The sequence below is a fragment of the Halichoerus grypus genome, chromosome 6 (assembly GCF_964656455.1).
Source record: "Halichoerus grypus chromosome 6, mHalGry1.hap1.1, whole genome shotgun sequence".
NCBI classification, from domain to species: Eukaryota; Metazoa; Chordata; class Mammalia; order Carnivora; family Phocidae; genus Halichoerus; species Halichoerus grypus.
The window spans coordinates 156595545-156667633 of NC_135717.1; the positions used below are offsets into that span (position 1 = coordinate 156595545).

The window sequence follows — 72089 nt, forward strand, 5'->3', positions numbered from 1 at the left end:
CACAAAAACAGGCACATAGATCAATGGAACAGAATAGAGAGCCCAGAAATGGACCCTCAACTCTATGGTCAACTCATCTTTGACAAAGCAGGAAAGAATGTCCAATGGAAAAAAGACAGTCTCTTCAACAAATGGTGTTGGCAAAATTGGACAGCCACATGCAGAAGAATGAAACTGGACCATTTCCTTACACCACACACAAAAATAGACTCCAAATGGTTAAAAGACCTCAATGTGAGACAGGAGTCCATCAACATCCTAAAGGAGAACACAGGCAGCAACCTCTTCGACCTCAGCCGCAGCAACTTCTTCCTAGAAACATCGCCAAAGGCAAGGGAAGCAAGGGCAAAAATGAACTATTGGGACTTCATCAAGATAAAAAGCTTTTGCAAAGCAAAGGAAACAGTCAACAAAACCAAAAGACAACTGACAGAATGGGAGAAGATATTTGCAAATGACATATCAGATAAAGGGCTAGTATCCAAAATCTATAAAGAACTCATCAAACTCAACACCCAAAGAACAAAGAATCCAATCAAGAAATGGGCAGAAGACATGAACAGACATTTTTCCAAAGAACACATCCAAATGGCCAACAGACACATGAAAAAGTGCTCAATATCGCTCGGCATCAGGGAAATCCAAATCAAAACCTCAATGAGATACACCTCACACCAGTCAGAATGGCTAAAATTAACAAGTCAGGAAATGACAGATGTTGGCGGGGATGCGGAGAAAGAGGAACCCTCCTACACTGTTGGTGGGAATGCAAGCTGGTGCAGCCACTCTGGAAAACAGTATGGAGATTCCTCAAAAAGTTGAAAATAGAGCTACCATATGATCCCGCAATTGCACTACTGGGTATTTACCCCCAAGATACAAAAGTAGGGATCTGAAAGGGTACATGCACCCCGATGTTTATAGCAGCAATGTCCACAATAGCCAAACTGTGGAAAGAGCCAAGATGTCCATCAACAGATGAATGGATAAAGAAGATGTGGTATATATACACAATGGAATATTATGCAGCCATCAAAAGGAATGAGATCTTGCCATTTGCAACGACGTGGATGGAACTGGAGGGTATTATGCTGAGCGAAATAAGTCAAACAGAGAAAGACATGTATCATATGACCTCACTGATATGAGGAATTCTTAATCTCAGGAAACAAACTGAGGGTTGCTGGAGTGGGTGGTGGAGTGGGAGGGATGGGGTGACTGGGTGATAGACACTGGGGAGGGTATGTGCTCTAGTAAGCGCTGTGAATTGTGCAAGACTGTTGAATCTCAGATCTGTACCTCTGAAACAAATAATGCAATATATGTTAAGAAAGAAAAAAAAAAGAAGAATGTAGCAGGAGGGGAAGAATGAAGGGGGGGAAATCGGAGGGGTAGACGAACCATGAGAGACGATGGACTCTGAAAAACAAACTGAGGGTTCTAGAGGGGAGGGGGGTGGGAGGATGGGTTAGCCTGGTGATGGGTATTGAGGAGGGCACGTTTTGCATGGGGCACTGGGTGTTATGCACAAACAATGAATCATGGAACACTATATCTAAAACTAATGATGTAATGTATGGGGATTAACATAACAATAAAAAATTTAAAAAAAAGAAATTAAATTGGCAATAAAATAATTTTTTCTGGGAAAAAAAAAATGATGGTGTTGCATGGGCCATCTATAAGAATGTTAAATTCACAGAGACTATAGACAGGAATGGTGGGGAAACCTAGAGCAAGTAAAAACAGCCTATAATATCTGAGGGAGAGTGGCCAGAAAGTTGATAAATGATAAAGATGATAAAGGGTGATTTAGCTAGATGATATGAACTTCAAATGTTTCTGAAGGAGGAAAGAGGGCAAATGTTTTGAAGTATTAATCAGGAACAAAGAAGCCACCCAAACTCTGTAGCCCAACCTCTAGGACTTAAGGTACACAGAGTATGAGGGAAAAAATAACTCCTACTTAGGAGCTCTACAGCAGAGTTAAAAGCAAAAATTACCTTCATCACTAAAAATTAATAGTGCTGGGGATATAGCTGGATGCATCTAGGACAATTCCAAGTCTGAATTGGGTAAGTCATGACTTTGTGGATGATGTAGAAAGGCGATCTCACTGTCTGATAGCTTATGACATCAACCATGTCTCCTGAGAAATGTAGAATCTGCAAGTAACCTCCAGTTGATAGTGTCTAAGGATAAGAAAAGGAGAGACAATTAATGAAAGGGAATGAAAATGTTTTTGCTCAAGGAATATTCATTTCAAGGATCTAGAATGCAGTTCTTTGTGAATTATATTATCTTTACTGTTGGCCTGTAGGGCATAGTACTTGTCTATTTATTTTAAAGATTTTATTTATTTATTTGAGAAAGGGAGAGTGGGGATGGGGAGAAGCAGAGGGAGAGGGACAAGCAGACTCCATGCTGAGCTCAGAGCCCCACATGGGGCTCAATCTCATGACCCTGAGACCATGACCTGAGCTGAAATCAGAAGTTGGACGCTTAACCAACTGAGCCACACAGGTGCCCCATACTGTGTCTATTTAAAACAACTTGCAAAAACAAGCGAACACCTTGCAAACTCAACAGGTGATTTTTTTTAGCGTGTGGTTAAAAAGTAGGATGAAAATTTAAAAAGATTAAAATTTAAAATTTAACCTTTAAAAATTAAACGGCCTGGAAAATGGAAAAATATCTGGTGCAAGGGCCCTTTCAAAAAAGTCATTGCACTATCCTTGGGTGATTCTGTGACTTCATCATTGTATTCTACTCACATCAAATTTAGGTAGAATATTATCCTCAGGTATCAGTGATGCCTGCCTCTTTAAGGATCCATTTCAGGGACCAGGCTGCTCAGGTTACCTCAGACCATAGGGCAGCTGTCAGAGCCCGGAGACCCTTCTATGTACCCAACCTGGTCAGATCATATATAGTCCTGGTAACTCTGACCCTTTTCAGATACAGCAGCAAAACCTACCTCTTAAAAACTGTTAGTACAGTCAGGCCGGAGCCAAATTCTTCAACTTGCTAATTCAAATAGGGTAGCATAGACCCATCAACTGTGTTCTTGCCAAGATTATGCAGACTGGGACTATCCCACATGCATTAATTACATTTGTGGTGCAAAATCATGGTTCTTTGCCTCTCAGCTCAGTTACCCCTATGAAGATAAAAGCAATTGCCTATGCGCCCAGGAAAGCTGTGGGGAGAAAAATGAGGTAACTTTCACAAGGCATCCTAAAAATGTACAAAACAATTTGCTACTTAAAGTACAATTTTTAATTTGCATTACTAGCTTATTACTATTGCTTAAATATATGTAATACTGAGAGTTTTAGAAAATAATTTAAATATAAAATTGCCCCTAGGAAAAGAATCCATCATTAAATAGTGTCTCCTCAATTTGAACAAAATAAAATGACTTAACTCATAGGGAACATTTTTAGTGAAGGCATTTTTTAAAAATTTCCTCAAACTTAAAACAACCATGCAGAAATCAGATAAACATTTTTTTAAAAATTTAAGCAGCTTATAAAAGTTTGGAGGTCAGAATTTGGAGGAAATGATTAAAGTACCCTAAAATGCAAGGTCAGTTTCTTTTCTTTCTTGGAGGAAAGCTTCTTGGAACATATATATATATATATATTCGTTAAGAAACACAAATATTTGTCATCAGTGTTGTTTTCAGGAAGACATTTTAATCTTACTACATTTCTGAGACTTTTTAATTTGGATCAGTAATATAGGTTTGATTAGGGTTCCCAGCCTGATTATAGGTCACCAGTCTATTCTGATTGAAATGTAGGTATGCACCATTTCAGTTATCTTAAGTTGCCCATTAAGGCATTACTAAACGTTTTGCTTCATCCTGTTGTATTACTAAACATTAGATTTGATTAAGTTATGGTAAGATACTTATGTAAGACTAACCCAGAGATGCTCTCAACAAAAATGCAGTTGTGCCCCAATGTTCAAAATGAAATAATTCAGAAACGTTCCAACCTGTAGGGTAAAAAACGAATGGAGTATCTGACGATACAATTTTGTCACAAATTCAGGGGCATTTTAAAGTGCCCAGTAGTCGAGGTCTGGCTTTTCCTGAATTTCAGGAACAAAAGAAGCGTTCGCAAGCAGAGAGGGATTTAACTGCTTGCTCTCCCCCTTTCCACCCCCCAGGTAAACCAAATCAAGGAAGATGAGCGCCGACAGGCACGCCTTGCTCCTTTTCTTTCCCTTCATGGTGAGCGTTTGGGGAAGGAAAGGCTGTGGTCATTCTTCGGTAAATCAGTGTCCTACGATTTAGAAAGGCCCAGCCCAGGGTCCTCGCAGCAGGCGTGAAATTCGACCCGTTCGAAGGCGATCGACCCCAGAAAGGAAAGCTTCTTCTCAAGCAGGGCGCGGGGGAAAGGAAACCGCACACACAAGTAGTACGATTTGTCCCTTATCAGCGTCTTAGGGGAAGGGTGGAGAAAAGGGAAACAGAAACGGACCAGTCGCCCAGGATCCCGCCCGAGCGGCTTTTAAACTGCGTTTCTACAACCTCTCGCACGGTGCAGCGGCTAATGGAACCCGCGCGAGGGCTCCTACCAATCACCGCCCGGCTTCCTCCCACCGCGGACCAATGGCGGCGCGCGTTCTTGGGGCATGGGCGAAACAGGCTGTTCTCTCCTTGCTTGTGTAGTGTGTGGGCTGGGGTTGGTGGAGGCTCCTATCTTGGCCGCACTTGGTCTGCACTTGTGCTTGGGGGGCTTTTGTGTCCGGCTTTTGCTTTGCTTTGTGTGTGCGAGTTTTTGCTTTGCTCCGCGGCATTCCTCCCGGGCGGGAGCCGTGAGGCTCGAAGGCGGCAGCGCGGTCCCCCCCCCCCCCCGGGCAAAGAGCGAGCGCGCCGGCGTGAGCTGCGGGTGTGAGGTCTGCGGGGAAGGGGATTCGCCGCGGAGATGCCGGAGTTCCTGGAAGACCCCTCGGTCCTGACGAAGGAGAAGTTGAAGAGTGAGTTGGTCGCCAACAATGTGACGCTCCCGATCGGGGAGCAGCGCAAAGACGTATACGTGCAGCTCTACCTGCAGCACCTCACGGCGCGCAACCGGCCGCCGCTCGCCGCCGGCGCCAACAGCAAAGGGCCCCCGGACTTCTCCAGCGACGAGGAGCGCGAGCCCACCCCGGTCCTCGGCTCCGGGGCCGCCGTCTCAGGCCGCAGCCGGGCCGCAGTCGGCAGGGTAAGGACGCCCGGCCGGGACCACAAAGGCGGGCGGTTGGCGGTTGGCGGTTGTCGCCCCTACCCCCCCGCCCCGCGCGCGCTCGCAGCCCTTCCTCCTTGGCGCCCCCTCGGGCCTCCTCGGCGGCGGGGCTGTCCCCGCGCGGGACCGGGAGGCTGGCCTGTGGGTCTGCGGACGCAGGATTCGGCTCCTTCGCCGCGGGCTTGCAGGCTCTGGAAGGGGAGGCCGCTGGAGGGGAGAGTCGCGAAGTTGGGGCCGCGGACTAGAGGTTGTGTGTCTGGAAGGTGTGAAGTTGGCGTTTGCTCTTCTGTGGCTCGCGGATAGCTCGGTGTTCCTTGACCGTCGGGAGTGGGTATTTCGACGGGGACTTCCGTGCCCGATTCGGAAAGCCTTTTGAGGAGGGTCAGCCTGAAACTGCAGTAGGTTACGTTCGAGCGTTTTCCCGCTTTATTAACTGAAATGACTAGTAATCGAGTCTCAGAGCGCTCCCTGGAGGGCAATTTGTGACATACTAATTTCTAACCAAAATTTGAAATAAAGAAATTCCCGCCTTTTTATGGTTTTGCATATGGAGGGCTTTTTGAACCGTTTGTTTTTCTTGTTTAAGTTTTCCAGCAACAAGCCATCTTTTGGCGGGGCAGTGTTCTGATTTAAAGTGAGCCCTTAAAAATAACATCTTTAAGCGGTTATCCTATACGCTCAAATGTTTGGAAATTGTAGTTACTGAGCTTGGGTTTTTGTTTTGTTTTGTTTTGTTTTTCCTTTTTGGTAAATTTTGGATAAGAAAAGGAAAGATTTCGGAACTCATTTCTTGACATTCTGACGTATCAATGATTGCAATTTGGAATATCTAATCCTAGTTAAATCTCAGATTGGTTCTACCAGATGCGTATTCTGTTTGAGAATAGTTTTTGTTCTTTGGGTTTTTATATGCTGTTTTGTAGGCGTGAACTGCCTACTCAGATTTCAAATCATGACAGACTAGTTAAAACTAGTGATTGGATGTAATATACGTTGCTTTGTAAGACTTTATGGAGTTTAGAGTTGTTGAGTTTTGGTAACTCAAAAGTACTGCGTCTTTGAAAGTTGTGTTGTTAGTTTTTAAGAAATCTATCTGATGTGTTTTTCTGGACTACCAGGTGGAAATGAAAGAAAGATGTAATGTAGATTTAACTGAAAATCTTAGCCTGAGCTTTAGAGAAATTCAAAATCTTAATGTCTTAAGTCAGTGCTTGGCAAATAGGAGTGTCAAATATTTGTGTGTTAAATGAAATACCGACTGCACTTTATTGCTTCTGATGTCTTTGTGGATTTGAAGAAAGCCAATTTACTTCTCCATAATAAAGAGAAGTTTAAGAGATTTCTTAAAATAAAGAGAAAGTAAAGCATATCCGTTATCTGCTTTTTCCCAACCCCTATGGAAAAAATACTCAAACGATTTTAGTAAAGATTTTTGGTGGGAATGAAATCTTTTCCATTTAAATCAGCACACTTAAAAAAAGAGAGTCTTCTGTAGAACCCTATATTGTCTTCTGTGTAAATGTATTATTCTTGAGCCATGGAACTACTTGGTTGTGTTTATAATAGGATTGGTCATTCTTACTTATTTTTATGATTCGTTTTCAAAAGAAACCTCCACCTCGGTTTTGATGTTTTTCCTTCGGAAAATTTTTTAAAGACTATGTCCCAACTAATATAACATTGTATGTTAACTATACTTCAATTTTTAAAAAAAAGTATGTCACAATATACTCTGTGTTCTTGGAGGTGTAAAAATTTCAGTTCAGTTATCCAACATTTTTGAATTCTACCAAGTGCTGGTAACTACTGGAGATTAATTTCTGCAGACCCTGTCCAATACCATAATTATATAATTTGTTGGATTTTTTTGTATGTTAATTGATCGTGTTTGTTACTCACACATTTCATATCAAATTTCCCATGTTATCAAAGTTGGTCAGCACCACGCAAATAAGTTTGGGTGAAAGGAATTAATATTTTAAGAGAATCTATAATGTCCAGTGGCATGTTAAGCCCTTTATATCTCATTTAATGTTTTAATCCGTATTAAGAAGAACTATTTGATAGCCATAGATTCAAGTCTTACCTGCCTTGAATTTTTAAAACTCAAATGCCAGGCTCAATGGTGTCAACAATTTGAAAAAATTAATAGTGGTAGTTGGGCACGGTAGCATCATTTTCTGTTTTAAAGCACATTAAGTAAAAGTGACTTATAATTGAATTTAGGAATATGATAGACTTTGTCAGGCATAGGAAAAATAATCTTGAATTTACAGGAAAAGAGCCTTAGGGCATTTATAATAATCGATAAAATTATTCTCCATGGCACATTACTCTTATGTGTACAATATTTTATGTTGTGGCCATTGTTAGCACCATATGTAAAATAATGTCACATTTCTTAAAGAATATAATCTAGCAGAAAGTCAAATTATGTTTGAGAGTTGTAGATAAGGCAGATTTTTTTAAGTGGTACATTTTTAGCATTTTAAAACAAACATTACTGTGGATTGGCCAAGGACAGAGCATAACCTTCTATTTAAACGTGAGTTTATGAGGAGTATTTTTAATTAAAGGAGAAACTTTCCATTTAGCCATGGCCACGGTCTCTTAGATTCTTTTGGTGTGATATGACAAAAATACTTGCATGTTCAAAATTTGGTTTTGGTTTTCAGTTTTCTTGTTTCTAAGCTTTTATTTAATGCATCTTGATGACACCAGTGTTTTAGGTGTTGAAATTACCTAGATTGTTGACACAAAAATAAACAATCACAAAGTTGGCGATCTGCCTAATCATTCCAAGGTACAAAGCGCAGGTATAGCTATTTGGAATCCAATGGAGCATAGCATTCTTGAATGGTCTGATCTAGCGGATCATGAATTTTTAACAGCAAATATTTAAAGACGTGGAACAGAACAGTAAAAAGTGTGTTAGCGATGGTGAGTTAATCATAAATTGACTGCCATACTCTACAGTAAGGTGTTAAAGTGTAGAGACTTTTCAATCAGAGTGTTCTACAGTAGGGATTAAAATTCCAAGCCTGCCGCTTATTCGTTTATTCGGATGACTTTGAACAATGAACATTGTCTATCAGATGCTCAGTTTTCATCTGGAAAATAAGAATAATCTAGTAACTACTAGTAGCTACTTAATTGAGGATTATTAAAGGTTGCGTTTGTTAAGGTGTCTAGTGCTCAGCAGTTGATACCTATTACAACATGTGATTTCTGAATGTTGTTGTGTTTATTTAGCTCCAGAGCAATACAATGTTACCATAATATTTTTTTCAGAATTGGATGAGGTAAGTTTTGAAAGTGATACAGGCATAAAGTCTGTTCAAATGTTACTGTATTGCTGGAGTTAGCTGTGCAACTTTGGCCTTCAGTTTCCTCTCCTAAAATGGGGTTGTTAGTATCTCTCTCATAGGATTTTTAGGATTCTGTTAGGTTAATACATGTAGGAAGTTATCCAGAACACAACTTGATATATACTAAGTGCTCAGTAGAATCTATTTTATATTAATTATTGTTGTACTTCATCTTGCTACTAGTGGTGGAAATTTAAAAATAAGAGTAGCTGGGGGCGCCTGGCTGGCTCAGTCAGTAGAGCCTGCAACTCAAATCTCAGGGTTGTGAGTTTAAGCCCTACGTTGGTCGTTGGTCGTGGAACCTACTTAAAGTTTTAAAAAGTAATAAAATAAATAATAGTAGCTCATAGGTGATATTATCAAAGAACTGTTGGATTTTAAAGTTGAAAAAGACATTAGAGATCATCTGGTAGTTGGGAAGAAACTGGAGAGCGAACAGTGCCTGGCACATAGTAGGTACCTGGTATTTTTTGACCGAATGAAACTAAGATCCTTTGATTTACTCAGAGGAATGAAACTCTGGATGCAGAAATTGGTACAAGTAATGGTTCCTTCTTCCTGATTGAAACTGCTGGCTTGATAATTATGGTAAGACACTACGTGTCTCCCAGTTTGTATTCCTGTTAAATTTAATATTTCATAAAAATAGCATTACATTTCTGGAACTTTTCTCCCTGCAAATTAAAGATAAAAATCAGGTAACTTGTTATGAATTCCTCCTTTATTTGACTTAAGCTAGTTTATTGGCCTCTTAGATTTCTTTGTACAGCTGTAATCTTTCATTAAGTTTTAAGAAAATATAAGACTGTTGGGTTCCTCTTTGATTTGATAAGCCTTTGTTATTTCTTTTTTTTAATATTATTATTTATTTATTTGAGAGAGAGAGCGGGGATGGGCAGAGGGAGAGCATCTGAAGCAGACAATCTACTGAGCGCGGAGCCAATGCTGGGCTCCATCCCATAACCCTTGAGATCATGACCTGAGCCGAAATCACGAGTCAGACAGACACTTAACCCACTGAGCCACCCAGGCACCCCAAGCCTTTTGTTATTTCTTAATAAGAAATGGGTTTTTAAAAATTAATGACTTATTTCTTCCTCCCTAGATGGCACTTTCATTCATTCACTCAACAAAACATCTGTCAGATACCTACTCTTGTGTCAGGCAGTCTTTTTTTTATTTTAGATGCTTGGGATACAATATGAATATGACAGTGCCTCTTCTTTCTGCTACTATCTTAAATGCTGCATCCAAAACACCTGAGATACACGTTAAAATACAGATTCTCAGGCCCAAGATTAGGACTCAGACTGGGGTAAGACTTTTTAAAATAGGGGTTAACTTTTCCAAAAGTTTTGAAGTTCTGATAACCAGATTTAGGGACGGTTGCTCAAGGAATTAACCATCTGGAGAAGAAAAAGTATGTTTACAAATAGGTGGAATGTGGTGAGTGCCAAAGAAAGAGATTTCTTGAAAACCTCAGGCTGTTGTAAGAAATTAAAATTCTTGGATGTTTTCTTGATAATAAGATTTGAAAATTCTTAGGGTGGGAGGGATTATCTACCAGTAATCTGTACTTGATTGATTTTCTTTTATTTAAAGTATTTATGTTATACAGGGGAGTTTTTCTTCCCAACCTTTTGGAAAATTCAATTAGGTCATTAACACAGGATTTGGTCTATTTGATGAAAAAAGAAGTTTTTTCTCTAAAGAATTCAAGGCTATGCTATATAGAACTCTTAGACTCTTGGTAACTATTTTGACATTACTGTGTAAGTTGCTTAAAGATTTGAGCCTGATCCTTTTTCAGTGCAATATGTGTATTAAAGCCTTCTGAAAGTACCCTCACTAACTTCGATTGCCATTTTTTAGTTATATTAAAGATTTCTCTTGAATTGATGTCATTGTTCTTATTAGCAGTTATCTTTAAAAAACAATTTCTCATAATCTTGCTTTATATAAAATATTTCAAATTTTTATTTGGCTAAAAAATAGAAATTCTAACACATGGCCAAATCATGTCTGATATTTCTTTTTCCCCCCCTCAGAATCATTGAAAGTAAGCAGTCCATACAACTATGGTTTTCACCATTTTGCATAAAATATTTCTAGGATTCAGTATTGACTCATTTGCCTTAAATAGTAATTTGGGCCTAAATTGACTTTGATATTTGTGGCCATTATTTAAACAGCCGTTTTTTTGTTCAGTTCTCTGATGCTTTCTGGGGTTACAGAGGCATTTTGTAAGGCTATCTGCCACATCCCTAGAAAGTACCCATACTTCTGCTCTCTTCTCTTGCTTAGCCTTGGAAGTTTATATAGTTTAGATAGTTTTTCAAGTAAATACTGCCATTGCTTAAGTTATTTTTTTAAAAATTCCTTTGAAATTTCTCTCAAAGCTTGTTCCATGTTCTTTCACCTTTGCTAAGAAAACGGCCACATAGAACTCAGTGTGGTGACAAAGCTGTGTCAAGAGGTGATAGCCATGAAGTGTGACTTCTTTCCTGGGTCAGAAACTGGCCACTAAAGTCACTGTATTCATTTGGGCTTCTTAAATTCTGATATGCTTGTTTAAGGAAGTCATTTTTAAATATAACTAATATCTTTATGGTATAGTCTTAAACTTTCATAGAATAAACTTTTAAGGATTTTTAAAAGAGGTCAGTAGTAAATCGTATTTCTGAATGTCTGGGTGAAAATGTTTAATCCCACTCTGTTTACTCTTGAATTTTTTACGCCATCACCTCTTCTTTAGATAGGCTAGCCAAAACTGACCATTTTAATGGTAATATCTTTAAAATATGAGTTACTTGTTATAAATCTTCAAATAATGAGTTGCTTTTAATTAAATTGCTAAGGCCTAATAAAGCTATAAATCGACGGAGGGTGAGTCTGCATGTTTATTGTATACAGTGTTATATAGTAGGTCAACATTTTTTAACTGGAAATAATAACTGGACTTTGTTAACAGAAAGCCACAAAGAAAACTGATAAACCCAGACTAGAAGATAAAGATGATCTAGATGTAACAGAGCTCACTAATGAAGATCTTCTGGATCAGCTTGTGAAATACGGAGTGAATCCTGGTCCTATTGTGGGTAAGTTGGTAAAATTTCCTTTTCTGTGAGTGCCCCACATTGTTTTCTTGTCTTGTCTAGCAGTTAGAGTTTGGGTTCTAAGGAACAGTGTATCATTAATTATTTATATGACCCGGACACAGTTTCCTTAACTATAAATGAGGAAAATGAGAGAAATGAATTTAGATAATCTCCAAGATTATCTCTGTTGTTGAAATTGTTTCATATGGTGCTCATGTCACAACTACCTCGTGAGACATAGGGATCTTACATGACAATTGAGGAAAATCTGAGGTGACATAGTTGGCCAAATTCATCCAAGTCAGTGAATTGGTGACAGACTTATTAATATAACTCAAGTTAATCAGTTCATAGCACAGTACCCATTTTCAGTTATCATTAAAAGTACCGTTTTTAAAGTCTTGTTTTGATTGGAAATCAAGAATGATCCCTTAACAAACTAAAAGAAGAAAACTTGGTACTAAATACACTGGATTTCCATCATTTGGTTACTGTCGGTGATTTTTGCCTTAATTTTGGAGGGTCTTGACAAGTAACCTCAAGATGAGAAACGTCTGTTTTGGTCTTCTAAGTTATGTAAAATTTTGAACACTGGACAAATCATAAGAGACTTAACCATAGGAAACAAACTGAGGGTTGCTGGAAGAGAGGGGGGGGTGGGGGGATGGGGTAACTGGGTGAGGGGCATTAAGGAGGGCACGTAATATAATGAGCACTGGGTGTTATACGCAACTGATGAATCACTGTTAACTCTACCTCTGAAACTAATAATACACTATATGTTAATTGATTGAATTTAAATAAAATAAAATTTTAAAAAATTTGAACACTGGAGATTTGGGATTTTTTTTTTCCTATAGGTGAAGTTGCAAACAAAAATTTAGAATGTTGTCTTTCATTTTATTTAGCACACTACTTCCAAATAGCTGGTAATAAGCCTATGAATATAATTACCAACACACATTTGATACCCTTTTTAATTTTTCATTTAAAATTCCAAAAGGGAGATGCTGCAAAAATGTATATTATATATCAATATATATTAAGTTACATGTTAGCATACCAGCAGTTCATTTTTTCCCAGCTTTTTTGAGGTATAATTGACAAGTTATATATATTTAGTGTGTATAATTTGATGTTTTTGTATTATATATTGTGATGTGATCACCATGATCAAGCCAATTAATATATCCATCACCTCACAGTTTTATTTTGTGTATGAATGTGTGATGAGAGAGCACTTAAGGTCTACTTTTGCAGATTTCAAGTATATTAACTATAGGCCATTATGTATGTTAGATTTCCAGAACTTACTCATCTTACAGAAATTTTGTACCCTTTGACCAACATCTTCCATTTCCCCCTCCCTAGCTGTTCATCTTACAACTACTTATATAACATTTTGAGATGTGTTGTTTCTAAAAAATGTATATTTATTATCATTTTATTCATCTTATAGGAACCAGGGAGATATACAGCTAGTCTAAAATAGAAAATAAAAGCTATTTTTGGTGGTTTTTTTTTTTTTTTTTTTTTTTTAAGAATTTATTTATTTGACACAGAGAGAGCGAGCGACAGAGGGAACACAAGCAGGGGGAGTGGGAGAGGGAGAAGCAGGCCTTCCGCCGAGCAGGGAGCCCGATACGGGGCTCGATCCCAGGACCCTGGGATCATGACCTGAGCCGAAGGCAGACGCTTAACCAGCTGAGCCACCCAGCCACCCCGAAAATAAAAGCTACTTTTGGCTTTAAATTGTCATTCATGCTGAAATGTGTTAAAAATGTGTTTATAATCCATTTTACTTTGTTATCTAATTGGTATGTAATTTCTGCTTGTGGCACACATTTTCCATAAAAGGTCATTTTAATCACAAAGTAGTTTTATCTAAATGTGATTTAACACCTTAAATTTATACAGATTTTTTTTTTTTTAAGATTGTATTTATTTATTTGAGAGAGAGCACGAGCGGGTAGTACAGGGAGAGGGAGAAGCAGGCTCTCCACTAAGCAGGGAGCCTGATGTGGGGCTCAACCCCAGGACCCCAGGATCATGACCCAAGCCAGAGGCAGACACCCAACCCACTGAGCCACCCAGGTGCCCCCAAAATTTATACAATGTTATATGAAAATCAACTGAAAAAATGATTTATATGAATTTCCTTTTCCCATAACTGAGTGGCTCTTTTTAGGCATATTAAACTCTGAGAGTTGTGGGGTTTTAATCATGGTATTCAGAGGAATACAGTCTGTTTATAAAAATGACTTTTTCTACAAGGGAAATACTAGTACATACTACTGGGAAAAAATATACAAAGTCCAAGACTTTTCAGTCAAAAATACTTGGTCATACATGGCTCTTTAGTAGCTGATCTGTAGTAAGATTTATATCAATCTATGTATTCCACGTTACTAAAAGAAACATTGTTGTAATCATGTATTTAAATCTCAGAAAAACACCTGTTTTAGAAAAGAATCTTTTATATAGTTTTTAAAGCACTTAAATGTAGAAGAGGAAAGAGTGAATATAACATTTTAATGTTGCTAAAGACAATGAGCAGGATCTTAAATAAGACAATACAAATGCTAAAGCAAGTTCTGCCTTAATACAGGAACAACCAGGAAGCTGTATGAGAAAAAACTGTTGAAACTGAGGGAACAGGGAACAGAGTCAAGATCATCTACTCCTCTGCCAACAATTTCTTCATCAGCAGAAAATACAAGACAGAATGGAAGTAATGACTCTGACAGATACAGTGACAACGAAGAAGGTAAAATTTTAAATGATGTTAGTCAAATATATGTAATTTTTTTTCAGACTCATAAGATACAGTAACCATGAAGAAGATAAAATTTTAAATATTACCAAGTTATATGTAATTTTTGTTCATATCATCAGTAATCCTCCAAGTAATTTGATTTAAATACCTTTTGTTGAGAATTATAAGAAACAGAAATGTACAAATGTCTGATTTTTTTTTTTTTGGTCACCTAAAATTGCCAGGTACCTTTATCTTTTTTGCTTCAAATTTCATTTTTCTAAAAGAATAAAGTATTAAAAATAAACATGAAGTTTCCCCACTTACCCTTTCCAAGTATTATTAACACAGAAGCAACCACCATCATTAATTTGGTGCTGATCTTTCCAATCCTTTTTAAATACTTTTTTTTTTTTTTGTGGGCTTGAATTCATGACCCTGAGATCAACACCTGAGCTGAGATAAAGAGTTGGACACTTAACTGACTGAGCCACCCAGGCGCCTCTAAATACTTTTTCATATGCATCTAAAACATAACATTATTTTGAACTTTAAAAAAACTGTATAAATATCATGCCAAATTTTATCACTTGCTTTTCTTTATTCTGTTATCCTTTTGAGACCTTATCCTACTGATAGATTACATGTGTCCAGTTTATTATAATTAATATATAGTGGTAGTATTTATAATATGGCATATATTCTCTGTTTTCTATTGCTATTTAAATTTATAGTTTTTGCTAGGTAATGTGATTTCAAGGCAGCTATGAAGCAAATATTTTGACATATTTTTAGTAGACTATTTTAAGAAAATTTGACCATAATATTTAAGTAGTTTTTGAAACTAGTACATGAAATTAATGACCTTTCTATAATAAGAACAACTTGATATTTATAAAGTTTTAATTCATATGACTTGTTTGTCAGTTTCATGATTATTTAATTTGACCCAAATTGCTTATATCTTCATAAGCACTGCCTGCCAGGGCACAGTGTGTCGAATTGCTTGTTCAGAATATGAAATATAGTCTTTTCCTTCAACAGCACTATGTTAGCAAGGAGGCAAAGAATAAAATCAACTTAAACACAAGTAATGCTTAAACTTCCTGCCTCTTTTGCCTCTACAGGAAAGAAGAAAGAACACAAGAAAGTGAAGTCCACTAGGGATTTTGTTCCTTTTTCTGAACTTCCAACTACTCCCTCTGGTGGATTTTTTCAGGGTATTTCTTTTCCTGAAATCTCCACCCGTCCTCCTTTGGGCAGGACTGAACTACAGGCAGCTAAGAAAGTTCATACTTCTAAGGGAGACCCACCTAGGGAACCTCTTATTGCCACAACCTTGCCTGGCAGGGAACAGTTGCAGAAGTTAGCCTCTGGAGGGAATTTGTTTACTTCCTCCAAGTCTAGCCATGATAGATGTGTAGAGAAAAGTTCTTCGGCATCTTCTCAGCATGAACTCGCTGCCATGTTGGTCTCTGCTGCAGCTTCTCCTTCACTGATTAAAGAAACCACCACTACTTGCTATAAAGATATAGTAGAAAATATTTATCGTGGAGAGAAAAGTGGAATTCAACCATTGTGTACTGAGAGGTCCCGTGTTTCAGATCAGTCAGTTCTCTCCAGTGAAAGGAAAGCACTAGAAGAGTCTGAGAGATCACAAGTAATTTCTCCACCACTTGCTCAGGCAATCAGAGATTATGTCAATTCTTTGTTGGTCCAGGGTGGGGTAGGTAGTTTGCCTGGGACTTCAAACTCTACACCCCCACTGGATGTAGAAAACAGATGGAAGAGAATTGATCGATCTGATTATCAAGACACTGAATCCCTGTCTCCTCCACGAAAATTCCCTAGGCTAAGTGAAAAGTCAGTAGAGGAAAAGGATTCAGGTTCCTTTGTGACATTTCAAAATACACCTGGATCTGAACCGATGTCATCTTTTGCTAAAACTGTTGTCTCTCATTCACTCACTACCTTAGGCATAGAAATGTCTAACCCATCACAACATGAGGAAATAGATGCCCCAGAACTATCTTTTCCTTTCCATGAACGTATTTTAAAGTTAATTGAAGAGGAGTGGCAGCAAATTGACAGGCAACTGCCTTCATTGGCATACAAGTATCCACTTTCCTCCAGAGAGGCAACGCAGATATTATCAGTTCCAAAAGTAGATGATGAAATACTGGAGTTTATTTCTGAAGCCACTCCACCAGTAGGTATTCAGGCAGCTTCCACGGAGTCCTGTGATAAACAGTTAGACTTAGTACTTTGTAGAACATACGAAGCTGCAGCATCAGCATTGCAGATTGCAACTCATACTGCCTTTGTAGTTAGGGCTCTGCAGGCAGACATTAGTCAGGCTGCACAAATTCTTAGCTCAGATCCTAGTCATATGCACCAGGCACTTGGGATTCTGAGCAAAACATATGATGCAGCCTCATTCCTTTGTGAAGCTGCATTTGATGAAGTAAAGATGGCTGCGCATAGTATGGGATCTTCCACTTTAGGTCGCCGCTATCTCTGGCTGAAGGATTGTAAAATTAATCCAGCTTCAAAGAATAAGCTGGTGGTTACTCCCTTTAAAGGTGGAACATTATTTGGAGGAGAAGTATACAAAGTAACTAAAAAGCGTGGAAATAAACGCTAATAAAGTTAAGAATAAAGATACCTATTTGATCTTTGATATGGGGAACTTAGCAGCTTCCCTAAGAATTTCAAGTGCTTTTATGCCAAAATTTTCTTTGAAGATCTTTTTATTTAGTCTCTAGGTTGGGCTATTTTCAAAGTCAAGCTTCTACCCATCAAATTACAATATAAAAGTATTTGCTTACATAGAACTACCTTTTTTTTTCAGTTGCACAGATAGAAAAAGCCTGATACAAACAATTTAAAGATTTCTAGGTCACATTTTTGCCTCATACAGTTCATTCTCTCCTATTAAGATTTTACAATTCTCCAAAACTAAGAAAATGCTAATAACTAGAATGTAAGTGGAGTCTTCACTGATTTAAGTATTACTAAATAATACTAAAAACTAATAACTTTTCACTTTCTGGAACTTGTCTATATTTTTTTTTCTTTTATTCTTTTGTTTGTTTTTTACTTCTGTATTCCTTCGTAATATTCTAGATCAATGAAATTCAAAGTGCCAGTCTACAGACAGTTACTGACACAGATAAGTATGCACCAGAATTTGGATCTAGAGACACTTTTTAGATCAATGACGGTGTTTGTTTTTGTGGCAAAATTTTATTGATAAAACAATGTGCCAGTTTACATTCTGATACAAGTGTCTAATTTCTTCAAGGACTGGTAGCAAACAGTTCATGGACCACACCTTACAAAATACTTCTCTAAACCATATAATTCTGGAATAGCGCATTCTCATTATCACTATAGTTTGTCAGATGAACTAGACACTGGAAAAGTGGGGCTTTTTTTTTTTTTTTTAATACTTTCAAGTTATGTTGTGGTTCATGGATGATTAGGTTTAACCCAAATTCTAAAAAGCAAATTTATTAGTTTTTTAAAAATTCATAAGAAATCATACTATATTCCTTTGTATAAAGCAGTATATTATTCTGTGTTTTCATTTCTGTGATTGTAAGATGAGTCTAACTGTAGAGGCATTTAATAATCAAATTTCTTTGTATTTTTATGGAAAACAGTAGTATTAAGTATCAGCAAAATACAGTCCCTTTGGTACTCCAGGCCATTATTATATTCTTAGTATACATGTCCATCTTTGCAGCTTCCTGGGAGTAATTTTATTTGTTATTTGTCTTCTGGAATGTACATGTATACATGTACCTACTAAGTGCTATGTGACTTTTTTAAAATGTATTACTGTAGAATGCTTCTGCAAATTCAATAAAGTTGTAATTTGAACAGTTTTGTGTGGTCTCCAGAAACCTGTTGTATGTGTGTTTTATTCTTGGAGTTGCAACAAGTTAGGTATTTGTGCATGAACATCCCTTTTCCGTTTCTTCAGTGAAACTTGCTTGAGATTCCAATGGTATAGTTGAAAATATTCTATTTATTGTTGTGTGGTTTTTCTTCTATTAAAGACCAGGTTTTTAGCTGTTGGAATTTAAATTTGAGAGGAATTAATCTATAACCAGATACTTTGTTTAATCAGTTTCTGCTTAATTACTACTGGGTTCTTTACTTTGTGATTTCTCATTCTTAGATTTTGAGTTAATAAAACATAAGGTTTATAATGCTAAGGGTTGTCCCTTAATATATAAATATATCAATATCCATCCATTAATAGACATTTGGGGAGGTGGGGGTGGGGTTGATACTTTAATCCTAAGTAAAATTGAACTGTTTGAACTAACATGGTAAAAATCACTGTTTGGGGGAAAATTGCAAGTAGACTCTGGACTGACTAGTACTAGACTAGATAGTTAGCAAAACCTAACTGTCCTGACTACTTTTTAGCACCAGTGCATCAAGTTCATGAAAAACTAAGCTTTTTAAGAATTGACTCCATTTCTATCTCTGGTAGGAAAGTAATCTAACTTAAATTTATGGTAATAAGTTTTAGTAGTCACAACAGACATTAATTTTGCTATCCTATGATTAATGGCCACAAAAATGTGGGAGTTAACTAAAACTTTTACAAGTTTTTAAAAATCTAGCTCTTCAGGGGTACCTGCCTGACTCAGACGGTAGAGCATGTGACTCTTGGGGTCATGAGTTCAAGCCCCATGTTGGGTGTAGAGATTAAAAAAAACTGGCTCTTCAAATGGTGATAAAAATCAAGGCCAGGAGAATGGAATATTGAAGACTATAAAAAGATATATTTGAGCTGTTTGGCATCATGGTGATATGCTAATTAATATATATGAACTAGCTTCTCTTTAAAGAAATGTTATTTTTATTATGGAGAGGAGGAACTCGAGAAATGACCTGTGAGTGTTATTTTCTGTGAACAGGATTCTTCCTTAACTCCTCAGTTGTACCCAGGTTTTTTTATAATCACATTAAAACAGAAGTGAGGACTTTTATTTTATTTATTTATTTATTTTTTTCCAGAAGTGAGGACTTTTAAATTGTACTAAAGTAGTAACATCACTGCACTTACTTGTTATTAGAGGCTTGATACCATACAGGTGTTTTCAGTCTTAAAATTCCTTATAGCTTTCTTCCATATTTCAAATTTTAATGACTGACCTTTGTTTATATAGTAGTAATGCACTGTATGGACAAAAGAATATTAACAACTATGTGTTTTAATATCCTTTCCCCACATCCAAGTAGTTTTTTGTGAAAAGCCTCCATGGGCAGTTTGAATTCACTTTATGTTTTAGGCTGTTAGTTCCAGAAAAAGGAAAGAATAAATAGGAAGAAGCGGTGATCAGATGAAGGAGTCGGGGAGATAAACAAAAATGGGATAAAATAAGAATGGGAAAGTAAAGTTTTTAAAGACAGAAATTGCAGTTGAACAGTCATGGTCTGTTGAGGTAATAACCAATAGGCAAACTTGTTTTACATAAGAATGTGCCTAAAACCAAGGTTCCAGAGTAATGTTAGGATGACATTATAGTTTATTATGTATTTCAGAGAGTAATGTTTCTCCGATGTTATTTCCAGACTCTAAAATAGAGCTCAAGCTTGAGAAGAGAGAACCACTAAAGGGCAGAGCAAAGACTCCAGTAACACTCAAGCAAAGAAGAGTTGAACACAATCAGGTATCTTTAGTTTTATGATCACTGTGTTCAGGTGTAAGTAATCTGACAACACTAATTTGCTTGTGTCCTAGCCTTTGGTTAAATTCCAGTGTACTCAATGAAGTGTTCATTCCATTGTTCATTAATGGCATTAGAAATCTAAACTTCATGTTTTTTGTCAGTAGTGTAGCCTGTGCTTACTGCAAAAGCAAGTGTTTAATAAATGTCTCATTTGTGTTTGATTCTGTGCAGAGCATGGTTCAAAGTCAGTCATACTGCCTTTTAAGGGAAATATTTTTAAAGATGGAAATAAATGCCTACCTAAGCATAATTTTTTTTTAAAGGACGGGAAGGATTTTATACTTACTAACTTTGCCTAGATTTCTAACTTTGCTTTTACTTTTGCTTGTCTTCTGTGACTTTTCCCTCAACTCCGAAGCTAGTCTGTTCCTAAGACCACACTTTACTTATCTGAGGTGAAAATTTATCTTTTTCATTGTGGATGAGGCAGTATACAATTTTTCAAAAGGAAAATGTAGGAAACTAAGGGAGAACTAATAAGCACAGGTATAAATGAACTAATTTACAGAGAACAAATTATTGACTAATCTAGCATTGATTTGGCTGACCTTTACAAGATGGCTATCCCTGGAGTCATTTTCCTTACCCTTATTTTGTCTAGCTGGAAAGATTTGTCTAGTTGGTTATTTATCTTTTCCATCTTCTCTTTGTCATTTTAAAGTCACACATCCTCAGAGAAGTTCTTGATTTCTTAAGCCATGTCTGTCTTGGTTTGATGTACTTGATAAGTTGAATTTCAGAATTATTTGTTAGAAATAAACTTGGTGATTATGGAGAATGTATAGAGCACTCAGTGAAAGATTTTGTTTAATATAGAACCAAATACTGGAATAAAGATATTATTGCCCTTTTATCTCTATTACTAGGGGAGAACTACAGGGTCATGCTGAAGAATAAGGAAATAATAGAGCAAGAGAAACTAGGAAAATCTGGTGAAGGACAATGAAATAGACAAGTATAGAGAATTTTAGTCTACAGTATGACGGCAGGATGGTATAGTGCCATCAGGAATGCTGGACTGGTCAGATAATGGGTTAAGAGCCGGGATGAAGGATGGTATTAAATAAAGATGGTTTAATTGAGTTGGGGAATCCAAACTGAGGGACAGGGTAAATAGTAGATTTAGGAGATGATGATGGCCTTATACAAAATTTAAAACATCAAGAAAATGGGAGGGAAGAGTTTAATGACCCTTTAGTCACAGAGCCTCATAAGTTTTAAACATTTTACTAGTTTTGTTTCATCTTCACCTCTACCCTCCAGCTTTTTAAATTCCTTTTGGTTTTGTTATCTTGCTTTTTGCTGGAATATTTTAAAGCGAATCTCTGACATCATTTCACACATTAAAGTGTTAGTATTTCAGTATATATCTCTAAAAGATAGGAGCTATTTCATATATACATACATAATAACAGTGCTACTATCACACCTAATAAAATTAATAATTCTTTCATGTCTAATCTGTTTAGATTTCTCCAGTTTCAGAAATACCTCTTTTATAATGATATTACTCAAATCAGGATCCAAACAAGCTACACATACCGTTTGGTATTTTTTTTGTTTTGTTTTTATCTCATAAGCCTATAGCTATCTCCACTGTAAGTTTCCCCTCCATTAATTTGGTGAAGAAGCCAGGTCAGTGCTCTCCAGAATTTCCCAAACTCTGGATTTGGCACATTACTTCTTCAAGTGTCATTTAATCTTATTCTGTAACTCTGTGCTTTCTGTAGACTGGAGTTAGACCTGTAGTAGAACTGGGTAGTAGACCTTTCTGTGATGATGGAAATGTTTTTTATATCTCCTGTCCATTGTGGTAGCCATTAGCCACATGTGGCTATTGAGTACTTAGAATGTGGTTTGTGTGGTAGAGAAACTAAAATTTTAATGTTAAATTTAAATAGCCACATGTGGCTAATAGTTACCATATTGAACAGCATAGATTTAGAGGATTGGTTAGATTCAGGTTCAGTTTCTTTGACACGAATACTTCATAAATGGTGTTCTCGTTTTCATATTGCATCTCAGGAGGCAAATGATGCTAATTCCACATTACCCTTTTCATTTAATGGTTACGACTGCCATTTATGATTATTGCCTAGATCCACTATTTTGTTTGAGGTTGTAAGGTAGTGATTTTTCTCATTCTCTTACTCCATTACATCTATAACCGGAATTCTTTTTAAATAACTTTTCCCTCATGATCTGCGTAGTTATCTTCAAATAAAATTCACACAGGAGAGCCAGCATAATTTGCCAGCTTTCAAATTAAAGCCTAGTCGTTTTGAAAGGTGATCAATAAAATTTTTTTTTAACTAGTAATGGTTTTTATACATTTCATTTATGATCAGTTACACTCATCATTCTTTTTCCTTGTTCAAATTGTGCCATCTTTAGTAATTGGGTTCCTGTGTCATTCTGTGTTAGTTCCTGTGTCATTTTATTGACCCTGTTTGTCTTTGATACTTTCTTGTTTTCTGCCACAGTAAGATGTCCCAGGCTCATGTATATTGCCTGCCTTTTACCAAATCAGCCATTTTTCTGTAGAACCCTAATCCTTTCCATTGAAAATATTTGGGGTGTTAGGTTGTTCATTTCTGCTGGGTTGTCATTGCTTCTAGGCCTTTTTACTAGGTAGAGCTAGGAGTACTTATTTTTTAGAAAGAGAAAATAAATCATGAGTTCATCAAAATTATGAATGCAAACTATCTAACTTCTGGGTGTTCTACCTATCTCTCTTTTATGCTGAGTATCTTGGTTCTTAAAATGTGACTTATGTAGTTATCACTATATAGATGTTTCTAAATAATGACAGTACTCCTGATCATAATGCTGCTAAATGGCAGTTTTGGGGGTTTTTTGCAGTTTTTCTTGTCTTTTGAGCATAAAATCAAAATACTGTGCATAAAATTACTTGAATGAATTTTTTTTCTTTCCTAACTATTTTTTAATTATTGAGAATATGTATATAGTTTTGTTTAGGCAAAATAAGATGGAGTCTGAAATCTGGCTTTTATCTTTGTTCCTTCCATTTATAGGTAGCTGTTTCTATTAAGTTTGGGTTAATATTTTTTTTGAAAACAGTAAGTAAATACATAGATTTATACACTTATTTTTGCTCCCCTCCTTACATACAAGGCAGTGAACTTGCACATTTCTACGTTTCTGGTAATCTAAACATGGAGGTCACTCCATATCAGAATACAGTATAGCCATCTTCCTCATTGCTCTGTACCACTGCATGTCATTGCATTTTATGGATATACTGTATTTTATTCAGCCACTTTCCTTTGGTGGATATTTGGATTATTTTCAGTTATACTGTTTAGGTAATGCAAAGATGAACTGATGAACAGCCTTTTACATGTATCATTTCATATTTTAGCCAATTTATCTTGGGGAAATCTAGAATTGAAATTACTGGGTAATTTTGCTAGATGTTATCAAATCCCCTGCATAAGAGCTGAAGCATTTTGCATTCCCACCAGCAATGTATGAGATAGGACACTGTTTTGAAAAAGTTAATATGAGTTAACCAGATTACTAAATTGATAGTTCTTCGGAGTAAAGTGGCTTTTAATTATACTATTTCTTTTTATAACTTAGTTTTATGTAAACTTTTTGTTTAGAGCTTGTATTTTTACTGAGAGATCTATAGCCTCCTTTAATAGCCCAGCTCCTGCATTCTCTTGTGCCTCAACTGCCTACTGTCTTTTTTGCCTGATAGCTTATTGAAAGGCAATATGAGAAGGTTTCTGTTTCTTTCTCCTGTTGGCTTCCTGATAAATTAAGAGGAGTTGTTGGAGAACATCTTTGTTGAAAGTAGATGACGCTGCAATTAGTATTTGGACACAGAGTATATAGCAATCACATTAACTACTTATTTTACATAGCAATGAATTTCTTTTCAATCAATAATTTTCACTTGTTTATAGTGGACTCTGGTAGAAAAACTACAGAATATCTTTTCTGGTGTGTGAAGAGTTGTCAATTTTCTGTGAAGGTGATTAATTCTGAATTAGATATTAATAGTGAAAGAACTAATAAAACTAGTTGACAGTCCTCAACCAAAGAATTTAATAAACCTGGACAAAAGGAAGTATAAATGATTTATAGTGAAAAGTTTCTTTCCCGCCCCTTCCCAGCTGTTCTCACAGGCAACCAATGTGTTTCTTGTGTTTCCTTCCATAGAAAAAAATAAAAGAATCTTTAAATGGAACTTGACCTTAATGTCAACGATGACTAATAGAAATGTAAACATGTTTTTTTTTTTTTATTAACTATAATAGTTTCAGTAGGTGTTGGTAAAATTTTTGATGAAGAGATTATTTCAGTTCAAAATATAACATGGAAAATCCTGGAATTTGGTAGATAAGGAAGAGCGATATTTCCCCTCACCCCCACCTTCATGGACAAAGATAAAATATCTGGTCTTTATATTTTATCAGTTTTATTAGCCCTTTTAAGAAATATAGGGGCGCCTGGGTGGCTCAGCCGGTTAAGCATCTGCCTTCAGCTCAGGTCATGATCCCAGGGTCCTGGGATCAAGCCCCTCATTGGGCTCCCTGCTTAGTGGGGAGCCTGCTTCCCCCCTTCCTCTCCCTCTGCCACTCCCCCTACTTGTGCTCTATCTCTTGTTGTCATTCTCTCAAATAAAATCTTAAAAAAAAAAAAAAGATGTAGTGTTTTAGGGGCACCTGAGTGGCTCAGTTGGTTGGGTGTCTGTCTGCAGCTCAGGTCATGATACTAGGGTCTTCCTCAGCGGGGAGTCTGCATCTACCTCTCCCTCTGCCCCTCCCCCGCACTTGGACAAGCACGCTCGCGCACTTTCTCTCTCTCAAATAAAATCTTTTTTAAAAAAAGAAATGAAGTTTTTAATTCTTCGAAGAGTTTTAAAATACTTAGTATACACTGATAATACCAGATAGACTCCTCAAACCAGAATATTTTTAAAATACTGCTTCTAATTTACTGGCACTGAGCAACAATTGACTATGAAAGAGGAAGCAGAATTGAAAGTAATTATAGGAAAATACTTGACTTTGAGATGCATCACAGTTCAGTTACAATATCTTAAACCATGTGTTCTCAACACTGGCTGCATATTAGAATCCCCTCAGGAGTTGTAAAAATTAACTATGCCCAAGGCCCTTCTAGAAGAGATTCTGACTTAATTGGACCAAGGTAGGGTTGGGGGCATTTGATACTTCTCAGAAGCACCCCAGTTGATATTGTGCTGCCAGGATTGAGAACCTCAGGTTAAAACTATTGTTCCTTTCTATTCAAATAATCAGGAATTTAACTATTAATGAGCATTTATCATATTTTATGTAACTTAACAGATTTGACTGACCTTAAATTTGCATTCAGCAAATATTTCCTAACTGATAGCAGGAAAAGGAACCCAGAGTTTCCAATTGCGAGTTAAAGAGAAACTCTTATAATGTTAATCCCAAATATAGATAGATATGAAATTAGTTATGAGACTATGTTTGTACCTTGTGGGATTCTGGTAGTAATGTTTCCAGTGAAATAAACATTCTTATTGGATAAGCGCTCTTGTCCCAGGATAAGAGTAAAATACATCTGTCTTTAAAATTAATAGGCACTCACTTGAATACAAAAACAACAGTTATTTAGATAAATTATTAGCTTGAAAGCAGAAGTGACAATATAAGCACACTCTAGTATAATACTAATCACTGATGGATGTTCTCTGGTTAATTTATCTGGTAATAGTAGCTTCAAAGTTGAATAACTTGCTTCTTGGAATGCAGAATCTCAGGCCCTACCCCAGAGCTGCTGAATCATAATCTGCACTTTAACAAAAGCTCCAGGTGATTGATATGCATATTGTAGTTTGAGAAGTACTAGTCTAGTGGTTTTCAAACTATTATGTAAGGACTACTGAATTATTTTTTAAATGAAGAAAAATCAGTTGCCTTTTCAGGGAGACAGAAATCTGAGACTGGAAGATACCAGTGACCCATCACTATTGGTATCTTTCTGTAGTGAGGAGTGGGTAAGCATTGGGTTTGGCATTGACGTTATAGGCTTGCCAGTTTGTGAAAGAGGTGACCACCAGGTTTTTGTTGCTCAATATTAATATCTGTTTCTAAGAAAAAGTTTGACACCTGGGAACTTTTAAGTTCAGATAGCTGCGTGTAGATTATAATTTAAACTGAAGCTATTTAAATAATCCTAACTACTTGAAAAAGATAACATTTAATTTGTGCTAACAATTACAAAATTTTATTTTGTTTTTAAAGGAAACTGCCTTGTTATAATAAATGACTTTCTTATAAGTCATGATCAGCCTGCTTTTTGTTTAGAAAGCCAAAGAGATGCAGTTGTGATACGAGAGCCAAATAGCAAACAGCAAGTCACAGAAGGAGCTGGTGATAAATTATGTGCTTTTTTTCTTCTTGCTTTTATTACAATTTGTGAGCTCCTGTGTATTTTACCATAGTTTAAGTGTTTTCCGATGCCTACATATTGGTTCAGTCAATACATTTAGAAATACTTTGAGGGCACGGCATTGTTTGTAAATGCTGGCATTTGGAGATTTTTCATGACTTCTCAGTGTGCTAGCTAATGGCCATCATTAAGGTGTTTGATATTAGAATATGACTTTTTTAATGTGTCGATGCTTGAATAGAGCTATTCTCAAGCTGGAATAACTGAGACTGAATGGACAAGTGGATCTTCAAAAGGCGGACCTCTGCAGGCATTAACTAGGGAATCCACAAGAGGGTCAAGAAGAACTCCAAGGAAAAGGGTGATGCAAGGCTTATTGCTTAGAATTGGGTTTTCAGATTGGTAGGGTTTTAGTGATTATTTTATATTTATTGTTTTTGTTTTGTTTTCAAACTAACAGGTGGAAACTTCAGAACATTTTCGTATAGATGGTGCAATAATTTCAGAGAGTACTCCCATAGCTGAAACTATAATGGCTTCAAGCAACGAAACCTTAGTAAATATGTTTCATAAACTATACAAGTGGTATTCTTTGTAAATTACCCTTTAATTAGAATTGGGGAGGTGGTAAATTTTGGCAAATCTCAAACTTGTGTTTTAAACAATTATATTTTAAACTCATTTTCCCCATATAATTCTGAATTTTAGAATTTTTCAGTATAGCCAAGTTATATATATATATAAATTTGTACAAGAATCCTACCTCTAAGTATTATAAGGAAACTTTTTTGCTAAAATATTTAGAGTGCTAAGGCTTCACGTGAGAAGTACTGAATATGTTCATTTCTAGGTTCTTTTGCCTAAATTTTTATTAAGGGAAGTTTTCAAATATTACAGAAATAGAGTATCTTTTTTTCTTTTTACATGTCTTTGCTATGTTTGGATAATTCTGAGTCTGAATAATTTGAATCTTGGCAGGTTGTCAATAGGGTGACTGGAAATTTCAAGCATGCAGCTCCTATTCTGCCAATCACTGAATTCTCAGACATACCCAGAAGAGCACCAAAGAAACCATTGACAAGAGCTGAAGTAAATGCATAAAATTTAGATCGATGCTATCATTGATCTTTTAAAGAGGAAATTTTTTGTATTTGTTTTTTGCAGTGGGAGGGAGCAGAGCTTTCTTAACTGGGTGGGGTGTGTTTGTGTGTGTGTGTGTGTGTGTGTGTGTGTGTATAATTTTAAAGATATACTTTTATTAGTGACAATCAAAAGTAATATAGTATGATATGCTAATACTATCTGCTTGCTACTGTGTGCCTCTTAAGTTCCACTTTTCAAGGGAGTATTCATTTGTGTGCTGCTTCTAATATGTTCTCTTTGTTATTGATGTGGGTTGAAAGTGTTACTGGGCTGTTGGGAAGGCTGTACTGTCTTTCACCGAAAGGTCAAATAATGGGACTTTAATGGGACTTTGTATGATGCTTGAATTGATTAACTCCTGTATAATTAAGCTTTAAAGTACTAACTGCATGATACATTTAATGAATTTTCACCAAAGGTGGTTTTGATCTGGGCATAACAATAAACAGCAAAACAATCAGGTTGTTTAAAAAATCATTTTATGGTTTTTTTAAGTTAGGAAGATTGAATTGACTCTGTAGTTAAAAGATACACTAAAATGTGTTAAAGATCTATGTTAATTTGATATCTTCCACATTTCATCATTTATTTTATCACAAAATTCTCAACAGAAGAAACAGTGTGCTCTTAATATTAATGAAAAGCATGGGAAAATCCAGTGGGGGAACTTAATGCTGCCATATTAGCTGTGCTGAATTTTAGTTTTGTGGGTTTTTGTTTTTTTTTTAACTTGCTTGAATGTGTGGCAATCCCCCATTACCACATTAACGTATCTCCATATTGAAGAAATTTGAAGAGAGCTTTGGAAGTATATGGGTACTTAGGTAATGAATTCAGGAAGGGCAGTGGTAAAAGCTGGGGCAGACTTGAATGCACTCTGTTCTCTGAAAGCTTTTTTTAAAAAAAAAATAAAAATAAAACAAATAAATTATGTTTTAATTACACATTTATACTAAATGTTAACTTGTGGTTGTTTGTTTCTTATTAGGTGGGAGAAAAAACAGAGGAAAGAAGAATAGAAAGGGATATTCTTAAGGAAATGTTTCCCTTTGAAGCATCTACACCAACAGGAATTAGGTATTCAGATACATTAAAACAAGAATTAGTGTATTCTACTAGTGTGTTTTTACTTATTTACTTATTCTCACTTTTATTAAGGTGTAATTGACCCATAAAAGTTGTATATATTTAGGATGTATAACATGATTATTTAATATGCATATATAGGAATTTTAATTTTTAATTCTTCACACGGTTATTGTACCTGTGTTCTCAGAATTAAACTGTTCTTTTGAGAGCAGTTTAATTCTTCTAAGTCACTAGTTCATATTCTTAAAAGTTGAGTCAGATTCAAAGTTAACTTTGATAAACTGAAGTATAATAAATAATTTGCTTACCATCTAATTCTTTTCTCTAAACAAAAACATAATAAAAAGGAAATACTTGTTTTCCCTGAAGGTTTCCCTTTTCTAATCGAAAAGACTGTTTAGATAAGAGCTGACTTGTTTCCTGACTGAAAGAATCACAACCAAACTACCTTATTTTTTTCCCTCTATCTCCTAAATATACTGGCCCTGAAAAGAAGACAAGTTTAGTGAATATTTATCAGTGTTCTGAATATTATTTTCTAATAGAATGAGCATCCAACATTTTAAATGAAAAATGTATAGAGATTTTAAATAGGCTATTTACATGTGACAGTTTTCTACTATTATCTCAAGGAATGTGTTTGAAATTAAGAGTGGTAATGACATTTTATATTTTATATTATATATCAAAATCATGACTTTTATCTAAATTTATTTTTTTCTTCCTGTTTTCACTCCCAACAGTGCTAGTTGCCGCAGACCAATCAAAGGGGCTGCAGGCCGGCCGTTAGAACTCCGTGATTTCAGGATGGAGGAATCTTTTTCATCTAAATATATTCCTAAGTATGTTCCCTTGGCAGATGTCAAGTCAGAAAAGACAAAAAAGGGACGCTCTATTCCCACGTGGATAAAAATTTTGCTGTTTGTTGTTGTGGCCATTTTTTTGTTTTTGGTCTATCAAGCTATGGAAACCAACCAAGGAAATCCGTTCACTCAGTTTTTTTCTAATGACTCTGAAAAATCCATCTGAATGATATCTCTTTTGGCACACTCAGTTTGATCTCCTATTTTTTCTAATAACTGTATAAACATTTGTGTACACTTGTTGACTCGAGAACTAAAAATAATGTGATTTCACCTCAATAAATGTAGTATTCCATTGAAAAGCAAACAGGATATATAAATGGACTTCATTTAAATGTTTTGGACTTTGGACTAGTAGGAGATCACTTCGTGCCATATGAATAATCTTTTTTAGCTCTGGAACTTTTTTGTAGGCTTTATTTTTTTAATGTGGACATCTTATTTCACTTTTGAGAAAAATGTATATTGTTTTTGTGTATTTGGGAAACAAGAAGGGCAAAACATGGTAGTATAATGTGAAGCTACACATCAAATACTTTGAATTCTTACAGAAAAGATTTTAAGAATTATTCTCTGCTGTATAAAAACTTTAGAGATATGTGAAACATGAAATTTGGTAAGGAAAAAGGTAACTTGGGTTGTACTTTTTGTAACTGCCACAGGTTTGATGTGTTTATGGAGGAACATACAGCAATAATCTCTTCTGTAACTTTTATTAATAGTAATGTTATTGTAGTCCTGTTGTACTCACTTTTTAAAAGATTTCTAGTATCATGAATGTCCTACTTCAGTAAGACCCATTTAAATGCTGTTGATATTTTAGCAGGGATCTTTAGTGCAGCATATACATGTTTTAGAGAATTGTTAGCTGGCTGTACATGTTTTTAGAAACTGTTTAGCTAGCTATAAGGCTGTAATTGGAAACTTGTACTTTTTATTTACAGCAAAACATTTATTCTGTCAATCCAATTTGCTACCAAAATATTTTTTAGATAAATAAGTGTGTGTCTGTTTAGAAGTTAGAAACTTTAAACACTGGTCTGAGGTTCCATTTGGATTCATTTTTGCATTGTCTTCTGTTACCAAAAACAAAATTTGCCAGGTTTTTTTTTTTTTGCCCTACATTTTCCAACAGAATTTGATTTAAAAGTACAAAAAGTGTTTACTTTAAAATTACATAGTAAACTTTTCTTAGATACAAAGTAGTTAATACATAAATTTATAAACTCTGAATATGGAGTGGGCATTATGATTTTTGTATACTCTTGAAATGGTTAACTTATCTTTGTGGTTGATTTATCTTATTTTTTAGTTAAAACTTACCTCATGTATAACTTGGTTAAGTAAAGTAGTAGGTAATTGAAATTTTAGTAGAATCAAGTAAAACAAATTTAAACTTATTCATTTGAATTTCAACTTTACAGTCATTGACCATAAAGCACACTAAAAATATAAGTTATTTTAAATATCATCTAAAATAAAAAGATACTTTTTAAAAAGCAAAAATCTTAATATGTATATTTAGACCAGCACACAATTTTGATTTCATTAGCTGTATTCTGATGTTTAGCTTTGAAATATTTTGTAGACTTTTTTCACTTACTTTGCAATTGATCAGAAACTTTTGTAGGTCTGGTCCCATGGGGGAGTGGGAAACTTACTCCTAGATCAGAAATGCTTGCCTCTCTGAGTAAAAGTGTTTCTTTGAGATGAGCCACAGAGGGGGCACATTTTACTCTTTCTGCAGTACAGTAATAGCAGTCTACTTTTTCCTTGTTTCTAAACTTTGCTTCCTATATAGTTTTCAGTCTTTTCTTTTTGATTAGAAATTGTGAGAAGCTGCATTTAATGTTTTAAAATATGGGAAAATAAATTGAACTTATATGTATGTAAGATCAATTTTTCTAATAGAAAGGTATGGTCCAAAATAGTAAAAGAAGGACCAGGTAAAACATGTAGTCTTTTTTTTTTTTTTCTTTTAATGTGTACTTGGTCTTTTGTCTGTGTCTGTTTTATTCCACTAGAATAAATGTGTCCTTGATGTAAATGCAAAGCATTTCTTCCTGATTAAATTGTAGATGTAGACTTTACAATATAATTCAATAATAAAAATGTAATTAACCTCTAGTTTTGTCATTGTAATAAATGCTTTTCAGATAGCACAAACTATAAAATACCTGATAACGTTTCTTAGGTGATTTTTATGGATAGTTGAGCTTTAGTTCTCATTTCAGTCTACTCCTTTATGTTTTGCTTCTAATCATTTCATGATCAGCTCCTTATTTGTTCATGGATAAGCAGTATATGGCCATTATACTCACAATCTTAGAGGGAAGCTTTCAAAGGCACCTCTCCCACTCTCCAATACAGTAATATAGTACAATATAATATACTTTTTTCAGTCTCCCTTTCCTTTTTTTCTCCCATTTGTACTGTGTTAGTATTTATCTCTGACACTCATTGTTAATTAGTCTTGGGGTGATATTAAGCAAAGATGTTGCCAAGGTATATTATTATGGGGCTGTGTTCATATAAGATGAAAGTGCTTTTCTCTCTCCATCATTCATGTGTTCCCCAAAGGTGAGTTTATTTAAATTAGTGATTCTTAAAGTAATATATATCCTTTAATTAATTAGAAAGCATATAGCATCAAAGACTTACCATGCTTATTGCATGCTTCCCATGTGCTAGATACTGCTTCATACCCTTGCCATGTATTGACTTACTTAATCCTTGTGATAATCCTATGAAGTAGGTATTTTCTTACTGTCTCATTACAAATGAGGAAATTAATGCTCAGAGGGGTTAAGAAACTTATTCCCACAGCTGGGAAATGATGGGTCTGGTTACATATGTATGATATGGCTGAAGGGACATGAAAGACCAACATCACGAGGCGCCTGGGTGGCTCAGTCGTTAAGTGTCTGCCTTCGGCTCAGGTCATGGTCCCAGGGTCCTGGGATCGAGCCCCACATCGGGCTCCCTGCTCTGTGGGAAGCCTGCTTCTCCCTCTCCCACAACCCCTGCTTGTGTTCCCTCTCTCGCTATGTCTCTGTCAAATAAATAAAATCTTAAAAAAAAAAAAGAAAGACCAACATCCCACAAATATACTCTGTACCCATTTTCTTGTTCAGCCTTGCTCCTTCCACAATTTTGGTTCCTCTAAGTTCCAAATTTCATTAGGGGTTCTTTAAGATCCATTTCTAGTTTTAATCTTTCTCTGTAGCCATTTAAGTTTCTTTTTTTTTTAATAAATTTGACATAATACATTGTATAAATTTAATGTGTACATGTTACTTTGATACATTTATTTATTGTGATATGATTGCTGTTGTAGCGATTTATCACATTATATAATTATGATGTAATATTGTTGTTTATACTAAAGACCAAGCATTCTTCATAAATAGTGGGATCTCTGTTCAAAGTCCAAGTTTTGCTGGAAGTTATTTTTAGTTTGGCATCATAATCATAGTACATTAAAATACAGTGATCAGTATCACCCTATCCTATCATGAATTATATACCAGCTTTAAATGCATAAATACTGTCACTTTTTCTCCTTAAATTTATTTTTTTAAACAAAAAAATTATTTTAAGATTTTATTTATTTGTCAGAGAGAGCACAGAACCAGGGGGAGCAGGAGAGGGAGAAGCAGGCTCCCTGCTGCGCAAGGAGCTGGATGCAGGACTCGATCCCAGGATCCTGGGATCATGACCTGAGCTGAAGGCAATTACTTAACCGACTGAGCCACCCAGGCGTCCCTGTCCTTAAATTTAAAACGATGATTTCAGGGGTGCCTTGCTGGTTCACTCGGTGGAACATGTGACTCTTGATTCTGGGGCTGTGAATTAGAGCCCCACATTGGGTGTAGAGATTACTATAAGTAAATAAACCTTAAAAAAATAAGTGAAACATTTCAAAATAACTTGTGATTATATTAATTTCCTTAAATATGTTATTTTCTGATTTATATCTTGCACATCCTATTTTTTCCTCTTTAAGTTTCATTTTTTTTTAATTCCAGTATAGTTAACATACACTGTTACATTAGTTTCAGGTGTACAATACAGTGATTCAACAATTCTATACATTATTCAGTGTTCATTAAGATAAGTGTACTGTAAATCCCTTTCATCTGTTTCACCCATCCCCCACCCACCTCCCCTCTGGGAACCATCTGTTCTCCATAGTTAAGTCTGGTTATTTTTTGTTCACTTGTTTTTTTTTTCTTAAATTCCACATATAAATGAAATCATATGGTGTTTGTCTTTTTTTTTTTTTTTTTTTTTTTAATAGGCTCCACACCTAGCATGGAGCCCTATGCGGGTCTCACATTCACAACCATGAGATCCAGACCTGAGCCAAGATCAAGAGTCAGACATCTAACCAGCTGAGCCACCCAGGCACCCACATGTAGTATTTGTCTTTGACTGACTTTTTTTAAGATTTTTATTTATTCATTTGACACACAGAGAGAGTACAAGTAGGCAGAGGAGTGGGAGGAGCAGGCTCCCTCCTGAGCAGAGAGCCCAATGCGGGGCTCCATCCCAGGACCCTGGGGTCAGTACCCAAGCCATAGGCAGACACTTAACTGACTGAGCCACTTGGGTGCCCCACTGATTGACTTATTTCACTTAGCGTTATACTCTCTAGATCCATCCATATTGTTGCAAATGGCAAGATTTCATTCTTTCCTATAACTGAATAATACTCCATTGTGTATATGTATATACCACATCTTTTATCCATTCATCTATCGACAGACACTTGGATTGTTGCCATAATATGACTGTTGTAAGGAATGCTTCAATAAACACGGGTTCATATATCCTTTCAAATTAGTGTTTTCATATTCTTTGGGTAAATACCCAGTAGTGGAATTACTGGATCATAGTGTAGTTCTATTTTTAATTTTTGGAGGAATTTCCATACTGTTCTCCACAGTGCCTATACCAGTTGCATTCCAACCAACAGTGCATGAGGGTTCCTTTTTCTCCAAATCCTTGCCAATACTTACTTCTTGAGTTTTTTATTTTAGCCATTCTGGCAGGTGTGAGGTGATACCTCCTTGTGGTTTTGATTTGCATTTCCCTGATGATGAGTGATGTTGAGCATCTTCATGCATCTGTTGGCTATCTGTAGGTCTCCTGTGGAGAGATGTCTGTTCATGTCTTCTGCCCATTTTTATTATTTATTTATTTATTTATTTTTTGGTGTATAGTTGGCATAAGTTCTTTATATATTTTGGATACTAACCTTTTATTGGGTATGTCATTTGCAAATATCTTCTCCCATTCAGTAGGTTGTCTTCTGTTGATTGTTTCCTTTGCTGTGCAGAAGCTTTTTCTTTTTTTAATGTACTCCCAGTAGTTTATTTTTGCTTTTGTTTGCCCTGCCTCAGGAGATATTCTAGAAAAAATTGTTGCTGTGGCTAATGTCAGAGAAATTACTGCCTGTGCTCTCTTCTACGATTTTTATGGTTTCAGGTCTCACATTTAGGTCCTTAATCCATTTTGAGTTTATTTTGTGTATAGTGTAAGAAGGTGTTCCACTTTTATTCTTTTCTGTGTTACTGTCCAGTTTTCCCAGCACCATTTGTTGAAGAGACTGTCTTTTTCCCATTGCATATTCTTAACCTTTTTTGTTGAGGATTTTGTTTCTTAATCTGTTTTCCCATCTTCATACTGTTTTTGAAATACATTGTCTTTTTTTTTTTTTTTAAGATTTTATTTATTTATTTGACAGAGGGAACACAAGCAGGGGGAGTAGGAGAGGGAGAAGCAGGCTTCCCACTGAGCAGGGAGCCCAATGCGGGGCTCGATCCCAGGACCCTGGGATCATGACCTGAGCCAAAGGCAGACACTTAACGACTGAGCCAGCCGGGTGCCCCGAAATACATTGTCTTTGACATCTCACTTCTCTCCCATTCTGTCATTGTGGTAAACATTTTTAATTTCCCTTTTCAGTAATAGAGTCTCAACAGGAAGAGGCTGTATGGTCAGGCTGTCACCTTGAATTAGCAGTCACTGACTGCTTTTCAGAATTCATATAGCATCCTCCCACCAAAGATTGGGAAGGAAGTAGAGGAGACCCCGAGACTTGAGTGCAGGGCGACTCCAACAGATTGATTCCACTGTGTTCTCGTATAGAATCATTAGTTTAGCTGACATTTGATGGCGTTTATGCTATATTCACAGTGTATTGAAATTGATTGCTTGTAAAATTTTACCACCCACTTGAACAAATATTTATTTGATACGTCTGTGCCGGGTATCATTTTTGGCAGTGCGGGATACAGTTTTAGAAATATCTTTGAACTTGTCTTGGTCATTCTTATGAGAAGTAATTTAAAAAAATTTTTTTTTAATTGTTCCATTAACTAATAGCAATATAGGTTTTTCAACAGTTTAAATATTGTTGCCAATTTTCTTTACCTTATTGAGACAAATTAATAATGTTTAACTCTTCTAAGTCAAAGAACCAAAAATTTGTCAGATCTTGTTGGGAATAAATTATGAAAATACAATTCTAATCAAACACTAATAATTTAGACCACTATGGACTTTATAGTTGAGAATTTAACACATTGATCTCGTGATAGTGCATAATTTGAAACTGTGAGGCAGTGTAAAGTATACCTGTTTTATTTGTCTTAGTAACAGAAATTACAGTTTATCACAGCTATGGTTTAATTAGAAGAAATAAGTTATCTGTTAGTATGTAATCAAAACTCAGCAACTCAATTATTGCCATTTCTATGGGTCAAAAATCAGGGAGTGACTTGGCTGTGTGTGTGGTTGTGATTCAAGGTCTCGTGACTTTGTAGTTGAACTGTCAGCCAGGGCTGCAGTATCGTCTAAAAGCTTGACTAGGGTAGAATCTTACTCAAGCTCACAGTATAGTTGGTAGGCCTTCGAGGTTCCTTACTGAGTTCCTCCAACTGTTGGGGAGAGACATCATAGGTTACCTGAGTCCCCTCATGACGTGGCAGCTGGCTTCTCCCAGAGCAATCCAAGAGAGAAAGTGCACCCATGATTGACGACGTCATTTACATAACCTAATCTTGGAAATGACACACCATCACTTTGTATTGGTCTTACAGATACAGATGACTGTTAAAATGGAGAAGGTACTACAAAAGATTGGGTACCAAGAGTCAGGGATGATTGAGGCTCGTATTGTGTAGTTTGGCTACCACAACTGTCTCGAACTGACGGGTTATATGAATATTTAATTTGGCCATGCTATACCACTTGGAAACAATGTATAATACTGCTTTGGAATTCATACGGACATTTACTTGCTTTCATCTGTTCATCATTTCAAAAATTGATTATAAAATTAAATGTGAATGAACAGCAATGAGACTAGGGAGATAAGTAGATTTATCTTTCAGAGGTAAGTCCAACAGACTTGATTAATCAGATGGTCAGAGAGGGATGATTAAAAAATTACCTAAAAGTCTTTTACTTGGTTGGCCTAGTGGAAGGTGGTGCCAGTCACTGAAAGAATTCTAAAGGAAGACTAAATATGGGAGAAAGAAGATAGACTTTGGGTTTGAGTACATTGAATTTATGTGAATAAATCCAAATGGAGATCATCTGTTGGCAGTTAGGATCTGAAGCTTAGGAGAGAAACTGGGAATAGTTGGGCGTCTATAAGAAATCTATATAATTCAAGTGACGGGAATATATAATATCATCCACAGATTTGGAAGTGGGAAAGAGCTAAGGGTGAATATCCGTATTTAAGGATTAATGGATGATGTAGGAAGACCAGGAGAATGCAGTGTCCCTGGAGAGAACATTTTAAGAAGAGTGGTCCATAGTTATGCTGCATAAATGTAGGCAGAGAAATGATGTCTACTAAATTTACCATCAGATGACTTTGGTGAGAATTCCAGTGTTATGGCAGGGACAGAAGTGTAGACAGCTCTAAAAATAGGGCAGTGGTTTGAGAGTTGGCAATATGTTAAGGAAGCATTTTGTTTTGTACCTAAAATGAGACTTTACAGCCCCACACAGTTCAAGAAAATATTACCAATCCCCCAGACTCCTCTCCCTTCTAGTTTCTACCCCTCCACAACTCCCCCCCTGTAGTAACCACTGCACTAACAACACATGGTTTTTTTTCTTTTGTTGCTTCATAAATAAAGTCACACATATTATATACTCCTTTGAGTGGCTTTCACTTAACATTGTGAGATTAATCCATATAATTATATGTAGTAGTAGATTGTTTATTGTCATTGCTATGTTGTATTTTTAGTATAGTGTATGTTTTTTTATATAGAGATTTTATTCATTTGAAAGAGAGCACGAGCAGGGGGGAGGGGTAGAGGGAGAAGAAGAAGCAGACTCCCTGCTGAGTAAGGAGCCCAATGCAGGACTCGATCCCACGACCCTGGCTGGGGTCATGACCTGAGCTGAAGTCAGATGCTTAATCGACTGAGCCACCCAGGCGCCCCTCCTTTTAACTTTTAACGAGCATTTGGGTTGTTCCAAGGTTTTGGCTATTAACAAAAAATGCTATGAACATTTCTTTGTGTCTTTTGGTGGGCATATATGTATTTCTGTCTGTTGGGTTATAGGATCTGCTTATGTACCAGTGACAACTTTCATATTGATTCGTATTTCTTAAATGTTCTGGATATTAGCCCTTTGTCAGTCTACCAGATTGTAATCAGGAGGCAGAAATGACACCAGTTATTTGAACAGAAATAATTTAAAGAATTAATAATCGGGTGCCTGGCTGGCTCATTTGGTAGAGCATGTGACCCTTGCTCTTGGGGTTGTGAGTTTGAGCCCCATGTTGGGGATACAGATTACTTAAAAAAAAAAGAATTATTAACCAAAGTTATTAACTAGGTAACTGAAAGAGTAACATGAGAATTTTGAGTAACAGATTTATTCTGTAATATGAATATAGCAAATGAAGCAGAAATAGATGAGTCACTTCATAATTTGTTCATGCAGTTCTGCCCATGAAAGGATGATTTTTAAAAAATAAATATAGAGAATATAGTTGGTGATATTGTAATAGTGTTGTATGATGACAGATGGTAGCTACACTTGAGCTAGCATAGCGTACATGTAGACTTGGGTTGGACACCTGAAACTAATGTAACATTGTGTGTCAACTACAAAAAAAAAATCCCTAGAAGAAAGTTCCCCAGTGGAATTTGAGATACAGAAAAAAAATTTGTCACCCAAGCATCAATAGAACCACATGGTATTGTGTTCAGCACATCACAAAACCTTTTAACACTTCTGTTAGAGCAGTTGTAAATATTCACAAATACAGACCCAGATATGCAGTGTATTTTTGTTTCTGAACTTCAGTTGGCTGATCCTACACCCCCATTATGCTATTTCAGTAAAAACAAACTAAGCACTGCCAAGTTAAAAAAAAAAAAAAATAGTGCCAGAGAAAGAAGATCTCTATATAGGAAAAAATTAACCCTTAACTCCTAGTATGCACAAAAATTAATTTGAGGTGGATCATTGACCTAAAAGTGAAAGCTAAATCAAGCTTCTAGAAGAAAATAGAAATCTTTTTTTTTTTAAGATTTTATTAATTTGAGAGAGAGCATGAGAGGATGGGGGGCAGAAGGAGAGGGACAAGCAGACTCCCCACTGAGCAAGGAGGGAGCTTGATGTGGGGCTTGATCCCAGGACCCTGAGACCGTGACCTGAGCTGAAGGCAGATGCTTAACCGACTAAGCCACCCAGGCACCCCTGGATGTAGAGATTACTTTGAAAAAAATAGCCATTTATTATTTCACAGTTTCCATGAGTCAGTAGTCTGGGTACACCCGAGTTCTCTGCTTAGGGTCTCAGAACACCAAAACCAAAGATTCAGTAGGAGAGGCTCTGGAGAAGAATCCACATCCAAATGCCTTCAAGATTGTGGCAGAATTCAATTTCTTATGCTTTGCACCTGGCCCCTCTCTATCTTCAAGCCAGCAAAGGTTGATGAGTCCTCACGTTTTGACTCTCTGCCTTGTTCTGCTTTTAAGGGCTCATGTGATGACAGTAGGCCCATTTGGATAATTCAGGATAATCTCCCTATTTTAATAATTACATCTTCAAAGTCCCTTTGTCATATAATGTAACATAAGCACAAATCAACACCAGGAAGGGGAAGGTGTTTGTAGTCAAAATTTGCCTACCACATGTTCAACTGGAACTGGAACATTAATCAAAATTGACCATATGTTGGGCCATAAAGCAAGACCTCCAAATATTTTTTTTAAAAGATTATTTATTTGAGACAGCATGAGGAGTGGAGAGGGGCAGAGGAAGAGGGGAAGCAGACTCCCTGCTGAGCAAGGAGCACGACGTGCTTGATCCCAGGACCCTGAGATCGTCACCTGAGCTGAAGGCAGACGCTTAACCAACTGAGCCACCCAGGCGCCCCAAAACCTCCAAATATTAAAAGACTGAAATATTTTATAGCGTATTCTCTGACTACAGTGCATTTGAGCTAGAAATCAATAAAGAACAATATTAAGAAAACCTGTTATTGGGAATTAAACACCACACTTAAAAATAACTCATGAATCGAAGAATACAATAGAAATTAGAAAATATTTCGACCTGAATGATACTAAAGATACAACTATGAAAATTGGTGAGGTATAATCCGTGATTAGAGCAAACATCATACCCTGGTAAAATTTTAAAAGCTTTCCATTTAAAATCAAGAGTAAGACTGGGGCAGGGTGCCTGGGTGGCTCAGTCATTAAGCGTCTGCCTTTGGCTCAGGTCATGATCCCAGGGTCCTGGGATCGAGCCCCGCATCAGGCTCCCTGCTCGGCGGGAAGCCTGCTTCTCCCTCTCCCACTCCCCCTGCTTGTGTTCCCTCTCTCACCGTGTCTCTCTGTCAAATAAATAAATAAAATCTTTAAAAAAAATTAAATCAAGAATAAGACAATGTCCACCATCAGCATTTTTACTCAACATTTTACTGGAGTTCTTAAGAAGGCAGAATAAATAAAAAGGAAAAGCTTTCGGAAAGGAATAAATAAAATTATCATTATTCACAGATGACATGATTGTATATGCAGAAAAAACAAAAGAACCTACAGATAAAGAATTAGAATTAATAGGTTTATTTATTTAGCAAGGCCTCCGAATATAGGGTTATTGCACTGAGATCAGTTGTGTTGCTGTATATCAACAATAAAAAAAAATAGAAAATGAAATTTTGAAAAAATGCCACTTATAATAATACAAAAAGCATCAAACACATGGAAGTATATCTAACAATGTGAAAGACCTTTCACTGGAAACTACTAATTTTAAGAGAAATTAAAGGAAATCCAAGTAAATACCATGTTAATTAACATAAAGATCTTAATTCTCCCCCAACAAACAGATTGAGTATAATCCCAATCAAAATCCCAGCAGATTTTTGATTCAAAAATTAACACAAAATTTTGATTTAGCTGACTCCAATATTTAGATGGCAATGCAAAGAGTTAAAAATAGCTATGGCAATTTTAAAGAAGAATAAAGCTAAACAGTAACACTGCTAAATAACATGACCTATTATAAAGCTGTGGAAATTTATTTTTTTTTTAAGATTTTATTTATCTATTTGACAGAGAGACACAGCGAGAGCAGGAACACAAGCAGGGGGAGTGGGAGAGGGAGAAGCAGGCTTCCCGTGGAGCAGGGAGCCCGATGTGGGACTCGATCCCAGGACCCTGGGATCATGACCTGAGCCTAGGCAGACGCTTAATGACTGAGCCACCCAGGCACCCTAAAGCTGTGGAAATTTAGACACTGTGGTTTTGTTCCAACAATGGACAAATAAGCCAATGGAACAGCACAGAGAGTTCACAGACAGGTTGAATAGAGTCACCTGATAGATGACAAAGACTATTTTGCTGTGTAGTGCAGAAAGGATGGTCTTAGTATGGGTCAATAGAATATCATATGAAAAAAACATTAAACTTAATCCCTGCTTCACAATCATATAAAAATTCCAGATGGATTATCCTTAAAATTGGAAAGATAAAGCAATAAAGATTTTTTTTAAATATAGGAAATAAATAAAATCAGGAAAATAATATCTTTATGAACTCTGAGTAGGTAAAGCTTTCTTAAATAAGACACAAAAAGCACCAACCATAAACTAATTGATAAATTGAACTCTAGTAAAATTAAAAACTTTGTTCACCAAAAGACATCATTTAAAGAGAGTGCAAAGGCAAGTCAAAAAGTGGGAGAAGATATTTGCTATATATGTGTGTCTGACAAAGGGCTCATATTTGGAATATGTGAAGAATTTCTAAAAATCTATATAAAAAAAAAAAAAAGCAACCAGGGGCACATGGGTGACTCAGTGAGTTAAGCGGCTGACTCAAGATTTCGGCTCAGGTCATGATCTCAGGGTCATGAGACTGAGCCCCTGTCGGACTCCGTGCTGGGCATGGAGCCTGCTTAAGATTCTCTCTCTCTCTCTCTCTCTCAAAAACAAAAAAAATGAAAGCAACCAGTAGAAAAACGGGCAAAAGACAGGCATTTCACAAAGCAATATGCCCAAATTTCCTATATATATGTGGACTTTATGCATAAACAAGAAGACAATTCTGACTACATTAAAATCAAGACCATTTCATCAAAAGACCTCATAAAAAGAGAAAACACAGAATATGAGAGAAAATACTTACAACATATATAGGTGACAAAAGACAATCCAGAACATAAAGATTCCTACAAATAAATGAAGACAATCTTTTGCTAAAAATGAGCTAAAGTCTTTAACAGGGAGTGCACACATCGTGAATAAACATAAAAAGGTGTTTGGCATCATTGGTAAGTAATTAGGCTCATGTAAAGCAAAACCACAGATATTATTACACGTTCACCCACCTGCCAAAAATTAGTATTACATCAAAAAAGCATGTGGAGTATAATGGGGATATCCATGAGCTACTGGTGAGACTGTAAATTGCTACAACTTTGAAAAACAAGCTGACATATATGTTGAATATAAGTGTACCCTAAGAATGAGCAATACTACTCAAATATATACCCTGGATAAACTCTTACACTTGAGCATCAAGATGCATGTGAGGGTGCCTGGCTGGCTCAGTCAGTAGAGCATGCAACTGTTGATCTCAGGGCTGTGAGTTCGAGCCCCACAGTAGGCACAGAGATTACTTAAAAAAAGATGCATGTAAAGGTTTATTTACAGTACTGGTAGTAATTACTAAAAGTAATACCAAAAGAAACTTAATAAGCTGTCCTTCAGTAGTAAAACAGATGGATAAATTGTGGTATATTTATACAATGGAATATTACAATGTATGAACTACAGCTAGACAGCATGAAAGAATTTCATGATGTTGAGCAAAAAATGCAAGTTAAAATAATACATAATATAATACTAATTAAAGTTCCAAAACAGGTAAAATTACATTGTTTAAGGATGTATACCTAAGTATTAAAACTATAAGGAGAGGAAAATAATTTTCAGCAAAGGCTGAATACTGGTAACCTGTGGAAGGAGGGGATTGTGATCCAGAAAGAACACAGGCATAGGGAAGTAAGTGGAGGGTAGTGTTGTATTTCTTGACCAGGGTGGTGGTTTTATGGTCATGGAATTGTATATTTATTGTATGTACCTTCTTTATGATATGGCTCATATTCTTTTAAGTCCAAAAACGTTTCCAAAGTCGGCTAAAAAGTGGTTGAGATCATAAATGTGAGAAAGTGATTTTAGGAATTATAAATGTTATATACTTTTGTTTTTCAAAAGTCAGAACCTGAATAGCCAATAAAATCTTGAAAAGAACAAAGTTGGAGGTCTCACACTTTCTGGTTTCAAAATGTATTACAAAACTACAATAATTAAAACAGTGTGGTACTCACATAAGACAGATATATGGACCAATGGAACAGGATAGATTCCAGAAATGAATCCTCACACATGGTTAAATGATCGTCAACAAGGTTGCTAAGACCCCTCAATGGTGAAAATCTCTTCAATAGAGTTCGGAAAACTGGATATCCATATGCAAAAGAATGAAGTTGGACCCTTCCCTTACACTATATATGAAAATTAACTCAAAATAAAGACTTAGGGGCGCCTGGGTGGCTCAGTCGTTGGGCGTCTGCCTTCGGCTCAGGTCATGATTCCAGGTCCTGGGATCGGGCCCCGCATCGGGCTCCCTGCTCCGCGGGAAGCCTGCTTCTCCCTCTCCCACTCCCCCTGCTTGTGTTCCCTCTCTCGCCGTGTCTCTCTCTCTGTCAAATAAATAAAATCTTTAAAAAATAATAGTAATAAAGACTTAAATATTTAAGATTTAAAACTAAAAATCCTAAGGACGCCTGGGTGGCTCAGATGGTTAAGCGTCTGCCTTCGGCTCAGGTCATGATCCCCAGGGTCCTGGGATTGAGCCCCATGTCTGGCTCCTGGCTCAGCAGAGAGCCTGCTTTTCCCTCTCCCTCTGCCTCTCCCCCTGCTCATGCGCTCTCTCTCTCTCTATCTCTGTGTCTCGAATGAATAAATAAAATCTTTGAAAAAAAAAAAAACTAAACTAAAAATCCTATAAAAGAACATAGGAGTAAGCCTTCATGACACTGGATTTGGCAATGATGTCTTGGAAATGACACCAAAACCACAGGCAACAAAGGCAAAAATATGCAAATGGGACTAAACCAAACTTTAAAACGTCCACGCATCAAAGGATACAATCAACAGAGTAAAAATGCAACCTAGAGAATGGGAGAAAATACTTGCAAATCATACATCTAATAAGTTGGTATCCAAAATATATATTTTTAAAACTCCTACAACTCGACAGCAACAAAAAAACCCCAAGTAGCCCAATTAAAAAATGAGCAGGGGTGCCTGGGTGGCTCAGCTGGTTAAGCACCTGCCTTCGTCTCGGGATCCAGGGTCCTGGGATCCAGCCCCGCATCGGGCTCCCTGCTTAGCAGGGAGCCTGCTTCTCCATCTCCCTCTGCCCCTGCTCCCCTTGCTTATGCTCTCTCTCTCTCTCAAAGAAATAAATAAAATTTTTTTAAAAATGAGCAAAGGGCTTGAATAGATAGTTCTCCAAAGAAGATATACAAATGGCCAGGAAGCATATGAAAAGATGCTCAATATCACTACTCATTACAGAAATGCAAATCTAATGAGATAACAGCTCATACCCATCAGAATGACCACTATCAAAAAAAAAAACACTATGCAAAACAAGTGTTGGGCAGATGTGGAGAAAAAGGAACCCTCATGCACTGTTGGTGGGAATGCAAACTGGTGCAGCCACTGTGGAGGACAGTATGGAGGTTCCTCAAAAATTTTAAAATAGAACTACCGTATGATCCCATATGACACTACTGAGTATTTACCTAAAGAATACAAAAACACGGGGCGCCTGGGTGGCTCAGTCGGTTGGGCGGCTGCCTTCGGCTCGGGTCGTGATCCCTGGGTCCTGGGATCGAGCCCCACGTCCACCTCCCTGCTCAGTGGAGAGCCTGCTTCTCCCTCTCTCTCTGCCTGCCTCTCTGCCTACTTGTGCTTTCTCTCTGTGTGTCAAATAAGTAAATAAAATCTTAAAAAAAAAAAAGAATACAAAAACACTACTTTGAAAGATACATGCACTCCTATGTTTATAGCAGTATTATTTACAATAGCCAAGATATGGAAGCAGCCCAAGTGTCCATTGATTAATGAATGGATAAAGAAGATGTGGTGTATATACATAATGGAATATTATTCAGCCATAAAAAAGACTGAAATCTTGCCATTTGCAACAACATGGATGGATCTAGAGAGTATAATGCTAAGTGAAATAATCAGTAAGAGAAAGACAGACAACATATGATTTCACTCATGTGGAATTTAAGAAACAAAACGGGAAAAAGACAAACCAAGAAACAGACTCTTAACTATAGAGAACAAACTGATGGTTACAGGAGGGGAGGTGGGAACAGGGATGGGATTAAAGAGTACACTTATGATGAACACTGAGTAATGTTTAGAACTGTTGAATCACTATATTGTACACCTGAAACTAACACTGTATGTTAACTATACTGGAATTAAAGTTAAGAACTTAATAATTTTAAAACAAAACAGTATGTAATAAGGATTTGGAGAAGTTGGAAGCCTAGTATACTATTGGTAGGAATGTAAATAGTACAGCCACTATGGAACAGTATGGATATTCCTCATAAAATTAAAAGTAGAATTAAGCGTATGATCTAGCCACCTTTCGGTATATGTTGAAAAGGATTGAAAGCTGGATCTTGAAAATATATCTATCTGCACACCCATGTTCATAACAGCATTATTCACAAATAGCCTTGAGGAAGAAGCAGCCCAAATGTCCACTGACAGATGAATAGATAAGCAAAATGTAATGTTCACACAATGGAATATTATTTCGCCTTGAAAAGTCCAGAAATCCTGTTGCCAATCCACATGCTACATGGATGAAACCTGAGGATATTGTGCAAAGTGAAGTAAGCCTGTCACAAAAAGACAAATACTGTATGATTCCACTTATATGAGGTATCTGAAGTAGTCAAATTCATAGAAATAGACAGTGGATGTTTGGGGGAGGGGGTAATGAGGAATAGAGCTTTGCAAGATAAAACAGTTTTGAAGATGTATTGCACAACAATGTGAATATACTTAATACTAATGAACTGTATACTTAAAAATGGTTAAGACAGCAAATATTATGTTCATTTTTATTTTTTTATTTTTTTATTTTTTTTTTATTTTTTATTTTTTTTAATATTTATTTGACAGAGAGAGAGACAGCGAGAGAAGGAACACAAGCGGGGGAAGTGGGAGAGGGAGAAGCAGGCCTCCCACGGAGCAGGGAGCCTGATGCGGGGCTCGATCCCAGGACCCTGGGATCATGACCTGAGCCGAAGGCAGACGCTTAACGACTGAGCCACCCAGGCGCCCCTTTTATTTTTTTATTTTTATTTAAGATTTTATTTATTTATTTGACAGAGAGAGACATAGTGAGAGAGGGAACATAAGCAGGATTCCCGCTGAGCAGGAAGCCCGATGCGGGGCTCGATTCCAGGACCCTGGGTCATGAGCTGAGCCGAAGGCAGATGCTTAACGACGGAGCCACCCAGGCGCCGCTATGTTCATTTTTAACCACAGTTAAGAATTAGAAAAAAAAATTAAGTCACTTGTGTCTGAATCTATGAATTTCGAAATTGTGTCCTAAGTAAAATGAGTGGGGCAAACATAGAGGATGTTATTTAAATATTCTCATAGTTATTTTGTGCTAATCGTGCAGTTTTTGTTTTAATTACAAATGATATACTATGTTTTCAAGCTTCATCTGGTTTTGTGAGTTATTTTTATTATGGTCCAAAAATCATGGACTCACAATCCTGTGTCTTTTTAAACATGTTGCTCCTTATAATTTCAACTATGTAATCATCTCAAAAGATGCAGGACAACCATTCAATAAAATTCAGTGCCCACTCACCAATAATACATTATATGTTAATTAATTGAATTTAAATTAAAAAAATTCAGTGCCCACTCATTATTAAAATAAAAACAAAAACTTTGCAATCTAACAATAGAAGGGAAGGTCCTTAATTGATAAAGGTTAACTATCAAAAACCTACAGTGATATATTACACTTAACAATAAAACAATAGGAATTTAAAAATAGTTGCTAAATAGTTATTTTAGGAACTAAATAAGAATGCTTACTATCATCACCACTTGCTCATCTCTAGGAAGCAGACTAAATCCTCATTTTGCCACTGAGAAAACTAAAGTGCAAATGGATTAAGTAATTTTCAAGAGGCCACACAGCTACTAATCAAGACTGAAGTGGTTTTTGTTGTTGTTGTTGTTGTTTTTAAAAGATTTTATTTATTTGAGAGAGAGAGACAGTGAGAGCAGGAACACAAGCAGGGGGAGTGGGAGAGGGAGAAGCAGGCTTCCCGCCGAGCAGGGAGCCCGATGCGGGGCTCAATCCCAGGACGCTGGGATCGTGACCTGAGCCAAAGGCAGACGCTTAATGACTGAGCCACCCAGGCACCCCAAGACTGAAGTTTTGAACCCAAAGCTGACCAAAGGGTTTATATTTTTACTTGTGATAGCAACAAAGGAATGTCAAACCAGGCACAACCAAGTAACTCCAAACATTCAGACTCAACTCCTTTGTTAAGTGAGGATTTGGTGGATAGCTCTGATTAATAAAATGAGGGCTGTCATAATCAGATAACAGAGTAAATCCAATTTTTTCTCTGGTGAAGGGGACAGAAGGGCTTCAATTGAGGTTTGTTCAGTTAAATTAGCTTGGCGATGTAACACTAAAGTATTTGTTTCTAGGGTATCATAGTAATACTGACACTTTTCTTAAGACCATTCCAAATCAATATAACAGGAAAAAGTTATATGGCATTATCAGTAAATAGTCACTTTATGGATTGTTTTGTTTTTGTAAATGAGTCATTTTGAAGCTATTTGGATCTTTTTATCATACTAAATAGAGATGTACCGTGAGAACCCCAAAGAATACCACATTTTATACTGTAATCTAAGGATTAATAAGCGGACTTTGGTTAGGCTGTTTACTTAAGGATTTTAAATATAGTGACTAGTCATATGGCCACAAGATACTATCTCAGAAATATCAGAGTCTAAGCAACCTTACAAAAAGGGAACACTAGATGTCGCTGCAGGACTCGTAGTTTGTAATATAGCCCCCCCACCCCCCCACCCGCCCCCCTGGACAACCACCCCATCCAAAAGTAGAGTATTCCTATGAAACCTTTCATAAGCCAATATGGCATAAAGTGAAGAAGCACTCAGCATTGTGTAAAAACAAAAATCCTCTTTGGATTTCTTTTGGTTAGTGAAAAACAGGTACTAATGTAGGACTTTTGTAAAAGTGAAGTGGCCTAAAGCGAACTTTCAGGTAGAGGGGAAAACCTGTATTTCTTACTATTGGATAACTTTCCTAAGTAGAGTCTGTCACTTGTAAATAACACTTAAAATGTTGAGTCGCTAGGGGTTCTTGGCCAGCTCAGTTGGTAGAGCATGCAACTCTTAGTTTCTGGGTTGTAACTTGGAGCCCCACTTTGGGTATAGAGAAATAAGATCTTAAAAAAAAAAAAGGTTGAGTTGCTATTATTGTATGCTGGATCAAAAATGCTATTAGAGGATTACTGGCTGGCTCAGTTGGTAGAGTGTGCAAGTCTTGATCTTGGGGTCGTGAATTCAAGCCCCACATTTGGCATGGAGTTTACTTAATTTTTTTTTTTTTTTTAAGCTGCTAGACTCCAGGAGTGCCTGGGTGGCTCAGTTGGTTGGGTGTCCAGCCCTTGATCTCAGCTCAGGTCTTGATCTCAGGGTTGTAAATTCGAGCCCCAAATTGGGCTCCACGCTGGGCATGGAGTCTACTTAAAAAAAAAGAAAAAAGCTATTAGACTGTAATCATTATGTTCACGTCATTACACTAAAATGGCCATAAAGGCAGAGTAATAGGAAGTCAGTAAATAGGAAATAAGCAACCTTAATTTTGACTTAAAATTTCCAATATAATATAACTTGATTATCAAGGTTTTTAAATCAGCTTAGGTTAATTTACCCTCCACTGACAACATAATTTTTTTTAAAGATTTTATTTATTTTACTTAGAGAGAGAGAGAGCGCGCACAAGTAGGGGGAGCGGCAGGCAGAGGGAGATGCAGGCTCCCGGCCAAGCAAGGAGCCCCATGTGGGACTGGGACTCGATCCCAGGACCGAGGGATCATAACCTGAGTTAAAGGCAGACACTTAACTGACTAAGCCACCCAGGCACCCCTGTACTACAGTTTTTTAATGAACACTTCCTAATAACCCAGATGTTTACAAGGGCCACTCTAGGAAAGAATATATTGACCTTTGGACTAAAGATGGCTCTTACAGGAACATGATCCTGCTAACTACTAATTCTTGCTAGAAAAAAGTGGCTTTACTTTTTTTTTTTTAAGATTTTATTTATTTATTTGAGAGACAGCAAGAGAGAGCATGAGCAGGGGCAAAACAGACTCCCCGCTGAGCAGGGAGCTGGATGTGGGGCTCAATCCCAGGACCCTGAGACCATGACCTGAGCCAAAGGCAGATGCTTAACCCACTGAGCCACCCAGGCACCTGGAAAATAGTGGCTTTAAATAGACTAACCCAACACCTAATCATTTTTTATAGATGACTACTGCATTTTACTAGTGTATATCTAAGGGCTGTTCATAATAGTTTACTCATTGTTTCCCAGTCAACCTTTTTGTTACCTTCCAAGACTGTTCATCAGGAAGCTACACTGTCGTCTAGATATAAACAGAATCTATTCAAATGTGTCTACAGTGGTTAAGAACGAGACGGTCACTGGTCCCTCAATATCCATATGCGCCTCTCCCTTTCTCAGTCCTATGCATCTGGGTGGTGTCATGAGATTCATTCTCACTCAAGGAACATGAGCAGAAGGGATGTGTCACTTTCGCTCTGAGGCAGGTGAATGGGGGCGTGCCTTCCGCTGTTCTAGCTCTTCCCCTTTGGCCAAACCTAGATGGTCATGTGTTGAGATGGCAGAACTATAAGATGAAAGCAGCCTGGATCCGTGAGTCACCCCTGGGAGAACTCTCTGGAGAACCACCTGATCAGCACTAAACTTTATAGGAGCAAGAGGCAAACTTGTACTGATAAGATGCTAATCTGCTAAATTGAAATAGCCTGAGCTGCTTTCGATTCCTCTTTCTCTTCTCCCTTTCTTTTCTACAAAAAATATTGATTGGTTTCTCTTCTCTGGTTTATTGGTTTCTTTTCTTCACTTCCGGTAGCCAGGGCCAGTAGGATCTGTAAAGTGGATGCCAAGTAGGCAGCCAGCAGGACTGGGAAGTTGGTTACATACAGGGGGGATGAGCAAATAAGGGGCAATATATTGAAGATAATGAAAACCAATTTTATCTCTGTCAGAGAAAGGAGTTACAAATGTGGAAAGGAAAAAAAAGCTAGAATGAGTCCTGTGGTATTCTAATTTGGAATTGGAGGTATTAGTTGAACTCATGGTTTTAAAAGGAGAGAGAGAAAAATGTGTATGTGTGTCTATGTAGAGCCTAGAAGCAATAAGCCGGAGCAATAAGCACATTTTGCTCGCAGATCAAATGCTATTCTCCCCTAAAGAGAACTAGAGCTCTTTGGAGAAATGGCTGATTCCAAAGCTGGGGGAGAAAAAGTAGATGAGTCTGGGGGAAGTTGGGTGGGGGGAATGAGTGAAATAGGTGATGGGGATTAAGGTGTGTACTTGTGATGAGCACCAGGTGTTGTATGGAAATGTTGAATCACTCTATTGTACACCTGAAACTAATATTACACTGTATTTTAACTAACTGGAATTTAAATAAAAACTTAAAAGTAATAGCAAAAAAATTATAAATAAATAAGTAAATAGATAGATAGATAAATAAGTCTGGAACATTTACTGTACCAGAAAGTAACAAAGTGCTCAAAAACTGATGGGGACTTATCAAAAGAACACAGGATCAGTTTAAAGAGGTTTCTACTGGCCAAATCTGTGTTAATATAAGCATCAAAAAAAAGAATGTTTGTATTAGATTATAACTCATTGAATAAAATAGGAATCCATTAAGTCCATACTGATATAAATAAATGAAGAATGAACTAAATAAATGAAGAGAAAGTAAAGCCCCTCCTTACTGTAGAATAATAAATGTAGGACCAATAGAGTTAGAAAATCACCATTTGGCAATTATCCCAATAATAATTAATTCAGGCAACAATCAATGATAGATGCAAATTACTTATTAGTTACAGATAAAAATAGTAACTTTAAAATGAAAAAACTTGACAAACACCACCTTGACCAAGTGATCAAAATTCATCTGACCAGGGGCACCTGACTGGCTCAGTCAGTGAAGCATGCAACTCTTAATCTCAGGGTTGTGAGTTCAAGCCCCACGCTGGGTGTAGAGATTACTTAAGGGATAAAATCTTTTTTTTCCAAAGATTTATTTATTTGGGGCACCTGGTCGTCTCAATTGGTTAAGCAACTGCCTTCAGCTCAGGTCATGATCCTGGAGTCCCAGAATCCAGTCCTGCGATGGGCTCCCTGCTCAGCAGGGAGTCTGCTTCTCCCTCTGACCCTACCCCCTCTCGTGCTCTCTCTCTCATTCTCTCTTTCTCAAATAAATAAATATTTAAAAAAATAAAGATTTACTTATTTGAGAGAGAGAGAGAAAGTGTGAGTGGGGGGAGGGGCAGAGGGTGGAGGGAGAATCTCCAGCTGACTTCCTGCTGAATGCAGAGCCTGAGGCAGGACTTGATCCCACAACCCCAAGACCATGACCTGAGCTGAAATCAAGAGTTGGACGCTTAACTGACAGCCATCCAGGTGCCCCAGAATAAAATATTAAAAAAAAAATTCATCTTACCAGTAATAGGACAAGTCAACATTGTGTGCCTTCTGGTATGATACTCTGAAAAAAACAAAGGATCACTTCCATGATACTCCTGCCCTAAATGCATACTATAGATCTAATCATGAGAAAACACCAGAGAAATCCAAATTGTCTTGTACTTCAAAATAAGTGTCTTGTACTCTTCAAAAATGCCCAGGTCATGAATGACAAAGGAAGGTAGAAGGCTTATTCCGGACGGAAGAAGCTTAAAGAGGCATGGAAATTACATGGAATGTGCTCTTGGACTGGATACTGGACTAGAAGAAAAAATATTTTTGGTTTGTCTTGATTTCTTTTTTATAAGCTATAAATGATATTATTGGGAAATTTGGAAATAGGACCTATGGGTTGAATGGTAGTATTATACCAATGCTCATATCCTGATTTTGATGGCTGTGCTTTGTCTTTTAGGAAATACACACTGAAGTATTTAGGAGTAATGAGGAATCATGTATTTAACTTAACTCTCAATTGGTTCAGGAAAAATGTCTTTGCATGTACATATAGATATGCATGTATATTTATGTGCATATTCATAATCTATATCTATACATATAAGCATATTATATATGTGTATGTAGCAAAATGCTAACAATTGGGGAAACTGAGTGAAGGGTATATAGAATTTCTTTGTACTAGTCATGCATCTTTTCTGTAAAATTACTTCAAAATTTAAAAAAGTAAATACACAAAGCCAAAAAATATGAAGAATAAAATATTGAGAATTTCCCCATAAATAATGAAAGCTAATCCCATGGGAGTAAAGGAGAGTCCTGGGAAGAGAATGTAAAAGAAGAGAGGCCAAAGACAGAACTTTGGAAATACTCAAAGGACCCTAAACTGGGTGTTCAATAGATATTAGATAATTTTTAAAAGATAGCCTAGGGGCACCTAGGTGGCTCAGAAGAATCTGCCTTTGGCTCAGGTCATGATCTCAAGGTCCTGGGATGGAGCCTGAGTCAGACTCCCTGCTCAGCGTCTGCTTCTCCCTTCCCCCCACCCCCCACCCCCCCCACCTTGTGATCTCTCCCCTCCTCTCTCTCAAATAAAGAAATAAAATCTTATTTTAAAAAAAAGATAGCCTAGACTAATCTAGCCATTATATTGTTTTTCAAAGTTAGTGTACTAAGATACTTCTATTTTTCCTAGACGTATTTATGGTTGTTTTTTTGTTTGTTTTCTGTTTTGTTTTAAGTAGGCTCTGTGCTCAATGTGGGGCTTGAACTCACCACCCTGAGATCATAAGTCACATGCTCTATCAGCTGAGCCAGCGAGGCACCCCATATTTACATATTTTAACAATTATGCTACCTTACATATTTTTTTTAAGATTTTATTTATTTATTTGACAGAGAGAGACACAGTGAGAGAGGGAACACAAGCAGGGGGAGTGGGAGAAGGAGAAGCAGGCTTCGTGCGGAGCAGGGAGCCCGATGCGGGGCTCGATCCCAGGACCCTGGGATCATGACTTGAGCTGAAGGCAGACGCTTAACCGACTGAGCCACCCAGGGAGCCCCATGTGGGGCTCGATCCCAGGACCCTGGGATCATGACCTGAGCTGAAGGCAGACGCTCAACCAACTGAGCCACCCAAGCTTCCCTAAAAAAAATTTTTAAGAGTAATTACATTTCCATTTACACAGACTTCAGGTGTTTTATCATATTTTTTTAAAAAAATAAAAAATTGGTCCTAAGCTTCAGCCATACCACTTAAATAATGAAGTAAATAATATTGATTATTTGTTTTTAAGACTTTTATTTATTTATTTGAGAGAGAGAGAGCAAGTGCATGTGGGAGCGGGGGAAGGGCAGGGAGGGGGGCGCAGAGAGAGGGACAAGCAGATTCCGCCCTGAGCTCGGAGCCCCATGCAGGGCTGGATCTTGCAAACCTGAGATCATGACCTGAGCTGAAATCAAGAGTTGGCCGCTTAACCAACTGAACCACCCAGGTACCCCTATTTATTTATTTTTAATAATACTGATTATTTAATTCAGACATCTAGTCTGATCATTCAAATGCCCAGGAACAGTTATTCCGACCTATAAATTTCCCTGGGCAAGAAAATTAGATAGTTGACAAAGCTCTATTTTTCTTTTTTCCTACTCTGTAATTTAAATGATAGATGCTTTAAATATTTTTCTTTTTCTTTTTTTTAGAAGAATTTTTTTTTAAAGATTTTATTTATTTATTTATTTATTTGACAGAGAGGGAGAGAGAGCGCGCGCACAAGCAGGGGGAGTGGCAGGCAGAGGGAGAGGGAGAAGCAGGCTCCCCGCTGAGCAGGGAGCCCGATGTGGGGCTCTATCCCAGGACCCTGGGATCATGACCGGAGCTGAAGGCAGCCACTTAACCGACTGAGCCACACAGGCACCCCTAAATACTTTTCAAATTGGCATTCTTAAAATCAAAAGAAAAATATTTCTTTTCCATCTGTCTTAAAACAGCACAAATTATAGAAGATTTGAAGAATTGCTAGTGTTAGTAGGTTAATTGTAATTGTATAGCAATCCTACCAACATTTGAAGTTACTGCTCTCTAAAGAATGCATCTGATTCCCTAAAGCTAATCCTTCCCAAATGACTACCTTCCAAGTTTAGAGATATAATAGCAGAATTCAAGAATTTCCCCTGAAATTTCATTACGTATGCAAATTTTAATTTCATTTAGGATTGGCTGCAATTGCACTGTATTCATTTGTGAATAGGCTCCTTAGTTACCTACAGCAAAAATATCATAAGTGACATGAGGTTTGAATTACAACAAATTACAATACATTTCAGTTCATAATGACCCAGGGCATAAACAGAAACTTGGGTACACTCTGTCCTACGTCTCTAAGGCTGAATGGAACTATTTCTACTCCTTTTAGTAAAGCCTAATCCCTTCATTTTATATTCATTACTTCTCATATTTGCTGTTTTTTGGGTGTATATATTTCTCCCTAAAACTTCCTATATTGTTACCAAGTCTGTGGGTATGTCCATCTTTGAGCAGCTGATATGCCCGTCCCCACCCCCTTTTTTTAAAGATTTTATTTATTTATTTTACAGAGCACAAGCAGGGAGAGGGGTAAAGGGAGAGAGAGAGGCAGGCTCCCCACCAAACAGGGAGCCTGATGCGGGGCTCGATCGCAGGACCCCGGGTCTCGATCCCAGGACCCCAGGTCTCGATCCCAAGACCCCAGGATCACGACCTGAGCCGAAGGCAGACGCTTAATCATCTGAGCCACCCAGGCGCCCCTCCGGTCCCCCTTTATAGTTAAGCAGTTGCCCCATTTTATATGGCGTCCTGATGGCACACACCACAGGCTTGCACCTTGCTCTTGCAGGTGCAATAACAATGTGAACAGTCAGCTGGAAGCAAACCAGATCAGCTGGGATTCCGTTCTAGTAAGTGAGCACTTCACATCCATGGCAAACCAGGCAATTCAGGATGTTGTCTCATTTTACAGATAGGAAAACTTGTGTCAGACTCATTCTACGGGCTCATGCTTTGAATTCCTTAGATCATTGATTCCTAAACCTGTTTATAGGAATCACCCAGGGATCTTTAAAAAATGGCAGATTCCAGGACTCCTCATCAAACTTAGTAAGCAGAATCTTTTGAGGCCTGAGAACATCTGTGTCTAAAAAGCTCCCCAAGTGCTTTGATGAGAAACCATATTTGGGAACTTCTAATTTGTGATGACTGGGACTCACTTAAAAGTGTCCGAGTGGTGGATAATAGCCAAGGAGTGACTAAAGTCGCCATCTATGTGTGCACCTTCTATGTGAACTATTTTAGGGTCTGCCATATCTAGGTATGCCTCTCCTCTGAGCCAAACCATATTTTATGCTTTTAATTGCAGAAAGAAGGAAATTTCAAAATATCAAGAGATAGACTGGGTAAAAGTACTCACCTGCCTTTATTTCCTATAAAATACAATATCCCTAAATATGCAGATCTAACTTAGACAGTTTTCATCCCCCTGCACAAAGATGTGTGACTTCAAGAGTTTGAACCTGGGTCCCAGAGCTCTTGGGGTGCACTTAGGGTGCACTTTGTGCTTTTGGGGTCCACCTCAGTAAAGGGATCACCCCTAGTCTTACAGTCAAGGTACTCTAGGCTCCACCTAAGATACCCTTCCAAGAAGGATGGGGATGGTTTGACCTTTTAAAACTTTTTTCAGAATAGAAATTACAGCCCCATGGTGAAGTCCATTTTATTTTATTTCAGATGGAAAAGACAAATTTCTGCCTAATCTCTTTACAGAGACATGAAAACAAACAAACATGATTTCTAATCAAAAAAGACAATAACTAAGGTGCTAGAGGGTGCTACCCTTTTTTTCTCAAGGAAGATATGAAAAGGAGTTTTAGTTTACTTGCATAATTTGTTATATCCCTCTATTAGATGGGAGTAGTAGGAATTATTTAAGGGTGTTCTGTGATTCCCCCATGACAGGCATGATCCTCAAATCAGTGCTACCTTGACCTCTGGCTCTAGGTTTACAAGGGCCTGTAGGAAAGTTCCACTTGAATGTCCTATCTCTGTCTAGCATCTCAAATTCTCTTTATGTCTCAGATATGCTTCTGTGTTAAGACTGGCCACAGGGGAAATTTGTGCAAGATTTCAAAGGCAGAAGTGAAACCCTTATGCTCTGAAGGTCAGTGTGAGATGTGAAGCACTGGGGCAGCTCATGCACATGGATGCTGATCTGTTGGCTTACCTGGGAGTGGGGCAGTGGCCACATGTGGAGCTCTCTCAGCAACTCTAGGACCTTCTTCAGTTTCTCTGAGTCCTGGGCCAGATGCATGTGCAGCGCCTTGGCTCCTACGAGCACTTGCAGCATGGCTCCTGCGGGCAACTGCATTATTGAGATTGTAGGTGTCAGAGACAGATGCACAGTTTGCACAGTCTAGTTTATCCTCATGGGATCCAGCAGTTCTTTGTGGATTCTGCTTTGTCCCTGCTCATCCTCACTTCATGTCCAGCTTTCCTGACTGACTCTAAGCTCTATCGATTTACAGAAATTTCAGGTCCAACCCCAGACACACAGGCAACCTCTTCTCCAGCTCCCACAGTTGTTTAAGACCTAGTCCCTAAAATAAACCTCTTATTTATATGACTCACAGTGCTTATGCTTCTCTGGTCAAATTCTGATCCAGACAATGGTACTGGAAGTAATTCCAGAACTAAAACTTAAGAATGGGATCTATGAATTTGTTCCGGGTTATCTGATCTGATTGGATTTAAAGGCACTCACAACCAGTTGTCAATGACAAAGGTGACACTGGTCGTCCATGGCATGCATTAGCAAAAAACAGTTTCTTAAATCATCACCTATGGACACCTGTAATCAAGTGCCTAAAGAAGGCAAGGCTTTGGGTAACCACGTGGATACTTCCATAAAATATTTAAACAAAAATAAGGAGTATAATGGAGTTGGTTGGTTTATCCTAATTATGTTGGATAACTGGGGGAAAGGAAATGATGAGCTTAGGGCTTTGAACGTTCCGTTCAAGATAAAGGATCAGAAATCTTATGTGAAAAAGAAATCTTATGTGACTGTCTTCCTATATCTGCAAGGCTGTACTTTCTAAAAATCAAATCCAAAATCTAATCCTGATTTACAATGCAGTTGAATTTCCAACTTGAAGATCTCATGTTAAAATTAATTTTTGTTTTTGTTTTTGTTTTTGAGCAGCAGTGAGATCCTGAATATTGGCATGGGAATGGGAACCTATGGGCAGATTGATGAGACTGGAATCATGAACTTCTAAATTCTGCTGAGCATCTTTTGCCTTTCCTCCCTTGCCTGAGGAACTTAGTCTCTCCTTACCTGTAAAATCTGTATTGGCCTCTCCTGGGATAGTTAGTTGCCTTGTACACTTATCATGATGAAAAAAAATAATAATAAAATGGAAAAAAAAATTCTATCAACTTAGCTTAACAAAAAACCTCCTCACCTTGATATCTATTTTTTTTTAATTTGAGATAGAGTGCGTGCACGAGCAGGGGGGGAGGGGCAGAGGGAGAGGGAGAAGCAGACTCCCCACTGAGCGGGGAGCCCAATGCAGGGCTCATCCCAGAACCCTGGGATCATGACCTGAGCCGAAGGCAGACACTTAACCGACTGAGCCACCATGCGCCCCTTGATATCTATTTTATTTACTTATTCTTTTAGTAATCTCTATACCCAACATGGGGATTGAACTCACAACCCTGAAATCAAGTGTCACATGCTCCTTCAACTGAGCCAGCCAGGCACCCTACACAGCCTTGATATCTGATTACCCTCAATACCTTATCAAATTCCTCATTCCCCAAGTAATATCTGATTACCTTGGACTGTCTTCAGCAAGAATTCTTTTAGGTCAAGTTAGCAAGAATTACCCTAACCTCTTAGTAACTTACTGACCACTGACCCTCTCCCCAATTCTGCTTGACTAAAATCCCCACATTTAGACATTGTCTCATTGAGTTCTCATACACTTTGCAAGATAGATGTTACTCCCATCCAGGACCAGCTATGCAATTTGTAATTTCAGTGCAAAATGAAAAATGCAAGGCCTCTTGTTCATAAATTATTAAGAATTCCAAAATGGTGACAACATAGCATTGAATCTAGCACAGGCCCTATATAACTGTACAAGCCCGTGGGGCCACCCCTTGCTTCCATCTTAACATTTAAGAAACAGGTTCATAGAGATCAAGTGAATTCCCAAGGTTACTTTGTCAAGAGCCAGGACTATATCAGAGCCAGAATTGTAATAGGGGTTTGACCCCTACTAAACTCTCCCCCATTAAACGAGGCCCTTTTGTGTTGAACTGAATCTAATGAAGATTTTTCTAAATGTACTGAACACACACACAATCTGCTGCCACTCACTTTCACTCTAGTTCAACCATGTACCCCCAGGTAGTCTTAAAATGCATTTACTGAATGTTTTAATATGTCGTATAAACTATTGTGATGAACCCCCAAAGAGTTCTTGCTGCACATTTTCTTTTAAAATACTCTCCTGCAGTCTAACGGAAAAGGCAGACATGTCTATGTGTAATGTCAATGCATGGAACTTAATTTAAAAAAAAAAGTACCTTAATGGCAGGCGTTGTAACACAAAATACTGCGGTAACATTCTAACTGCAACACCGAAAGAGAGTATCATCACACATTTGGGTTTTTTTTTTCTCTTTTTGTTTAAGTGGCTACTATCAACTGGGACTCAATTAAACGTAAAAAAAACTGAAGCCCCCGCGTCAAGGAAAGACGCTTGAATGTGAAGGGACAAAAAGAGGAGGTCACGAGCACAACCCCACACCACTCAAAACCCCGGCCTTGGAATGCGCGCATGCACAGAACGAATCCTCCTGCGCAGAGGCCGGGGCCGGAAGGGCTGGGGCGGGCGGGGGCGGGGATAGGGTTGCTAGGAGAACGCGATGACGCTACGGCCCCGGCGCTCTTCTCCGCCAATGGGTGCCGCCTGCTGCTGTGACACGTAATGTGCGTCACGCCGACGACGCGCGAAGGGCACAGATCTAAGGGTCGGGAGGACGTTCGGCCTCTGTGAGCCGCAGCCTTTTCGAGGGAGCGGTTGTGTGTTCGCCATCTTAGGAAGTGAGTGTGCCGGGCCTTGCTCCCGGTGGGTGCGGGGAACGGAGCCCCTCTGAGGAGTTGCTTAGGCTGTAGGCCTTGTCGATCTCCTTGGGGGAGGCCGCCATGACCTCTTCAAGGGCGCGGAGTCTGGAAGAAGGAAGGCCCGTGTCGGGGTCCTAGGGTGCCGGTGACTTTGGTGGCCTGAGGGGCCCCTTTGCCTTTCCTCTGACCGCTGCTCCCTCTTCCCTTAGGAAGATGTTCTCGTCCGTGGCGCATCTGGCGCGGGCGAATCCATTCAACGCGCCCCACCTGCAGCTGGTACACGATGGCCTCACGGGCCCCCGCAGCAGCCCCGCGGGGCCCCTGGGCCCGCCCCGCTGTTCCCGCAATCTGGCAGCAGCCGCTGTGGAAGGTGAGCTTAGACCCTGCCCCGATACGGTCGTTTTGTGCCCTGGTGGTCCACTCGGTCTTAGTGGCCTGGAGGACAGAGAAGAAGTACGCTCCTGGCCTCCTGCACCACAGGACGGCGCCTAGTTGCTTGCCCTAGGATGTCAGCCCTTTTCGCCCTAGGCGGTGTGTCGGATCCTTGGCCCTCCCTCAAGGGCGTGGAAGGGCCCAGGCACAGTTCCCTCTGTGACCTCCACGTCCTCGGGAGAGTATGGAGGCCGTGACTAGCTCCTTATCTTCTCCGCCGTGAGCCCTCTTGGTCAGCAGACTGAGTGTTGGGTAAAGTCTCCTTCCTAGCCACTGGCCACCTGCAGTTCTATCTGTATTATCTGTTACTTGATCTGGCATTAATTTTCTTAAAAATACTCCTCCTCCTCAAGCATTCCCGAAGTGTAATATTTGTTGACACGAGGTATATGAGATAATTGGGTTTCTTGTTCTAATGTAATTGGTAAAGGAGGGGACAGAAGCCCCAGATAAGCTATAAAAAGGAGATAAATAATTGGTAGGGATCCCTTTAGTCTTCTCTCTCAGGAATCTTTTCGGTTAGACTCAACTTGAACTTAATTGTTACGTTTTAAATCCCAGTGGAGTGTATGGGCAGAGAAACCTGAAAACCAAATTGTAGAATTCTGTAAATGTAATCTACACTGTGTGCCTGTAAAATCTAAAGTTTTTGAATCATTTATGTGTTTCTTTTATGTCTTCGGTGTGGGTAAAAAAAATCATTACACTGTTGTGTAGTAAATGTATTTTACTTTAGGACTTTGTTTATCTAATTTTATGCTTAACATGAATCCATAAGTGGGGATAGTATTGGTTAGTGACACACTTAGAAGTTTGAAAGTTTTTACTTAAGTCTAGTGCTCTTCCTGAGTTTGGTTTGTATTCTCAAGTGTGTTTTTATCAGCAGTAGATAATTTGAAGTTTGATTTTTATTCGAGTAGCTATTAATGTTGTCAAAGACTTTTTATTTTTAGTGTGGCAAAATAAGAACTAGTGTCTCACAGAACCTTCATAATCTAAATGATTCTTTGATTTTGGCAGTAAATGTCTTGTTACTTAACACTAGGTGGAAAATCATCTTTCAGCTTAATTGTAACCAGTGGCCAAGGCTGTTTAGTTGTGATAGCACTATTTCACAGGGAATCCTAGTTCTCTTTCATTCCCATGGCCTTAGTCATCTCTGAAGAAATACTTACTTGATTTTTTTTTTCAATCAAACAGAGCAGTATAGCTGTGACTATGGATCTGGCAGATTCTTTATCCTCTGTGGACTTGGAGGAATTATTAGCTGTGGCACAACACATACAGCATTGGTTCCTCTAGATCTGGTTAAATGCAGAATGCAGGTTTGTTTTGCATGTTGGATTAAAAGCATATTGTTGAAGCATGGCTTTTAAGTTGTACAACATAGACCTCTACTAACAAGCTGTGTGGAAACCTAATTATCCGAGAGGTAAGTTGATAACCAGTAACATGAGTTTTATATTAAAATGCATGGTGTGTCTTGTCTTACTACAGAGTACAGTTGCGAATATGGCTCCATGAAGTTTTATGCACTGTGTGGCTTTGGTGGGGTCTTAAGTTGTGGTCTGACACACACTGCTGTGGTTCCTCTGGATTTAGTGAAATGCCGTATGCAGGTTTGTATTGAGATGGCAACAGTGAATGTATCTTTCATGTGTGACTTAATTCCAAATAATTTTAAAAGGACTTCACAAACGAGAAAATTTGAAGATATCACAACTGCTAGAAACTTTTGTAGGAAACCAAACCCAAGTTTTCTTAACTCATGATCTTTATTTTAATTAGTGTTTTAAATTGAAGAAATGCCTCTTTTAAAAATAAGATTATAGGCAGATTTTTGGATCTCAAACCCTGGCTATAAATGCTATTTTGGTGCTGTGCTCAGTTCTGACTAGCATTCCTCTTCAAGGCCTACTGTTCTTTATGCTCCCAAATAATCATTTTACAAGCAGTTACATATTAGAGTAGATAATCCTCCTTAGTGTTTTTGTTTTTTTTTTTTAAGATTTTATTTATTTGAGAGAGAGAGTGAGAGTGATCAGGGGGAGGGACAAGCTGACTCCTTGCTGAGTACAGAGCCTGACCTGGGGGTCCATCCCAGGACCTGGAGTTGATGACCTGAGCTGAAGGCAGACGCTTAACCGACTGAGCCACCCAGGTGGCCCTTCCTTAGTGTATTTTTGAAGTAACTTCATTTCTCTTATTTACTGAATAAGATCAGCGCAGAACATTATGTAGATTAGAAAAAATACTCTTCATTATTTTAGTATTAAAATTTTGTGGGCATAGCTTTTTGTATATTTATTTACATAACAGTTTTTTATGATTAGAATATCTTAATTAGGATTATTGAAACAAAAATAATCAAACGTCAAAAATTTATTTGTCCCAAACAGGATTAGAAGTCTACTTACCTAAAAGAGAGAGGAAGGTGAAATAAAGGAAGGTGAAGTGTTAGCAGGGAGAGGAAGGTGACGTATACCAGCCCTCGTAGTACTGGCAGATAGAGTGAAATTAAGATTTTTTTTCTTTTCCCATTAGTTAATAGAATGGATGTGAATATACCTTCACTGAAACGTATGCATGTCTCTTGAAGTGAATTTAAGTCAAAAGATAGATTCTCATTATGTTGATTTACCTTTTTAACTTGTATTTAATTTGCCTTAAGTTCATAAAACTCTATAACATAAACTTCTTAATGGACTAGTGTGTATCAGGGATATAGGCTTACCTCTTACTTAGGCAGTAGCTTGAAAACTAGTTTGTTTTTTTTTTTAAAGATATATTTATTTGACACAGAGAGACAGCTAGAGAGGGAACACAAGCGGGGGGAGTGGAAGAGGGAGAAGCAGGCTCCTGGCCGAGCAGGGAGCCCGATGCGGAGCTCGATCCCAGGACCCTGGGATCATGACCTGAGCCCAAGGCAGACGCCCAACGACTGAGCCACCCAGGCGCCCCGAAAACTAGTTTTTTAAAAGTGGTAGAGTTGGATGGTGAAAACTTTTGAGTCAGTTTTATCATGTATTTTTCTAGGGATTCTGCCGTCTTAACTAATCCTCCAAGACTTAAGTCTGACTGAAAGAAAGACCTTAATGTATAAAGTTAAATTCATGAAGTTGATTATAGATACTAAGTTGATATGCAGTGAATTTGTGTTTACCCACCTTTTGTATAGTTAGACTGAAGTTTATTTTAGAACCAAAGGAAAAACTAATAACAGTGAAATTAAATATTTATGAGAAGTGGTAGCTCTTTGGTACATTTAATTAATTTTTTTCTTCTTGTTTTAAATAAAGGTGGACCCCCAGAAGTACAAGGGCATATTTAATGGATTCTCAGTTACACTTAAAGAGGATGGTGTTCGTGGTTTGGCTAAAGGATGGGCTCCGACTTTCATTGGCTACTCTATGCAAGGGCTCTGCAAGTTTGGCTTTTATGAAGTTTTCAAAGTCTTGTATAGCAACGTGCTGGGGGAGGTATGTAATTTTAACTTTTAAGACCAAAAAGGATCTTTTTTTGGTCTGTATTACTATACTGTCCTGCTTTCCAAGTAAGTTGGATTTTGAGTTTTTTAAAGAGAAGGGATCTGGGATTCCTCTGTGTAGTTCAAGGGCTAACTATACTTGGCACCTAGATGTTCAGAAAAATAATTCACATTGTACTGTGGTTGATAAGCTTATGGGAGAGAATATACATTCGGTCTCGTGTGTTACTTGTGGACCATATAAAGAAACACTGTTAGGTTGTCTGAAATGTAACTGTTTCCTAGAACTGTTCCTTAATTGAAATTGAAAACAGCCAATGCCATAGCGGTACATGTTCCTTCTTACGTTTTTCAATTAGGAGAACACCTATCTCTGGCGCACATCACTATATTTGGCTGCTTCTGCCAGTGCTGAATTCTTTGCTGACATTGCCCTGGCTCCTATGGAAGCTGCTAAGGTTCGAATTCAAACCCAACCAGGTTATGCCAACACTTTGAGGGATGCAGCTCCCAAAATGTATAAGGAAGAAGGCTTAAAAGCGTAAGTGAACATTTGTCTAGAGTTACAGTATAAAAATACTCAATTAAATGAACTCCATTTGTTAGCATTAAACCTACCAGACTTTTTTTTTAAGCTCTTATGTTAATGTCTATTTACCTTTTACATAGAACATAAACTCCAGGGCCAGGGATAAGTTGATGCATGGCTTAAGCCCTGAATTAAAGATGTTTTTCTAAAGTAAGAACGTTTATCAATCTGCATATGCCTTGATATTTGACATTAATTGTTAACTTTTGGGAAGGGCTTGTTAGAATTCTTGTCATCTGTGTTCACAGCTAAGAATTTGCATATAGTCTGGCTACAACATGCTTCCTTAGATCCACCTTTGTGGATGCCAATCTTGAACTGAGTTCTACTTGTAAACTTCTTGTTTCTTGTAGTTCCAGCTAGAGAAACATCCAGCAACTTTTTTGGTTGTATAGTCAAAGGTGCTTGAGTCATTGGCATGTGAGATAAATACACCTGCATGTTAGTCTTAGGTTCTGATAGAAATGACATGCAATTGTGCTGCCATATTTTGCTATCAGGACTCGACTGGTGTGCGGACACTTCTGTTACTGATGAAAATCTCTGCTAAAGGAATAAATACAACTGAGTAAAATAAGTCTCCTGGTTTCCCTAGATTCTACAAGGGAGTTGCTCCTCTCTGGATGAGACAGATACCCTACACCATGATGAAATTTGCCTGCTTTGAACGTACTGTTGAAGCATTGTACAAGTTTGTGGTTCCTAAGCCCCGAAGTGAATGTTCAAAGGCAGAGCAGCTGGTTGTAACATTTGTGGCAGGTTACATAGGTATGAGTTACTTACAACATGTTTATGAAATTAAGGACCAGTGATTATTTCCATTATTGGCCTCTTTTTGTGAGGAAAAAAAAATATTCCAAAGAAGCTTTATCTTCCCGTAGCATTTTCTGTACCTTTTTAGGATTCATAAATACTTATTGATGAGTTTCTGAAAGAATTATTTTCAGGTGTGCATGTCTTGATTAAGTTTGGGGAATATATTGATTTCACTGCTGTGCCATTTTTTTGGTCTAGTTTTTCAAGAATACATTTTTACACAAAGGAAAGTTGATTAAAATGTGAATATAAAAACTTGAAGGATTGTTCTGTTTTACATAGGGTAGAGTGCTGTATAACTTTGTTAGTCTCTAAATCTGATTTTTTAAGAACTAAAAATTAGGTAAAGATTGTTGGTTGTGATGTGAATTTTTTTTTAATTAATCCCATGTTGGATTATTTATCTTGACTTTTTTCAGCTGGTGTCTTCTGTGCAATTGTCTCTCACCCTGCTGATTCCGTGGTATCTGTGTTGAATAAGGAGAAAGGTAGCAGTGCTTCTCAAGTTCTTCAGAGACTTGGATTTAAAGGTAGGATTCTCCGCCCCCCCCCACCCAAACAAACAAAGAGTAACACTTGGGTATTATTTCATTTTTCATTCATGTTTCATATTTCAACCAGGTGTATGGAAAGGACTCTTTGCCCGTATCATCATGATTGGCACTCTGACTGCACTACAGTGGTTCATCTATGACTCTGTGAAGGTCTACTTCAGGCTCCCTCGCCCTCCTCCACCTGAAATGCCAGAGTCTCTGAAGAAGAAACTTGGGTTAACTCAGTAGAATGATCAAAGCAAATGTGGACTGAATCTGCTTGTTGATCAGTATTGAGGAAAGTGCAAGAGGAACTTTTATATATTTGACAGTGTAGGAAATTGTCTATTCCTGGTATAATTACTGTAGTCTCTTGCCTAAGGCGAGGGTTTCAAACCCACTGTTGAAATAAACCTAATTATTCATGATTTGTCTGTGATTCGGTGGTGATTTTTAAAAGCAGTTTTTAAAGATGTAACCCTAAAATGGAAGGAATTAAGTGTAAGTTAAAACCTCAAGGAAAAAAGCAAACTAATCATTGTTGGTTCAGTACTCTGATCCCCACTGATAAATTGTCATGTTTCAAGTTTTGTCACACAAGAGTTCCTATGCTCCTAAAAATAAAGGAAATACACCTGAATTTTCAAAAACTTGATTTAGCTGTAGTTAAATTGAAATATGGGTAAGTATTTGTGGTTATATTTTGACAAATAAATTTCAGCATATAATCAAATTTTTGCAACATGTACTATACTTTTAAAAATCCTAATGAGTTTGCTAATCCTCATTTGTAAAAGAAGATCTAGGGGTGTCTGGCTGGCTCAGTTGGAGGAATGTGCAACTCTTGATCTCAGAGTTATCTGTTGGAGCCCTATGTTGGGTGTAGAGATTACTTAAACTTCAAAAATTAAATTGAAAAAAGTAATCTAAATTAGGCTGATTGTTAGAATGGTAGTTCTAACATTCTAATGATAGTTATTTTATTTATTTAAAGATTTTATTTTTTTTAAGTAATCTACAACCAATGGGGCACACGAATTTAACCCCAAGATCAAGAGTCACATACTCTACTGACTGAGCCAGCCAGGTGCCCCTAGAATGATAGTTTTTAAAAGAACCATTTCAGACTAGAAATTCAAGGAAAATGCCCACTTAAAATTTTAAAATTTTACATTTTAAAATTTATTCATACTAAAAGATTCTAATGTCGTTTTAATAACACTTTTTTCACATTTGGTTTAAGAAAATGTCAATTCCATAAAGCAGAACCCAGTGGAATGAGTATATGTGATTAGTAGTTTAATTGAATTATGTTGTAACAGTAAGACGTGATAGAAGTGCAATAGTAGTTTCCAGGAGAGTCAAATATGATTCAAATTGTCTTTAAGAACAATTAAAACTCTGAGAAAGCCTGAGTTTTACTAAATTATAAATACCTTATGACATACACAACAAAATTGAACAGAAGAACTAACAGCTGTATGAAAGCTTGAAAAGTTTTGACAATGTTTTAAAATGAGTTTAACGTTTTTGGGATAGATGATAGAAAAATGTCCACAATGTTCATGAAACTTGGTACATAGTCTTGCTGCTAAATTAGGAGCTACACGCTGTTTCTTTAGCATAAGAAATTAGATACAGTTGACTGTTGAACAACTTGGGGTGGGGGGTGGCAGTTAGGGGTGCCGATTCCTCCCCTCCCCCACACAACCAAATATAAATGTACAACTTTGACTCCCTGAAAACTAGTACCCTACTATTGACAGGATGTCTTACTGATAACAGTCGATTAACACATATTTTGTATGTTATATGTATTATATGCTGTATTCTCACAATAAACTAGAGAAAATTATTAAAAACATAAGGAAGAGAAAATACATTTACAGTACTACACTGTCTCGAAGACAGTTTGTGTATAAGTGGACCTGCTCAGTTCAAATATGTTGTTCAAGGGTCAACTATAATCACATTGTTTATACAATTTTTATCATTTATGAGATAAATCACAAAATAATTGTTAATCTCAGATACCACGTGGTTAAGAAACAAACTGATCTAAAACTTCAAGGAAACTGTGGGTCATAGTTGAATGCTGTGCTGCTCCTGATCTATCAAAGAATGATGTGCTACCTTAATAAGTCAGCTACTCCTAGCAATTCTTAACCTCAGATATTACCTATTGAATCCTTTATCTTACAAGGCAGCCCCGACTTCACATTCTCAGAAGTGTTCATGGGAGTGTGTGTGATGTTAACCTCAGCATTGATACGGTTTATGAATCTTTTGGTTATTAAAATATGAGTTTCCTAGAAAAAAACTAAAGTTTGCATGTGTGCCATGCATGCAACAGTCACTTAAAGGTTAGCTATACTGAATGAAAGTCTAGGGGGTATGTCTCCTACACAAGGTATAATTCCCACCTAATACTGTGATTCAATGTGCAAGTCAGCTAGCTTGCTTTGTGGAATGCAGCATATGCAAGATAGGAAGATGAAGGATAATTCATTCAAGGAGCAGTTTCCATTATTTCGAGCCATGATCTCCACACAGAGGGCTATATGAATCAAGATTAAAACTACTTCTAAGAAATCATTAACATCTGAACACTTGATGTGCCCAATGTTATTACTTGTGGATAAACACTGATTCTATTGACTGTACAGTGGTTAGACTTTATTTTTTAAAAGATTGTATTTATTTGTGAGAGAAAGCACAAGCAGGGGGAGTGGGAGAGGGAGAAGCAGGCTCCCTGCTGAGCAGAGAGCCCGTTGTGGGGCTCCATCCCAGGACCCTGGGATCATGATCTGAGCCAAAGGCAGATGCTTAACTGACTGAGCCACCCAGGCACCCCCAGTGGTTAGTCTTTAAATGATATTAAAGCAGGGAAATTCCACAGAAAGCTTAAGATGACTTACCCATAAGAAACCATGCCTATTCCTGCTCAGCGGGGAGTCTGCTTCTCCCTCTGACCCTCCCCCCTCTCATGTGCGCTCTCTCTCTCTCTCTCTCAAATAAATAAAATCTTTAAAAAATTAAAAAAAAAAAAGAAACCATGCCTATTATTGAAGTGGTTATATCTTCTGTTAGGAAACAGAACAAAGCTTTCCATTCTCCTGTATTTGCCACAAAAGCTATCTGACCTGAAGACAAGAACATGACTGTAAGCCTAGTGACATTCCAGATTGATTTCAAGCCTCCTTCAAGAAACTCCTGCTCAGTCTGGCTCCCAAATTACAGATTGGTGAGTCATTATTTCAATAATAATAGAACTAGCACCAAATAAGATAAGTGCTTCATTTATTTGGCACTGATAGGATAGAAACATTACTCATAAATGAATTTTCAGATAGCTGAATTTATATTTTGAAGTGCTGAAAAATTTCTTTTTAAATACTTTTCATGTCTAAAATACTGTCTTATTAAAAAGATTACATGGAACATAATTTACATTTAATTTGATATCATTATGAACATCAGATACCGTATTAGGATGTGCTATGGTGATACTTCCCCTGTGGGGTATAGAGCTATTTACAAAAACAGTCCCATACTATGTAACTTTTGTTATATTAGTTAATGGCTTTGTCCTTTATGTGCAAAGACACTTTGGATATGTTAATGGTAATATTCACAGCAGTCCTTCTTGTAAGGCAGATATTATTGTCCTTACTTACAGATGAAGAAATTAAAGTTCACATGCACTAAATTTTCTGAGGCCACAGAAATCTGTGGTGACAGAGCCAGGATTGGATCCGATATCTCTGATTTCAAAATCTCATGTTGTTTCTACTATATTAAATCAGACATGAATCAAATAGAGCTAGTCACTTCAAAGTGTTCTGGAATGGCTCATCCCGGAGCCTTGGGCTTTTTGTCATGGAAGTTAGCTACATACTCTGACTCGTTCTATGCATCTGGATACCCTTCATGCTAGGCATAGGAAACTGGGACTAATGCTGTGTGGTTTTTTTTAGGATCATTGTACTTTATTTTACAACTTTATTGAGGACTATTTGATGTGGAATAAATTATACACATTCAGAGAATTTTGATACATGTGAAACCACCATCATAAGATAATAAATACCCTTCACCCCTCGAGATTTCTTTGTGCCTCTTCATAATCTGTTCCTCTTGCCATCCCTAGGCAACCACTGATCTATTTTCTGCCTTTGTAGTTTGCATTTTCTAGAATTTCATATACGTAGAATTATATAATGCTGTTTTAAATGTTAGAACTTCCGGGGTACCTGGGTGGCTCAGTCGTTAAGCGTCTGCCTTCGGCTCAGGTCATGATCCCAGAGTCCTGGGATTGAGCCCCACGTCGGGCTCTCTGCTCAGCGGAAAGCCTGCTTCTCCCTCTCCCACTCCCCCTGCTTGTGTTCCCTCTCTCGCTGTGTCTCTCTCTGTCAAATAAATAAATAAAATCTTAAAATAAATAAATAAATAAATAAATGTTAGAACTTCCTTCCCTGCTTAGGCTGCTCTGGTCACATCATCACCACACATGAGCTGTGTTGCTTTAGGGCAGTCTCCATCTGAGGCTTGGCAAGCCCCCTGCAATTTATGATGCCTCTCCCTCAAACCTTGCTCTGGCTACCACTTCCCTACTCTATTTTAGGTTATCTTTACCTGTTTCCTAAGGCCATGAAAGACCCAGGAAGTCTTATATTATTCTTTTCCTGCAGCTCCCTGGCTGTGACCTTTCTAGTTTCCCTTTCTCTAAATGAACGCTACAGCCCTGATCCTGATGGGCAGTTCTCTAATTTGGGCTCCAACCATATGTACTATGCTCCCTGGCAGTCCACAAGGGCAAGTGGGGTTCAGATCCTGCCCCATAGAGGTTTCCCAGTGGTAGAGTGGCGGATCCTGCTTTTCCCCACTTGTCTGAATGTGTGCGTGTGTGTGTGTGTAAGAGAGTGTGTATCGGGAATGCATAGGGTTCTTGCTATATAAAATTTGCAAGTATATGTTTTAGCATATTTTTTTGAAAAATCAACTGCTCAACCCTTTAAAATATTTTGTTTTTACTGTTCAGAGTAGAATCTGTTAACCTTAAAAATAAAACAGCCAGTTATTTCACCAGCAAAATGGGTTTATTCAGGAATAACAGAGAATCGCAATTCAGGACATGCAAGCTACAGCAAAACCGTAAGGCAAGCCCAGAGAACAAAGGAGAGGAATGCTTTTTCGTAGAGGAAAGGGAGCAGTTGGGAGGGGCTGTTATAAACAAAAAGTCCATTGGAGTGAACTGGGAGTTTGCAGTGTGGTGGCTTCTCATTGATTGAGTTGTGACAGTGTCTCACTGGCTGGGCTGCTGTGTCTAGGAGAAAATCTTCCCCCTGCTTCGGTAGTAAAGCATAGGCTTCCTCCTATTTGGCCAAGGGCTGCAAAGAGTGGTATGGCATGAGAACTCCCCCTTCTGGCCTTGCAACTCCATTTAAATGAGGTTTCCTTTATTCAGTTTCACAAACCAAATACAAAATGATATTTGCTCCAAAATTTCATTATTTCTGAGTTGTCAGTCTTTTTATAACATGACAGAGGTCATGTTATTAAAAAAGTTATTTCAGTCTCATCTAAATAATTTCAAACTAATTCATATCTGAAATGTGTGTTATTTCATCTTTCATATCCTTAATCTCAGCTCGGACTATTGTTAAATTAGATATTTTTTCATTTAAGAAAGCAATTTCTTTCTCTCTTTGTAGTAAGTCAGCAACCAATCTCCCAATGCGTAGTGTTAAATCATTTACCAATGGTTCCAAACGGGAGAAGTCCTTCTTTAGATTATACACCTTTGGTTTTAGATCATTTGCAAAAGTCACTGTCTTCATAACTTTAGCTCTGTCACTTTCTAAGCTTAAAAACCTATCTGTGTGCTTGTTGAAATCATTCTTTAGCTCTGAAAGTATCTTCTTAACAGAGTTAATTCTTTGTGAATTTTCAGACGCTGTCTTTCGGAGCACTGCTGTTCGGTCAATGCTACTTGAGAGAAGATCACCTATGTTTTTTACTGTATCTTTTTCTACTTTTTCTATTTTATTTTCTAATTCTTGCGCAGAATCTGTCAATGATGTTACATCAGTTACTAAACCTGAAATACGTCGTATATCTGTTTTTACAGTTGTAATCTTGAGACCAACATCTTTTGCCATAGAAGTTGTACTTTGATCTACTTTTGTCACATCTTGAGAAAGAGTTGTCAAATTGTTGTTCAATATATTCTGTTTTTCAATTATCCTGTTGGACCAAGTTTTCACCTCATAAATTTCCTCCTGTAGACGCTTTAGATGAGCAATTATTTGAAAAGACTTCCACTGTTCCATGATAGCTTCAGACTTCTGACACTATAAGAAAATATAACACCATAATAATTAAATTGATTAAGAGCTTAATATATAAAATTCAAGTTGAA

General features: G+C 37.6%; 3 protein-coding genes and 1 non-coding gene across 8 annotated transcripts in view; 3 read left to right on the plus strand and 1 right to left on the minus strand.

Annotated features, from left to right (window-relative positions):
- The first annotated feature begins 4658 nt into the window (after positions 1–4658).
- On the plus strand, positions 4659–31847 carry TMPO (thymopoietin). 5 transcript variants are annotated; one of them, XM_036086041.2, is made up of 9 exons: positions 4671–5216; positions 11577–11703; positions 14312–14470; positions 20054–20151; positions 26867–26986; positions 27086–27181; positions 27604–27714; positions 28757–28845; positions 29601–31847. In XM_036086041.2, exons 1-9 carry the CDS (start codon positions 4938–4940, stop codon positions 29884–29886), a joined length of 1365 nt encoding a protein of 454 aa, XP_035941934.1. In that variant the 5' UTR covers positions 4671–4937; the 3' UTR covers positions 29887–31847. The 5 variants fall into 5 exon arrangements, with proteins under 5 accessions (XP_035941933.1, XP_035941934.1, XP_077932571.1 ...); XM_078076445.1 differs by lacking the exon at positions 26867–26986; XM_036086042.2 differs by lacking the exons at positions 26867–26986; positions 27086–27181 and having other exon boundaries at positions 4672–5216.
- Positions 31848–59650: 27803 nt separating this feature from the next.
- On the plus strand, positions 59651–66098 carry SLC25A3 (solute carrier family 25 member 3). The gene is made up of 8 exons (XM_036086048.2): positions 59651–59790; positions 60021–60181; positions 61741–61862; positions 63543–63722; positions 64090–64271; positions 64915–65087; positions 65555–65665; positions 65757–66098. Exons 2-8 carry the CDS (start codon positions 60025–60027, stop codon positions 65915–65917), a joined length of 1086 nt encoding a protein of 361 aa, XP_035941941.1. The 5' UTR covers positions 59651–59790; positions 60021–60024; the 3' UTR covers positions 65918–66098.
- On the plus strand, positions 64595–64842 carry LOC118531830 (small nucleolar RNA SNORA53). Its single transcript, XR_004915415.1, has one exon. It is a non-coding gene; the product is annotated as a small nucleolar RNA SNORA53 (small nucleolar RNA).
- Positions 66099–70745: 4647 nt separating the features above from the next.
- The window catches only part of IKBIP (IKBKB interacting protein), a 21285-nt gene continuing 19941 nt past the window's right edge, over positions 70746–72089 (minus strand). Inside the window, exon 3 of the mRNA XM_036086046.2 lies at positions 70746–72021. Within this exon, the coding sequence (XP_035941939.1) occupies positions 71266–72021 (756 nt within the window). The 3' untranslated portion in view covers positions 70746–71265. The remainder of the gene's footprint in view (positions 72022–72089) is intronic.

Bases quoted from the DNA above. Each gene is read 5' to 3' on its own strand.
- TMPO (XM_036086040.2), top strand. From the start codon at position 4,938: ATGCCGGAGTTCCTGGAAGACCCCTCGGTCCTGACGAAGGAGAAGTTG. The intron at 5,217-11,576 runs GTAAGGACGCCC...CTTTGTTAACAG, and splicing joins GCCGGGCCGCAGTCGGCAGG to AAAGCCACAAAGAAAACTGA. The intron at 14,471-15,585 runs GTAAAATTTTAA...TTGCCTCTACAG, and splicing joins ATACAGTGACAACGAAGAAG to GAAAGAAGAAAGAACACAAG.
- SLC25A3 (XM_036086048.2), top strand. From the start codon at position 60,025: ATGTTCTCGTCCGTGGCGCATCTGGCGCGGGCGAATCCATTCAACGCG. The intron at 65,088-65,554 runs GTATGAGTTACT...GACTTTTTTCAG, and splicing joins ATTTGTGGCAGGTTACATAG to CTGGTGTCTTCTGTGCAATT. The intron at 65,666-65,756 runs GTAGGATTCTCC...TATTTCAACCAG, and splicing joins TCAGAGACTTGGATTTAAAG to GTGTATGGAAAGGACTCTTT.